General features: G+C 32.9%; 5 protein-coding genes and 2 pseudogenes across 6 annotated transcripts; 2 read left to right on the top strand and 5 right to left on the bottom strand.

Moving 5' to 3' along the window:
- Positions 1-4,990: 4,990 nt before the first annotated feature.
- LOC146722925 (uncharacterized) lies at positions 4,991-6,193 on the bottom strand. The gene is made up of 4 exons (XM_085483522.1): positions 5,915-6,193; positions 5,562-5,747; positions 5,176-5,332; positions 4,991-5,084 (listed from the first exon to the last, which is right to left on the bottom strand). Exons 1-3 carry the CDS (start codon positions 6,114-6,116, stop codon positions 5,325-5,327), a joined length of 396 nt encoding a protein of 131 aa, XP_085339648.1. The 5' UTR covers positions 6,117-6,193; the 3' UTR covers positions 4,991-5,084; positions 5,176-5,324.
- Positions 6,194-7,540: 1,347 nt separating this feature from the next.
- Positions 7,541-8,760, bottom strand: LOC146722924 (uncharacterized; annotated as a pseudogene).
- Positions 8,761-20,154: 11,394 nt separating this feature from the next.
- LOC146722923 (uncharacterized) lies at positions 20,155-20,907 on the bottom strand. The gene has a single exon (XM_085483529.1). It carries the CDS (start codon positions 20,905-20,907, stop codon positions 20,155-20,157), a length of 753 nt encoding a protein of 250 aa, XP_085339655.1.
- A 5,269-nt stretch (positions 20,908-26,176) lies between these two features.
- On the bottom strand, positions 26,177-55,334 carry LOC114932388 (acyl-CoA Delta-9 desaturase-like). 2 transcript variants are annotated; one of them, XM_085483521.1, is made up of 7 exons: positions 55,089-55,334; positions 54,244-54,443; positions 29,224-29,429; positions 28,973-29,103; positions 28,639-28,844; positions 28,358-28,540; positions 26,177-26,628 (listed from the first exon to the last, which is right to left on the bottom strand). In XM_085483521.1, the coding sequence occupies exons 3-7, from the start codon at positions 29,411-29,413 to the stop codon at positions 26,385-26,387; spliced, it is 954 nt and encodes a 317-aa protein (XP_085339647.1). In that variant the 5' UTR covers positions 29,414-29,429; positions 54,244-54,443; positions 55,089-55,334; the 3' UTR covers positions 26,177-26,384. The 2 variants fall into 2 exon arrangements, with proteins under 2 accessions (XP_085339647.1, XP_085339645.1); XM_085483519.1 differs by lacking the exon at positions 54,244-54,443.
- LOC146722922 (uncharacterized) lies at positions 47,526-50,684 on the top strand. The gene is made up of 6 exons (XM_085483528.1): positions 47,526-48,602; positions 48,702-49,409; positions 49,514-49,735; positions 50,010-50,211; positions 50,317-50,499; positions 50,605-50,684. Exons 1-6 carry the CDS (start codon positions 47,526-47,528, stop codon positions 50,682-50,684), a joined length of 2,472 nt encoding a protein of 823 aa, XP_085339654.1.
- LOC146722921 (uncharacterized) lies at positions 50,937-52,256 on the top strand. The gene has a single exon (XM_085483527.1). It carries the CDS (start codon positions 50,937-50,939, stop codon positions 52,254-52,256), a length of 1,320 nt encoding a protein of 439 aa, XP_085339653.1.
- Positions 55,335-62,985: 7,651 nt separating the features above from the next.
- LOC146722920 (uncharacterized) lies at positions 62,986-65,046 on the bottom strand (annotated as a pseudogene).
- Positions 65,047-72,089: the final 7,043 nt, after the last annotated feature.

Raw genomic sequence — 72,089 nt, 5'->3', positions numbered from 1 at the left:
AGCAAGGAATTAGTTGCCCGTGACGTGCTAGGTCCGATAAATCTCTCTTCCGCGTTCGCGCCGGCTATCGCTTCTTGAAGCGTCGTATTTCGTTGTGAGCGTATGAGTACGCTAACGACCTTTAAGTCGCTTTGTAGCCCTAATTAAAAATTTAATAATGCTTGTGTTTGGATCGTTTGTAAGATAGTGCGTTTCTCTGAGCTCGTCTGGTTTCCTCCCTCTATCATTGAATCGTATAAATTCATAGCGAGCTGGTCGACGCGTTGCCCGAAATTTTGTGCTGTCTCATTATATTTCTGCTTTAGCGAATTAAATTCTAATTGCAAGTGGGCAGTACTTTGCTTGCATTGGTATGCGGTCTCTAGTTGTTGCTTTAATTCTTTAAACGTTTGTATGTCTCGCGTTTTGAAAACTTGCATAGCTTTACCCTTTAATTTAGTAAATAGTATGCCTTGTATCAGAGACTCTTTGTCTCCGGGATGTATGTTTTGCATTGTATATGTGCATGCGTTTAGAAATTCCTGAAGGCGGTGTCGCGATGTACCGTCGAATTCGGGTATCATCATTCGCGCTTCTTTTAGAGACATATATTGTCGTGCAGTACTCCGTCGATTTCGTACGTCGCGCTCAGTCCGTCCGTAAGTCATACGAGGCTCGAAATTGGACTCCCGCTGTTCGTCTGTGTGTGTGTATGCCTGTGCGGCTTCTATCCTATTCATACGTGTGTTTAGTGTATGTAGCTCTGCATGTATAGCTTGTATTATATTAAGCATTTGTGAAGTTTCTCCGGGCGCTACGACGGAGGGTTGTTGTGACGTAACGTCTAAATTCTGTCCCATTTGTGCAAGGGTTTGTCGGAGTATGCTTATTTCGGCATCTATCGCGGTTGGCGGAATAATTGCGTTCACGTTTGTATTTTCTGCCATATTTATTTCGCTATAAATTTCTTCGGGATCGAATATTTCGCTGTCGTATGACGTTAATAAAAATTCTCTCCGCGAAGATACTCTGCTCGGAGTTCGGCTGATATACGGTCGCAATCGACGCGGTTCGTTTTGAGTTACTTGAACGGAGTCGCTTGGATTATTTGCGAATATACTCGCGTCAAAACTATTAGTCCTTAAATAAGTTCTCGCTGTTTCTTAAAAGATGGCGTAGCGGCACTTTGTGCATGGAATTTCGTACGGAAACGCATCAGCTAAGTAGTACTATATGTAACCTCAAATTCTAGTAGATACAGTTTACCACAGTGTCAACCACGTGTTTAATTACCTATTGCGAAAATGTCTACTTTTGTGCCAAATAAAGTGTTTTTGCGGGGAATTTTATTGCACTGCTTTATTCAAAAGAAATCTGCAGCTGAAGCACACAGAATTCTTGTTGAAACATATGGTGACAATGCTCTGTCAAATACGACATGCAGAGACTGGTTTAGGCGCTTTAAAAATAATGACTTTGACCTTGAAGATAAAGAACGTTCTGAAGCACCGACAAAGTTTGAAGACGAAGATTTGGAGGCATTGCTTGATCAAGATCCATGTCAGACGCTAGTAGAGCTCGGGAAAACATTGCAAGTAGATTAGTCAACAGTTTCAAAACGTTTAAAAGCGTTAGGAATGATCCAAAAGCAAGGACATTGGGTGCCATATGAGTTGAAGCCGAGAGACGTTGAACGACGTTTTCTCATGTGTGAATTGCTGCTTCAACGGCATAAAAGAAAAGATTTTCTGCACCGTATCATCACTGGAGATGAAAAGTGGATTTACTACGACAATCCAAAGCGTAAAAAATCGTGGGGTACGCCCGGTCACGCATCAACATCGTTCCCAAAACCAAATATCCACGGTTCCAAGATTCTACTCTGCATTTGGTGGGATCAGCAGGGCGTAATTTATTATGAGCTGCTTAAACCTAATGAAACTATCACGGGAGCTCGCTATCGACTTCAGATGATGCGTTTGAGTCGAACTCTAAAAGAAAAGCGGCCACTATACGGGCAGAGACACGACAAAGTGATTTTGTTACATGACAATGCTCGGCCACATGTGGCAAAACCAGTCAAAACTTACCTGGAATCGCTTCAATGGGAAGTTCTACCTCACCCGCCGTATTCACCGGACATAGCCCCCTCGGATTACCACTTGTTTCGGTCGATGGCGCATGGTTTGAGCGAGCAGCGCTTCCATTCTTTCAAAGAAACCGAAAAATGGGTCGATTCATGGATTGCGTCAAAAGATGAATCGTTTTTTCGACGGGGGATTCAATTACTGCCAGAAAGATGGGAGAAAGTGGTCTCTAATGATGGAAAATACTTTGAGTAAAGTTATTGTAAGCCTTATATTTTAAATAAATGTTTTTTTTTAACAAAAAAAACAGCGAGAACTTATTCAAGGTCCTAATAGTAAACGGAAATTCTCGTTTGTTTATTACGTTCGGAGGTAACTCGGTACTATTTTCGTTTGTCAAGTCGCTGTCTAAATTTCTACAAACGCTTTCGAGATTTTGCGCAGTTAAAGGCAATACTCGCGTCGTTAACCGTACAGGTGTACTATGCAACCACGATTGGTTTTTAATCGCTTGTCGGGGTGTTTCGTCACCTTCCGACATTCACGCAATCAAATAAATTCGGACTTACAGTATTACGGCTCGCATCGTTACGCTCTATACGGGTCGGCTGCTGCTGCTGCAACTCGATCGCTCGTGGGCTGATAACGGCGGCTCCGTGTTGGTGATAGATACGGCAGGTCGTCGCTCGTGATGATGCGCTGCCCGTGAGGTTGTCGTAGATCGGCGTTGTCCTTGGACGTCGGCGATCCTTTTCGATTCCCGGCTGCTTATCACTCGTTGCACTGTTTATGTTGTCCGCTCTCTCGTTCTCTCCTAGTCGTGGCTTCTGCTTGTTTCCGTCAGAGTTACTGACGTGCCCGTCTAACACTTGTTATAATTGTATGTGTTTTTACAGGTCTTCGCCGCTATGAAGATTTTGGAGACGACGTCGGCCCTGCGGCTGAGATCCCACCGCTGCCACCAAATTGTTGTGCCTCCGGGAAGGCACGGAAAATTTTGAGGTTTCAGTCGACTGAAGGATGAGGATCCTAGGATCGGCGGGCGTCTCCACTTTGACTAACTTCGCTTGTTTATTTGAATAAATCTTTTATTTCCCTTATTTCTTGAGTTGGTTTAATTCTGTATAATCCCACCTGGGTGGTTAGTTAAGTATGCTCGCTCTCGATAGTCAGATTACAGGTGATAGTTTATATTCTGCGGCTTGTCTTCGACTCCTAGTTAGGTTCTAATTAGCGACTCGACCTTTTGGATTTTCGTTAGCGACTGACTTCATCGCCTCGCTCTCCGTTCGCGGTGGTCTCCTGCCCTTTTCTACATCTTGCGGGGGAAGATGTAGAGAAGCTCTTTCATTGGCTAATTTTTATTCACACGCTTTTATCTAGGTGCAAGCAAAGCAGGTTGATTCTTCGCTTGCGATTCGCGGTTTTCGGTGTAACGCTTATATTTCATCGCGTTTGCGTCTTTTCGCGATAAGCGCTTCGCGAGAGCGTGAGAACGTTTCTCAAATGATTGTATAATAGCCGACTTACTAATTTATTATTAAAACTATATTAATATAATATAATATAATATAGTTATAGTCATTCGGACTATAACAAAGTAATATATGTATAATGAAAAATTGCAAATTCTTTTTTATTACTTTTACTTTTTCGAAAATATTCTTGCTGTTTTAATTGGTGAATTTTGAAAAACCTTGCATGTATGTGTGTAGGTTTGCGTGCATATGTGTATATATGTATGTGCATATGTGTGTGTGTAAATATATATTTGAATAATATACTCAGGATATTCTATAAATATACAATAAGATGTTCTTATAATAAAAAAAAATATATTTACAATATACTAAAAAATATTCTTACAATATACTAAAAAATATTCTTATAATATACAATATACTAATTAAATGCTCTTTAATTCAAATAAAGTATTACACATATAAAAGGCTAATAAGAGCAGAAGTAATATTACGGTTATAAAAATTAGTTTATTACATTTAATCAATATGTACTGATATAAACAACCCAGATAACACAAACACTTTCTATAAACATTCTATAAATATTTGTCGAGAATATTAAAATATTCTTTCAATGTACTAGAAGATGTTTTATAAATGTACACAGAACGTTGAAATGAGACCAATTTAAATATTCTAGATAAAGTTAAAAGAATATTCTTTATCATATTCAAAGAATATTCAAAGAAGATATTTAGAACAATCTAAATGAATATTTATGAAATATTTCAGAACTAATATTCTAAATTTTTATGCAAATACATATATATGTTGATAGAAAGGAAATAAAAATGAGAGCAACAGAATAGGTTTGATCATATATAATAAAAATATAATTGTGATATAATTTATATATACAATATATATATATATTTGAAAGAAAATAATTTATCAAATTCATATAAATATATATATAATTATATGTAACTCTCTATTACAATTATATTATTTTTATTATATATTATAAAACATATTTTGTGTTCTCATTTTTATTTCCTTTCTGTCAACATATGTATTTGCATCTAATCTGATTAATCGATGATGTGTAATAATAAAAACTTGTATGCGTAATATAAATTTTAACTTTTTATTATATCTATATATTAGTATTTATTTCATATACATGTTAGTATTTATTTCATGTGTGTGTGTATACATACGTGTTAAACATGTTATTAAAAAAAATTCATACAATAAAAAAAATTTGTGCAATAAAAAAATTGTATAATAAAATACCTATAAGTATTGCACTTAGATAAATGTTTCATAATACTCTATTATAATAATGCTATAATAAATACTAATGTTATAATAATAATTATTATAATAACAGTGTTATAATACTGTTATAACAAAATTCCATATTGCACTTTTAATATATAGCGCTGTTTTCTTGCCTGTTTAGCATTTCTAAATTTTGCTTTTACAAGTCATGTCTTCATAACTGTTTCAATTTTGTTTAATGTTATTGTATTGTGTGTTTTTTGCACTGCATCTGTAAAATAAATTTTATGATATAGTTTTACATATGTATATATGCATGTGTATATTATAAAATAATATGTACAAATTAAATTAATACTCACTTATTATAGCAGCAGAAATACGTAAGGAAAATTTATTTTTTCCTTTAAATCCTATCCAACTATATTGTTCTGCCACTTTATTAGAAAATAATTGAATCATTATTCTTTTAATAGTATGTTTATACGTAGCTCCACCAATTTTTGATAATTCAATCACCTATTAATGTAAAATAATATATTTATAAAAATATTTATAAAAATTTTATTTTTTTTATATAAATTCTATTTACAAGCATATTAGTATTGTTTTCGTCCGTCAAATACTCTTCTATAGCATTTAATTCGCTAATGTTTTTCAGAGGAAAATCAAATTTTTTAAAAATACTGTTCGCGCGCGCGCGCGTGTGTGTATGTAAGTACAACAAAAGTTACTAAAAATACTTTACCGTTATCAGGTTCATCAATATAACGAATATTTTCCTTAATTGTATCATCCTTAGAATACTGAGTTATATTTTTTTGCATGTTACTTGTAATGTTTACAGGTTTTACTGCATTTTTTTTATTGCTATCGCGAATAATCCTTTTTGCATTTGTTCCAAGTGGTTTCGCAGTTATGCACATATTCGCATCTATTTTTAAAATAATATTTAAAAATTTTTATTTTTAAAGATATATTTATTTTTTAAATTATATGTACTTATTTTTAAAGATTATATATATATATATATATATATATATATTAATTTATTTATTTATAAAATGTTTTTTTTTTTAATTCAGAATTGAAAAAGTATACCTGTACGATCAGATATAACAGGAAAGTGTATCGAACATCCATCTTCATTGTTCAATGAAATTTCAGTAAATGATACATTTTGTGCTTCACTTGTACTGATGAGAGATTTTTTTTGTGTCTTATTTATTTGTTCCTCGAGATTAGTATCAAAATCCTTTTCTTGTACTTTATTTATTATTTTACATGAAGGTCCTGGATTCATGCGTTTATTGACGTCCTTTTCTAAAACAAAATTATTTTATTTTATTTTTTAAAAATATTTATGAGTGTCTCATAACACGCATTACATCTTTCATGAGCAGATAGAAAGGACTAAATTTAATCAAAAAGTTCTGTAACATTTTGTAATGTTTGTAATAATTAAAATGTATACATTAATTCGCAGATCTTTACATAAATTAATTTCTTGTTAATTATTGCAAAAATTGCAAAATATTTTTCTAGTCAATTTAATCCATGTTCTTTACTGCACGAGTAGTGTGCTATTCCTTTATCGAACACTCTGTGTGTATGCGTGTGTACATTGCATACACACAGGATGTCTAATGAGATGTGTGTGTAAAATATTTTTTACATGGATTTTGAAAACTTACTTGTGTTATCAGAATCAGGTAGAGTAGGAAAATCTGCTGAATTTGAAATTTCATCATCCGATGAACTTTTATTAGTTGATAAACTTTGTGATTCGTTTGTATCTGATAGAATTATATATTTACATGGGATTACACTCATAAACTAGAGGCTAAAGCTCAACACGCATGATAAGCAACGACGCGATCTCTGTTAGTGTGCCATCTAGATAAATATATCAAGAGGCGCGCAAGGAATATCGACTCTCTTATCCCGCCACTTCCTTTTCGAACGTGGCGCAATAAAATCTTGTCAAACCGATTCTCGTGCACGTGTCGTAATAAATTATTTAATCCGCTTCCATCTCCTCTATCAGTATCATAAAGATATTTTTTTCTTTTTCCGAATTCTTTTTCTTTCAGGATCTGATGTCAAATCTGATGTGTCTTCTGCTGTACACGTCTTTGCTCTTGCTTTTACTAAATCATCTATAACGAAAGAATGCAATATATAGTATGCGTAATAATTACTTATAAAACAAAAATAAATATGACTACTAAATGTTTTATAATAAATTAATTCTTTAAATATCACTTACTATAGGTACGTCCACTTCCCACTTTTCGAATTTTAAATAATGGCCATACACCGAATACTGGTTTTTCACATACTGCGACAGAATGAATTAATTTTTTGCCAGTGCATGGTGGCCAATAACACATATCATCATGCACCCATGCGACCAGTACAGCTTCGACTAAATTTTCTTCTATAAAATGTATTACTATCCACTCCATTGGGCAACTATATATCTTATATTCTTATTGTTAGTCTGAAGTCAAAATAATTACAAAACTCTTTTCATTCTCATTTGGTTAACAAAGCTTAACATGCAACACACTTAATAATACTTAATATACTATAACTAATTATATAATATTTAATATAGATTTCTTCTCAATATCGTATTTACATAAGATATATACATATAATTACATGTATATACATATATATATATATATATATATATATATATACATTTACACATTTATATTATTAACATAATGTATGAAGGAGAGGTAACACAACATAAGTATTATTATATGGGAAAATTATCATTTTGTTGGAAATATCTTCCACTAGTGACATAGATAATTCGAGTACATGTACTGAAAATATATCAAAATTTGAAGATTGAAATGGTTCAGAAATAAAACTTGTTATATTAATAAATTTTTTCCCAATTAAGTAGTATTTATTATCTTTTATAGCAAAATTTTCTATTAACATAATACTCTTATCTTTTAAATAACAGAAATTATCTCCAAAATGTGTACCAAACGACACATTATTTATAATCAATTTTTTAAATTGAGCAGAAAAATGTGTCATAGGTAAAGGACCTTCATGATGTTCTAGTACCATTTGTAATTTTATTTTTTTTGACAGTTTAGTTATCAATATATTTTGTGACTCATGAATACGCTTTACAAGTTGTGCTAATGGATAATGAGATTTTCTAACTAATCGTTTTAGATATTGCATGTAATTTTCAAAAGGAAATGCACTATAAAGATCTAAAGGTCCAAAAACTTTGCAATCATCAACAACATGAATTAATCCATGTACATTGTGTGAAATGTATTCTGCTCCATAACTGACTTTAAATTGTTTCACAAAAAATATTAATAATGAACATGCTTATTCTAAATACTTTGTATATAAATTAGCATTAATTAAAATTCTAACAGCAATATGTGAAGATATAAAATGTAAGTATTTATCAGATGAAAGGATATTTTTTAAAACAACTGGACCACAATACAATAAAAAAAATCTAAATTCAGTTGCTTTCCAGCGTGCAACTTCATTTAAAGACCGGGTTTTTCTTACAAAATCAGGAGGAATACAAGATTTTATTTCAATGAGATAACTTGAAATAGATTGTATGTTGGTTTTTGATAATCTATGTGAAATAGGTCCAAAGAGCCATATATTTATTAGTTTTTTTACCACGCCAAGGCATACTAAATGCATGTATTCAAGAGGGAAACTTTTTACCATGTTAATCGAAGGTATTGTTTCTAAAATTGATGTTCCTGTGTGATGTTCAGATTGAACTCTATTACAGAAATTTTAATCCGTTCTTTCAAAATAATTTATTTCAGGATAACACACTCTGGCTTTTATATATTTTCCTCTTTGCATACATTTAGTACCTGCAAAAAATCCAGTGTGACCTTTGCAAGAAGTAATGAGTGATTTTGCTGGAGCATCACATATAAATGCTTTAATTGCAAATGATATAGCATAATTATTATAAATAAAACCATCTTCCGATAACTTTATAGCTTCATCTGTAAAATCTTGTAAAAACAAATTAACATTATTAGGTTTTTCATAACCATGATAGATACCTATCACAGATATATATTGTGGATATTCAGATATTGAGTATAATATTGGATATATCTGGATATTCAGATATTGAGTATAATGTTGGATATATCTGACTACTGGAACTTTTGCTTAAAGGCAAACCATCAATATTAATAAACAAATTAATTTTTTCTGGCTGTTTTTCTAACAAATTAATTAAATTTTGAACTGCAAATTGAATTCCCATGTGTACATAAGTGCCTGAACCTACAGATTTGTAGGGTACATGTCGAGGTGTACAAAGTAAAGTTCTGGGATCTTGAGGCAAAGAATTATTTGTTTCTAATTTTAATAAATTTAATAAACTTCGTAAGGCGTTATGTGAAATATTATATGATATTGCCCATGATCGTAATTTATTAATAAAATTATTACTTTGATTATGTAAATTTTGATTTTCTATATTTTGTTGTGATATTGGAGTATCATTTTTAATAACATTATCAGAGTTATCAGAAGATAAGCTATATAAGTCATGTAAAACATTAAAGCAATCTGTATTAAAACAGTCCTCTGTTTTATAAGTACTATTACATTGAAAATCTGTATTTTTTGTAATTAAAACATTATCATTTATACAATCATATTTAGAATTATTACAATTCTCCTGTGATAATGTAAAACATGTTGCGCTTTCTCTTTTAACATTTCTATAAAAAGTCGCTTTACTACGACGTTTCATTATATTTGTTCTTGGAAAAATTAATGTGGGATTCTTAATGATAAATTAATTGTTAAAAGAGCTTGTAAGAAATCAAAGGTTAGAAAATCTATCACTGTAAACAAATAATACAACGTGAGGAAATGATAATAATATTTATTGTTTTTGATAACAATTAATATTTACTTACCTTCTCAATAAGAGCTTCTTTTTCTGTACAAGCTTACACACTTTTTATTTATCGTACTCTATATACTATGAACGGACTCAACGGACTGTATGTACTTAATAATAAAAGCGGAAAAGAGATAATGAATAATTGCTTCTTCTTCTGTAATTTCTGAACGCCATCTACATCTTAAATACATTTGAATATTCTGTGAACATTTATGGAATATAAACAATATATTCTTATAGCTGATTTTAACATGTTCTAGGTAGATTTATAGATTATTCTTTATAAACAAGGATATTCTATAGAGATGTATAGATGATTTCTTTGAGAATATTCTCAAAAAAATATTTTTGATGCTACATAGAATATTCATGCAATATTGTGTGTTATCTGGGAATAAAATTTAAATTAATCTAAAATTATAAAAATAAACTCGAAAGTTAAAACAAATGAGTAAGCGAACGTTTCGATCCAATTTTTCGGATCTTCTTCAGCGCAGTACAAAAAGCAAAATTAAAATCACCAAAGTCTAAATGTTTTTAACGTATAAACGTCTAATAAACATATTTAAACGCGGTTACATCAGTAAACGAAATAAAACGTCGTAAGATTAACATTAATATGACTCTCACTGAGCCATCACATTTACGTTACTGTGAGAAGCGATCCTCTCTAGTTTTCTGACTACGAGGTTGGCAGGTGTTAAAATATAAAATATTAATCGCATCCTATAAATCAAAATAATTTTCTCATTACACCTCACTAATTATAATATCCAAAATCAAGTGCGTTATAAAACAATAATCTAACACATGGTATAAAAAAATGCTAATAAAAACTTACATATATTTATGATGTGACAATATTTTAATTGTAACAGTAACAAAAATGACGCTAGTGTAATCCTCATGTCAGTAGAACGGCTCAGAGGAAACTGAAGCTCAGTTGGAAACGAAAAATTACAAACAATTATAATCATTTTGTATTTGTTATTTAATCTTAGAATTTAGGTAGTCTCTCTATAGCTTCGATATAAATATCAGATAGATTTTCAGTATTAGTCTGTAGATTGAGACTATTATTTTGTCTTTTCATGTATATCATTTCTGATAGTGATCTTTTTCCGTAATATATTTCTTTATCTAAAATATTAATGTTCTTCCAATCAAATTCATGATTAAAATTAACGCGGTGGTCCGTTATTACTGATTTAGTATTAATATTTTTAACTATGTGTTTCTTATGTTCAGAAATTCTTGTGGTCAGTCTTCTATTAGTCTGGCCCACGTAAGAAGCGTCGCAGTTTGAACAATTAATTTTGTAAACAACGTTGGTATTATTTAAGATGTAAAAATCTCTGAAGTCACCAGATGATAATTAAAAATGGTAGTAATTTAATCAACCAACTCTGGCTATTTAATAATCTTTATTTAATAGTCACGACGTTTCGGCCATGGGTTTCGGCCCTTATCAAGTGCTAAAACACAACTTTTTATATAGAAACTTAATTTCTGATCTTAAAATGTGACATGATATAATGTGAAACATTTAACTATGTTGGTATTATTCATTTTAGAAATAGTATCTTTATGTACTCGTATATATTTATTTAATTTATTAAAATTAAAAAAAAATTATTTAAAATTCATGTTCCTAATAATATTTCTAAATTGTTCCGTCAAACCGGGTAAAAACGGTATAATCTCTAAAAACTCACCTTTAAAAAAAAGGTAAAAAAAGGCGACCAGTTAAGGGCACGCCATTAACAAAAATTATCCATTGCAAACCCATGTAGAATCCTATCCTATTGCAAACCCATGTAGAATCCTATAAAAAATTAATCATTGCAAACCCATGTAGAATCCTAGGCAAAATTAACCATTGCAAACTCATGTAGAATTGTAGTAAAAATGATCCATTGCAAACTTATGTAGAATCCTACATTGCAAACCCATGTACAATAGAATTGTATGAAAAATTATCGATTATAAATTCATGTACAATCGTAACAAAAGTAATGAAATAAAAAAAAAATTGCGCCAAGTGAAAGTAGAAACTTGTACCAGTGGAAAATTAAAGTTGCAGACATATATAGAGTCGTATAATGAATCAGTAAAAATTTAAATTTGCAAATGTAGAATCGTACCATAAAAAAACTTATCTTTAAAAAAAAAAGATAAACAAGATGCCAAGTCCATGCGCCATGTAAAAAAGAAATAAAAAAATTTTAGTTAAAAAAACTGGGAGCGCTGCTAAATAATATTCTAACAATATTAAAATTAAATTGTTACTTTTAAACTCATTACAGTTAAAATATGTTTTGTGTTTAAATTAATTAATGTTACTTTAAGGTGCATTGTAATTTTGAAACTTAGCAGCGCGCCCAGTTTTTTTAACTAAAATTTTTTTATTTCTTTTTTACATGGCGCATGGACTTGGCATCTTGTTTATCTTTTTTTTTAAAAGATAAGTTTTTTTATGGTACGATTCTACATTTGCAAATTTAAATTTTTACTGATTCATTATACGACTCTATATATGTCTGCAACTTTAATTTTCCACTGGTACAAGTTTCTACTTTCACTTGGCGCAATTTTTTTTTTATTTCATTACTTTTGTTACGATTGTACATGAATTTATAATCGATAATTTTTCATACAATTCTATTGTACATGGGTTTGCAATGTAGGATTCTACATAAGTTTGCAATGGATCATTTTTAATACAATTCTACATGAGTTTGCAATGGTTAATTTTGCCTAGGATTCTACATGGGTTTGCAATGATTAATTTTTTATAGGATTCTACATGGGTTTGCAATAGGATAGGATTCTACATGGGTTTGCAATGGATAATTTTTGTTAATGGCGTGCCCTTAACTGGTCGCCTTTTTTTACCTTTTTTTAAAGGTGAGTTTTTAGAGATATAATTCTACATGAGTTTGCAATGGTTAATTTTGCCTAGGATTCTACATGGGTTTGCAATGATTAATTTTTTATAGGATTCTACATGGGTTTGCAATAGGATAGGATTCTACATGGGTTTGCAATGGATAATTTTTGTTAATGGCGTGCCCTTAACTGGTCGCCTTTTTTTACCTTTTTTTAAAGGTGAGTTTTTAGAGATTATATCATTCATTTTTGTATATTTTTATGACCGGAATAGAACAATTATTAAACATGTTTATCTAAACTTCTTTGCTTAAAATGATGTGTACAATCATATCCTAGAATCCTGATCATTCCTCCTAAAGCACCCTATTTATATAAATTTACCCATATGTGTGTGTGTGTGTGTGTGTACTAATGTCGAGCATTTTTTATACATTTTCTATTAAATTTAGATAAAAGTTGCAGGATTTCGAAAAAGAAAAAGTTGACACAGACTTTTTCCTAAACGGCGATTTTCAAGGTTATTTAAAGGTCACTTATATTTTCAAAATAGAATTACCTTAATTTTTCTCATATAAATCGATTCCTCGCAATATTTACTATAAAAAGTTGTAAAGGTATAATTTTTACATAATCTTACATAAACTTCGAAATATTACAAATATTTTATTCTATGAAATATTTCAGTTTATGTAAAATTATGTTAACTATCTTTTAAATTATTCACTTTTAGCCATCTTACCCTTACAACCTTTTATAGTGAATATTGCAACAAATTGGTTTATATATATAATATATATATAACATCAGTTATTATTAATTGATGTTTACATTTATTTTTAGACTTACTAGAGCTCAAATGCTCCACATTTTTTGCAAAAACTGTTTATTCTACAGATTTCAAATATGCTTTTAAATGATGATTGAATATTTCCTTTTTTTAATTATTTTTATTATTATTTTTCAATCTCAATCAACTTTTATAACTTTATGCCAGCACGATACAAATACATGTGTCTTTATTTTTTTTATTATTTTCATTATTATTTTTCAATCTCAATCAACTTCTATAACCTTATGCCAGCAGGATACAAATACATGTATGTCTTTATTATTGTATCAACTCTTGTCTTTTCCATGTAACCATGTGTTCATAGTTTGAATTATCCCTTCATCTTCTCAATCTTTCGCAGAGATTTAATTAATTAAATACACTTCACACGAAATAAAGTTTGCTGGAAGATATACAGCAAACGATAACTGTAAAAACATGATTACGTGGAAAGAACAAGAGTTGGTACAGTAAAGGCAAGTAAGTAAGTACATGTAATGTATCGTATTGGCATAACGCTATATCCGCGGAGCAGATAATGTGGCTGTAGAGGTAGTCTGCAGTGCAGCTAATGTGGACGTAGATGTTGATTGAGATAATTGTCTAATATAAAATAGAATTTAAAAATTTAGTTTAAAAAGCTGTTGCATATATAAATAAAGTTTATTTTTTCTAAATTTGGAATATGTTTAATTAATTAATTTTTTAAGTTTATGTTTAATAAATTTTTTAAGTCTGTATTCAATAATTTTATTCATTTGATAAATACATGTATGTCTTTATTTTGATATGTTTAATATAATTAGAAATTCATTATTAATTAGATATGTAAACTATAAATTCATATATAATATTTGAAAATATATGTGAATATTTAAATTTTTATCTTCTCCTTCCTCTCCTTCAATCTCTTTAATATCAATATGTGTATGTGTGTACACGCGCGCACATTTGTACGTATTTATTTAATTATTGGATAGTTGAGAGTACTTAATTGATAAAAAATTATGACAATAATAATCCTTGTTCTTTTTTCTTATTATTTACTCAGATTTTTTTGTCTATCTTATAAGATAAACACTTTAGAGATTGAATATTTCAAGTAAACTAATTGTAAGTAAATTTCACATTAATGCATATAGATGTTTAATCATGAATGTACTGAATAAGTACACAAGACGAACAGTGAGTGAGTGAGTGAGAATGAGAGAGTGTGTGTGTGTGTGCGTGTGTGTGTGAGAAAGAGAGAGAGAGAGAGAGAGAGAGAGAGAGAGAGAGAGAGAGAGAGAGAGAGAGAGAGAGAGTTAGCCAACATAACCCCGCACGCTGCCGATCATGAATGTACTAAATAAGTACACAAGACGAACAGTGAGTGAGTGAGTGAGAATGAGAGAGTGTGTGTGTGTGTGCGTGTGCGTGTGAGAAAGAGAGAGAGAGAGAGAGAGAGAGAGAGAGAGAGAGAGAGAGAGAGAGAGAGAGAGAGAGAGAGAGAGAGAGAGAGAGAGAGAGAGAGAGAGTTAGCCAACATAACCCCGCACGCTGCCGATATGGCGGAGCGCCACTATCGCCATCTGTTGTAAAACGTGCGAGATGGACAAAATTACCACTACATGCATCTTGCATGTGTTGTGTACGTGTGATATATGTGTGCGCATGTGTTGTATACGTGTGAATACGTGTAGCACGATACTACTATGTATGCGTGGTCGATGATGATAATGATGATGATAATGATGATAATGATGATGATAATGATGACGGGGACGTTTCTTAATAGAAATTTTTCATATTTCGACTTTGCATTTATATATCTCTGCTTACAAATCACGTAGAGCAGAAATAAAGACACTTTTATTATATAATTCGAACTCAATCTATCGATTAAGTCTAGTATAAACTCGATTGCTTCAGCCATTATTGAGGATTCGAAATATTATAAAGACTGAAATGTCCGACTCGCGTTAAGATACACGGTGTCTCCGCTACGCCCCTAACTGGTCGCGAGACACTACCGTGTCTCTTGATAGTGAAAAAAGACGTTTTTTCACTATTATTATTATTATTATAAATTTAACATATATAAGACAGGCAATAAGAGCCAAATCGCGGATGACAGTGCGTTATCCTAAACGAAACTAAATTTTTTCGTTAGAATTAAATACCTTGTGCACAAGGCACCAAATTTTACTTGGACACGGCCAAGATATAAAATTGGAATAATCTCTACAAGAGATTTTTAATTCCATGTATCCCCTATTCCCCCTAAAGAAATAAATGCGAGAGAAAAATATAGATCCGAAAGTCGCAGAATCGGGAATCGAACCCGAGACCTTTCGCTTGCCGGGCGACTGCTCTTCCAACTGAGCTATTCAGATCCTTTCGATTCTATATTTTTCTCTGTTATATATATTAATGTTGGTAAACAAACGCCTTTAAGCCAGCGTGTATAAATTAAGAGTTTAACTAGGCTCTGTAATATAAATATAAATTTAACATATATAAGACAGGCAATAAGAGCCAAATCGCGGATGACAGTGCGTTATCCTAAACGAAACTAAATTTTTTTGTTAGAATTAAATATCTTGTGCACAAGGCACCAAATTTTACTTGGACACGGCCAAGATATAAAATTGGAATAATCTCTACAAGAGATTTTTAATTCCATGTATCCCCTATTCCCCCTAAAGAAATAAATGCGAGAGAAAATTATTATTATTATTATTGTTACCGTTAATTGTGGTATTTTTTAATTTTTTAAATAAAATTACTAGACGTTGGTTAATAGTATTAAAGATCAAGTCACAAGCGGATAACAGTTCTCTAAAAGTATGTTGACAACGGTAACGAGATTCTTATAATGAAATCGTGGATGTGACAATAAAATTGTTCTATCTACTAGACCGTATATAGTTCCCCGCTTTTGACAAAATGGATGCTGAGACAAGAAATGTAAATATCTCCCCGAGAATGTCGGCTTGTGATACCAATCATTAATTATCTTGTTGTTTTCTAAAATTAATGTCAAATCTAAAAAGTTTATTTTATTATTATTGTCAGTTTCCAGAGTGAATTGGAGTCTATTATGATAAGAATTAAAAATCATAAGTGTGTGGTCAATTAAAGTCAATGGAACAGTCAATACAATGTCGTCAACATATCTAAAGTAAATCGGGGGTGTGAATTTTAACAATTGTAATGATTTATTCTCAAGATCTTGTAAAACTAGATCTGCAATCACTGATGAGAGAGGAGAACCCATGGGCGTTCCAAAGGTTTGGCGGTAGATAACGTTATTAAAAATAAAAAAGGTAGAATTTAAAACTAAGCCTATTCCATTTAAAAATTCTGATTTTGATAAGTCACAATTCTTTGAAATAAATTCCCATGTAGAGGAAATACTTTCAAGAGCCTAATCAATAGGGACGTTAGTGAATAGCGAGACAACATCTAACGAGATTAATTTAAATTCATTATCAATGTGAATCTGTGACAATTTTTACACTAGTTCGAAACCGTTGTCAACACGACCTTCAGGCACTGGGAGGCTTTTAACTATAATCTTGTGCACAAAAGTCGCCAAGTTATACAGAGTAGTGTCAACCTATGACACTATTAATCTGAACGGACAGTTTTCTTTATGGACTTTAGGCAAGCCATATGCCCTGGGGAGAGTTCCATCAGTAAACAACAAAAGTCTGTATTCATTAGTTGAAATAAACTTTAGGAGTAATTTTAGTTTACTTTTTGACAACAGAACTAATTTAACGATTGAGTTTGTTAAGAACATTGAAAATAATATTAGAAAATTACCGGTTAGAGAACGTACAATTATAAGAAATCGAACAAGTAATGTGATAAAATCTATTTTGACTTATTCTTATCCTACGAATGAAGCAAATAATACGCTTTTACAATTAAATCACATTACTAAAAATTTCTTAAAAGAAAATAAAAATCTTATCCTTACACGTGTGGTTAAAGGAAATATAACGGTAGCGTTGGATAAAGATAAATATATACAAAGTATTGAAGACTTGTTGAAAGATAATAATACATATACGTTGGTCAAAAAAGACCCTACTAGAAAATTGATAAACAGTCTTCATGACTTGTTAGTTTGTTGGAAAAATTCTAAGTTTATTTCAACTAATGAATACAGACTTTTGTTGTTTACTGATGGAACTCTCCCCAGGGCATATGGCTTGCCTAAAGTCCATAAAGAAAACTGTCCGTTCAGATTAATAGTGTCATAGGTTGACACTACTCTGTATAACTTGGCGACTTTCGTGCACAAGATTATAGTTAAAAGCCTCCCAGTGCCTGAAGGTCGTGTTGACAACGGTTTCGAATTAGTGAAAAAATTGTCACAGATTCACATTGATAATGAATTTAAATTAATCTTGTTAGATGTTGTCTCGCTATTCACTAACGTCCCTATTGATTAGGCTCTTGAAAGTATTTCCTCTACATGGGAATTTATTTCAAAGAATTGTGACTTATCAAAATCAGAATTTTTAAATGGAATAGGCTTAGTTTTAAATTCTACCTTTTTTATTTTTAATAACGTTATCTACCGCCAAACCTTTGGAACGCCCATGGGTTCTCCTCTCTCATCAGTGATTAGCAGATCTAGTTTTACAAGATCTTGAGAATAAATCATTACAATTGTTAAAATTCACACCCCCGATTTACTTTAGATATGTTGACGACATTGTATTGACTGTTCCATTGACTTTAATTGACCACACACTTATGATTTTTAATTCTTATCATAATAGACTCCAATTCACTCTGGAAACTGACAATAACAATAAAATAAACTTTTTAGATTTGACATTAATTTTAGAAAACAACAAGATAATTACTGATTGGTATCACAAGCCGACATTCTCGGGGAGATATTTACATTTCTTGTCTCAGCATCCATTTTGTCAAAAGCGGGGAACTATATACGGTCTACTGGATAGAACAATTTTATTGTCACATCCACGATTTCATTATAAGAATCTCGTTACCGTTGTCAACATACTTTTAGAGAACTGTTATCCGCTTGTGACTTGATCTTTAATACTATTAACCAACGTCTAGTAATTTTATTTAAAAAATTAAAAAATACCACAATTAACGGTAACAATAATAATAATAATAATAGTGAAAAAACGTCTTTTTTCACTATACCGTTTTTACCCGGTTTGACGGAACAATTTAGAAATATTATTAGGAACATGAATTTTAAATAATCTTTTTTTAATTTTAATAAATTAAATAAATATATACGAGTACATAAAGATACTATTTCTAAAATGAATAATACCAACATAGTTAAATGTTTCACATTATATCATGTCACATTTTAAGATCAGAAATTAAGTTTCTATATAAAAAGTTGTGTTTTAGCACTTGATAAGGGCCGAAACCCATGGCCGAAACGTCGTGAATATTAAATAAAGATTATTAAATAGCCAGAGTTGGTTGATTAAATTACTACCATTTTTAATTATCATCTGGTGACTTCAGAGATTTTTACATCTTGAATAATACCAACGTTGTTTACAAAATTAATTGTTCAAACTGCGACGCTTCTTACGTGAGCCAGACTAATAGAAGACTGACCACAAGAATTTCTGAACATAAGAAACACATAGTTAAAAATATTAATACTAAATCAGTAATAACGGACCACCGCGTTAATTTTAATCATGAATTTGATTGGAAGAACATTAATATTTTAGATAAAGAAATATATTACGGAAAAAGATCACTATCAGAAATGATATACATAAAAAGACAAAATAATAGTCTCAATCTACAGACTAATACTGAAAATCTATCTGATATTTATATCGAAGCTATAGAGAGACTACCTAAATTCTAAGATTAAATAACAAATACAAAATGATTATAATTGTTTGTAATTTTTCGTTTCCAACTGAGCTTCAGTTTCCTCTGAGCCGTTCTACTGACATGAGGATTACACTAGCGTCACTTTTGTTACTGTTACAATTAAAATATTGTCACATCATAAATATATGTAAGTTTTTATTAGCATTTTTTTATACCATGTGTTAGATTATTGTTTTATAACGCACTTGATTTTGGATATTATAATTAGTGAGGTGTAATGAGAAAATTATTTTAATTTATAGGATGCGATTAATATTTTATATTTTAACACCTGCCAACCTCGTAGTCAAAAAACTAGAGAGGATCGCTTCTCACAGTAACGTAAATGTGATGGCTCAGTGAGAGTCATATTAATGTTAATCTTACGACGTTTTATTTCGTTTACTGATGTAACCGCGTTTAAATATGTTTATTAGACGTTTATACGTTAAAAATATTTAGACTTTGGTGATTTTAATTTTGCTTTTTGTACTGCGCTGAAGAAGATCCGAAAAATTGGATCGAAACGTTCGCTTACTCATTTCTTTTAACTTTCGAGTTTATTTTTATAATTTTAGATTAATTTAAACTTTATTGTTTATATCAGTACATATTGATTAAATGTAATAAACTAGTTTTTATAACCGTGATATTATTTCTGCTCTTATTAGCTTTTTATATGTGTAATATCTTAGTAGTAGTAGTAGATGGGTAGTGAGTGGTTCCATAACTTGGCCCCCGACGGCACCTAGATTTAGCGAGATCCATTGTGTCTCCTCACTCTTGTCTTTAAACTGAGTGATGTGTACTCAGCCCAGAGTTCTCCACTAGGCTTATGAGTTCCACCACCCTTGTTTTGTCTAATTCTTGGGATTTAAGAAAACTTTGTCCCCAGATCCTGAATCTCTTTCTAGCCAGAGCCGGACATTGGTACAGAATATAGATGCTGTCCTCTTTTTCCTCCTTGCATAGTCGACACTCCTTCCTGTCTGCGAGTCTGATATTGAATAGGTGGGCTTTGAGTATTGGTGAATGTCCTGTCAGCAGTCCTATCCCCATCCTCAATTTCTGCCTATTCAATGTGAGCAGTTCCTTGGTTCTGTTACCATTTATGTCTTTCATCAGGAATTTGGCCTGTCGGCAGGATTTCAGATTATCCCACCTGGCCTTATGTTGTTTGTCTATACTGTCCCTGATGAAGTTCTTGCCCATCGTAAAGGGCACTCCCACCTCCCGACTATCTGGTGCTTTGCTAGCCCCTTCTCTAGCCAGTGAGTCTGCTATTTCGTTTCCCGGTATGCCCTGATGCCCGGGCACCCAGACTAACGTTACTTTATTTGTTCCACACAGCTCCTCCAGCGCCAGCATGCAGTCCCATACCAAGCAAGACTCGGTGGTCGCACCCGCCAACGCCAGAAGGGCCGCCTTACTGTCTGTGCAGATATATATTTTTCTGCAATTTGTTTCCTTGGTTAGGTTCAGTTCGGCACATCTGAGGATGGCGAGCATCTCTGCCATAAAGACCGTGCAGTCGCCTCCCATTGGAATACTCTCCCTATGGTTTTCCCCAGGTCCATATACTCCTGCTCCAAAGCAATTGTTTATGCCTGATCCGTCCGTGAATCACATGTCCACCTTTGTGTCCATGATTCCGCCCGGTTTCAGCCACTCGTTTCTATCAGGTATCCATAATTTAAAGTGTTTTACCAGTTGATACTTTCTTGTAGTTCTGTCTTGTATTCCCTCAATAGGGTACTTTTGGAGAAGACCAAGCCTGGTGTGTCCCAGTCCTGTGTTTCTCCATTCACCCTGACATTTCAGGCAGTATGCCGTGGTATTGGCTGATTTTATCACGGCCAAGCCTATTGGCGTAACACTGAGTGCTATTTCAAGCGCCTCTGTGGGTGTGGTTCTCATGGCCCCTACTGCAGCCCTTAGGTAGTTACCTTGCAGGCTTCTAAGTAGTTTCTCTACCTCCCCTTTATTTATTCTCATCCACCAGACGACTGACGCGTATAGCAGCCGTGGTAGCAAGACTGCCCTGTACAGCCACAAAGCTGCACTAGCGCTGATGCCCCACGACTTGCTCATTGTCCTTCTGCACATCCACATGGATGCATAGAACTTTTTCCTTTGCTCTATGAGATGTTTTCCCCAGCTAAGCTTAGGATCTAGAAACAGTTCCAAGTATTTCACCGAGTCTGTAAACGTTATTTCCTTTCCCCAGAGTTTTAACGTCTCTATGGGTTCAGGTTTATATTTTCTGGTGAAGACCATAATATTTGTCTTGCTCGGATTAACCGTTAAACATCTGTTTTCACACCAGTTTTGCACAATCCTTAAGGTATCCTTTGCTTGGTCCCTTAGTGTGTTGAGAAATGGTCTTCTAACCACTATGGCCACGTCATCAGCATAGCCAAAGGTCGAGAAACCTTTTCTCTGTAGCTCCTTTAGCAGGTCGTCTATCACTAGACACCACAACAGAGGAGATAAGACTCCCCCCTGTGGGCAGTTTCTCGTTGGTTTTCCTCTGATGGAGATGTCTTGGCACTCCACCGTCAAGCATCTGTCCACTAGCATGTTTCCTATCCAGTCCACCAGTGGTTCTTGTACTCTATGTCTGATCAGTGCCTCCCCTACCACCTCGTGTGAAGTGCTATCGAAAGCGCCCTCGATGTCCAGGAAGATTCCGATCGCATAGCCCTTTGCCTTCAGCTGACTCTCAACTTTGCCTATCAGGTGATGTAGAGCGGTTTCGGTAGACCTGCCCTCCCTGTAGGCATACTGAGAGTCGGCTAGAGGTTGTTGTATTAGAGAGTTGGACTTGAGAAATCTGTCCACCAGTCTCTCTAAGGTCTTCAATACAAAGGACATAAGGCTAATTGGTCTATAGTCCTTTGCCCTGACGTGACCGTTCTTGCCAGGTTTAGGTATAAAAACCACCTTGGTTTCTCTCCACTTCTGGGGGACATGTCTAAGGGCAATACTTGCCCTGTAGATTTTTGTCATTGGGCCTAACAAGCTGCTCAGCCCTTTCTGCAGCAGGATCGGGTATATTCCATCAGGTCCTGGAGCCTTTAAAGGCTCGAAGGAACCGACCGCCCATTCCACTGCTTGTGGATAGACCACCTTAGCTGCCAGTCTCCATGCCCTTGATTTGTGCACGGTCATGGGTCTCTGCCTGTTGTTGTTGTCTGCTGAGTCCTCCCTAAAGCTTGGGAAATGGATTTCCATAAGGTGCCGTAGGGTTTCCTCCGCAGTTTCTGTGTACCCTCCATTGAGAAGCTTAAGGCAGCCCCATTGTGTTTGGTTTTCCTTGCAGAGTATTCTACTCAGTCTAGATGCTTCAGAAGCACTCTCTATACTTGAGCAAAAACTTCTCCATCCTTTCCTTTTAGCTTTTACTATGGCCTTTTTGTAAATTCTCTGAGATTTCCTGTACTCCTCCCAGGATCTCGGTGTATTTACATTTCTAGCCCTATTAAAGAGTCTTCTCCCCTCAGCCCTTAGCTTAGCCAGCTCTTTACTCCACCATGGTGCTTTGGCTGAAGGATTCTTTGACTCTAATGGGCAGTTCATTTCATATGAGTATTTAATGGCATCATTCAAGTAGTCTGCCGCTGTTTCCAAATTTTCTTTGGTGTGGAATCTAGTGGGTGCTTCCTTGAGTCGACTCCTAAGGTCTTCCTCGTACCCCCTCCAATTTGTTTTCCTAGGATTTCTCTTCCATAACCCTTGGCTCTGTACTTGCTCCATAGTAAAACGGACCTGCCTGTGGTCTGATCCTGAGGGCTCATCAGAGACCCTCCATCCCCTCAACAGGTCCAGTATTCCGCCTGAGCATATGGTTATATCTATCACTTCCTGTCTTCTAGAGTCCAGGAAGGTAGGTTCTGTTCCTCTATTCAGGATGTGTAGCTCCATACCTACCACAAAGTTGAATAGGCTCTCATCCCTGGGATTTATGTCGGTGCTCCCCCACACCAAGTGGTGCGAGTTGGCATCGCATCCCAGGAGTATTTCTAGCCCTTTCTGCCTTGCATAAGTCGTGAGTTTAATCATGTTTTCGTGTGGGGGCAGGTTTTCCGAAACGTAGGGCATGTACACTGACCCTATAATTAGATCCCTGGCTATTCCACCGGTCGTCTTTATTTTCAGTCTGATGGCAACAAAGTCACCATCGCTAAATTGTGGCAGTAGACAGGCGTCTATTCCTTTCGCTATAATGCACGCTTTCGGTCGGTCCGTGTTTCCGGCCCAGAATAGTTTTCCATAGCTGCCAAGTCCTTTTATGTGTCCCTTGATGATCCATGGTTCCTGTATTAAAAATATATATTTACTTGTGTGCATCACAGCTGCGCACCTGGCTAGTACAGCCGAGGCGCTTTTGCTGTGATGCAAGTTAATCTGCGTAAAGTGAATCCGGTCCGCCATATTTATGCTGACGGTGATTTCTCCTTTGCGCCTTCCTTACTGCTTTCTCCAGCAGGCAACCTGATCGTTGCCTGCCCAAGTCCACAGTAGGGTTTAAAATTGAGAGCTTTTAACGCCCTCAAAGCCCCATCCCCAACAAGGGCAGCGAAGTGGGTGCTCGTGGCGTCCCTGCTTTCGCTACCCTTCGCGATCACCCAGTCCGGTGACTGGATGCCTACGTTCTGCCTGTCAAGTAGCTCCAACGCTTCCTTGACAGGTATTGTGGGATCCTCAACGTGCACTACGATTCGATGTCTCTTAGGGAGCTCATCGATCCGCAGTGCACGCAGCTCGATCCCATTGATCTTGATTTCTGAGGTTAGGCTTCTAAGCCACTCCTCAGTTTCCCTGTTCGTGCAGTTAAAGACAACTGCCCCATCCCTATCCGAGGTGCCTCTGAAAGTAGGCGCTTTGGTACCCCTTGCTAAGCAAAGGATACGCCTCCTGACCGTTTCTTTCAGAAGCGATGCCTCGTCTTTTTCCAGTCTTTTGTCAGGGTAAGCCAAGGGAACCAGGGCAACCCTCACAAGACCGGAGGTCAATTGGGCAAAAGTTCTTTAATCAGTTATGACTTTCGGCCTTTTGCCCAACTGAGTGTTACTGGCAGGATTGGGTGTGCTATGCTCCGATCTGAGTCGCTTTACCGCCCCAGAAGAAGCTCGCTCCCCCGTCCTGGGAGTAACTGTCGAAACAGATGTCAGTTCCGAGGTGGGCTTTGCAGCTTCCCCCTTCGCCTCCATCTGCTTCTGTTTTTTATAGCGTCGCCTTGCCGCTCCGCTCTAACGAACCCTAGCGATTGGTGGCTGGGCCTTATTTGGCTCCGCCCCCGAATTGCTCGGGCTTTCTCCTCCAGGTCGTTCGTCACCTAAGGTGGCCACGCCCTGCAGGACTTCCGAAAAGTTTTCATTTTGATTTTGACTTGTACTCATATTTGATCCCACGAGTACCGCGGCCGCGCGGTATCACCTGGGCAGAGCCGCGAATGCCCAGGGCTTGGCTCGATACTCTCGAAGGTCGCCCGGTATCCGAGAGGCACCGTTAGTGACGTAACTCCCCTTACGCCATGCAGCCCTCAGCACGGTTGCACACACTTTAGCTTGGGGAGGTTCCGCTTTGTCCGGCGCACACGGTTGCCATCTCCTGAGCGAGCGGTTCCCGCACGCCCCCTCAAGCCCCTCCACCCGCCCCAGCAGCCGGACGAGCCAAGGGGGCCCAGGCTAGTCGGTCATACCCCTGAACGGGTGATATCCTTCCGCCCCGGACCCCCCCCCCCCCACCCTATCAGCCGCGGGACTTCGTCAAAGTGGGAACCCATCGGGGGGATGTAATATCTTATAATTTACTAAAAATATTTTCAGAATATACTATAAGATATTTTCAGTATGTACTGAGAAGCAAACTAGTGAGACATAGGAACTTTCTTAGTATATACTTGATATCGTAGTACATATTTCGAATATTCTTAGAATATACTAAATATACTTTAACGATATTCTCAGAACATTTTCCTAATCTACATGTGCTGTGTGGGGAGGAAGGAGTGAACGGTAAAAAAAGAAAAGAAAGAAGTGGTAGCTTAGAAAGTATAGAGAATTTATTGAAAAGAAAAAGGGAGCTGGAGGAAAATAGCACAGAAAGGAGGGCGTAAAGGCTTTTAAAAAAAAATAATAAAATAGTGAGATCACCAGAGAAAGGAAGGGATGAGGAAAGGGAGATAAAGAGACTAATTCAAGATATGTGGCAAGAAGTGAAAGAGATGATGGGGAAATTAAATGAGGAAATAAAAAAGCAGGAGGAGAGGATAAGAGGAGAGATGGAGGAGCTAAGAAGAGACTACAGAGAGCAAATGGAGAGAAGAGAAAGAGTTAAAAGAGAATATAGAAGGAATGAAGAGGAGAGTGGAAGGGCTGGAGAAAAAGATGGCGAATTGGAGGGAGGGTAAGAAAGAGGAGAAGGGACCCATAGAAAAAGAAATGGAAAAAAGAGTAGGGGATATGGAAAGGAGGTTAGAGATAATGGAAAAAGAGAAAAGGAGGAAGAACAGTCATAAAAGGATTGGAAGTTAAGAGAAAAGAAGAGAGGGGGCAGAGAAATTGCTGGAGAAGATAGAGGCGAAGGTAAGAATAATGAAAATAAGGAAAATAGGAAAGGACAGAAAGAAAGAAAGGGAGATAGTGATGATAGAATTGGAGAAAGAGGAACAAAAATGGAAGGTGATGGAGAAGAAAAAGAAGCTAAGAGGTAGAAAAAAGAGGATCAATGCGGATCTAACGTGGAAATCATAAAACACATTATGAGTTGACAGTTTATTTGCAATTCGAAACGCCATACTAAGATATAAATAGATAAGAAAAACTGTAATTTCGTATTCATTTCTCGTTTTTCATATAAAATTGGAGTTTCTTGGGATCGTTGATATATATTGCAATCTTGAAGAAGGATTTTTAATTCTGTCAAATTAATGCAACAAAAGACTAGAAATATGAAAATCGTAATTTTGTTACTAATATAGACAGTCGAGGGATCCTTTAATTTTGCACGATTAGTTAGTAACTCTTATTTTCATTGCTTTGAAGAGAACGTTTTTTTATCATGTCGGCGGATGCAGTTTTTAAATCGTAAGCTAAACCTAAATAAACAAAGAAGTCGATAAATGCTGTGGTAAAATTCAACCCATAATTTTCAAATTCCGCTGTTTTGTAATCCCAAGGGAAAATATAATGATAATTGTGCCAGCCTTCGTCAAGAGCCATGATAGAAACTGCAATATTGTCGGTAGAGCTGATTGATCTATATAATATAATAATAACACTTGTTACACAAAAAAACAAAAGTGGTATGTCCGAGAGACCCCCCTACTCCTTGATTTGTTGGTTCTCTGAATCAAAATCCGAGGTCCGTTTAACTCCATCAGATCCCAATTTTTTATAACCTCAAAATATATGAAATTTCGGGGTAAATTCGACTTTATATGGAAAAATCAACTCTCGGCTGAAATTTAATGGAAACGTTATGCCGATGATATATATTGGTGTATTGAACTATCATACCTATTTATACTATGAGATACTTTGCATACCTTCTTGAAATACGAGATCACAGCAAGAAGGAAGCTATATTTACTGTAAATAGTGCACTCTTTACTTAGATGCGATGAATAAAAATGGACCATCGATTGTCTTCGTGCCGTAAAAAACACAATAATCTTGTGTTTATGTTTACTTATTTTTCCGATCTATAAGAAGTTGAATACTTCTTGCATCCATTACATGATGAAGTCATGTTCGGATAGAAACTACCCAGGTAGCAAAATGACATTATTTTGACGTTTTTTTGGTGACATTAGTTTGCTACTTGAGTACTGAATCTGCTGACATGATGAACAGTACGGGCGATGACAACTGCTCTAAAAAAGGATAAAAATATGGCCAGAAAGGAACACAATGAAACCTGGATCCATGAAGATAATCAAGGAATCGTTGATTGACAAATCAAAAGTTTTACTTCCGCCTCTCCATATAAAACTTGGTTTAATGAAGCAATACGTAAATGTTTTAAACAAAGAAGGTGATTGTTTTCGCTACATAGGACAAACGTTTCCTAACGTCTCTGACGCTAAATTGAAGAAAGGAATATTCAACGGCCCTCAGATTCATACATAGTTAAAAGATGGGGTCTTTGCTACAAAAATGAATGATATCGAAAAAGAAGCATGGCTTAATTTCAAAAACGTTGTCGGAAATTTTTTAAGAAATCACAGAAATCCAGATTATAAGGAATTGGTGGGAAAAATGATTGAAAACTTTAAGGAATTAGGATGTCTGATGAATTTGAAGATACATTTCTTGGATTCGCATCTCGATTGGTTCCCAGAAAATCTCGGTGATTATAGCGAAGAGCAAGGAAAACGATTCCATCAAGATATCAGAGAAATGGAATGTCGATATCAAGGAAGGTGGAATGTAAATATGATGGCTGACTATTACTGGACAGTGAAAAGAAATATACTACAAAGAGTGAGAAAGCGAAAAAAACGAATGCCTTTACACAGAACGTTTGAGAGCAAGAGAGCGCGCTACTCACGGTAAAAATAGCTTTCTTCTTGCTGTGATCTCGTATTTCAAGAAGGTATGCAAAATATCTTTAGTATAAATAGGAATGATAGTTCAGTACACCGACATATATCATCGGCATAACGTTTCCATTAAATTTCAGCCAAGAGTTAAATGATTTCTTTATATAAAGTCGAATTTACCCCGAAATTTCATATTTTTTGAGATTATAAAAAACTGGGACTTGATGAAGTTAAACGGATTTGGGTTCAGAGGACCAAAAAACCAAGGCGTAGGGAGTCTAGTATTTCGGACATACCACTTTTGTTTTTTTGTGTGCCTGTGTAATTTTTAAGCACCGATATGATGTGAATTATTATAAATACGATTCACTAATTTTAAATAAATAAATATATATACATATATATTTGTACATAATAAGTCACATATACTGCACAAATGCATACTTATTATATGGTTTTTCACCCCATAAGTGAGCCACAGAATTCACCGCCCAAGTAAAATTTAAATTTAAACCATATCTGCACACGGACATGTGCCATGCATACCAGAAACTCTCATTCCATGCCAACCAAGGTACCAATATTGGTATGATAAAGCAACAGAGTACTACCAAATATGAATACCATCTAAAAAAAAGTATGAATAAAAAAGATAATATCAATATATAAAGTCAAACGAACAATGCTTCATTTGGTCCCGTAAAAATAAGTTATGCCTGTCGTACTTTCTTTGAAAGACCACGAGGGGGTCTTGTTCTATATCACTCATGTCAATCGTAGCACCCTTGATAATGACGTCCGAATGTTTATGAACCATAAGCCATCCGATATGCGAGAAAAAAAATCCTCTACGCGCATTATACGGATCCGCATCAGTGTCAGTGAATTTATGATGCGTTCTATGATCTCTAACCCACACGAAAATGTTATCCTAAAAATTATAGCTTAATAAAATTTGAATACCACAAAAACAGAAATAAAATGTAGAACTCTAAATAATAGCTAACAAAAGTTTACAATACACTTGAACGAGAAGAAAAACATTAACAATAAACTTACTTGGAGAGCAGCAGCATTGAGAATTACAAGAATGAGTCTCAGTGGCCATTTCGCTTTATAAGACCGATGACACCATAATCTATGAGCGCCAGCAGTAATGCCAAAACCCGAAAGAACAGCAATAATATAAACTATAAATTACAAATAATTATTCGATAACATATATGTATTTTATTTTTATTATTGTATTGAATATGTGCAATGTAGTTTAAAATCTTATGGAATAATAACAAATAAATAAAAAAACATACACCAGATAATCGTCCACAGTTTGGCGTAAAAAGCAAACAGATATAATCCGTAAAGGATGGAAAGATGAATATAAGTGAAAATAATCACATTTTTCCAAACAATTTTCATTTCATAATTGACCTTATGTGATTCTTTTGTCAATATTTCGTCATTCACAGTCTCTTTAAATTTCATTACAAAATTTTTCATTATATTAAATGTCAAACTGTAAAAAATTGTGTTTAATAGTAAAAAGTGCAGCTTCTATATAAATTTTGTAATAATAGTCTGCAACACATAATAATTCTTAACATTGTATAATGTTTTATCATATAATTTTTACTCATTAGCATTATAATTCACGATTAAAGTTAATACAATAATAAAGGAGGGAGCGGTCTGAATTTGTGATAAAAAGACAAAAAATTTTTATATACGAGTTTTTTTTGCTTCTCGCGTCACGTCATAACAATATTTGCTTGTATAAAAGTTTCATAATTTATACGTACAAAATAAGATCGCTTCCTCCAAAAAATTGCATAAAGGAATATTAGTGAACTTGCAGAAGTAAGTTTGTAACGGTTCACCTTTCCCGACGCCGCGGATCGGCTCGCCGGTTCCAGGATTCGGGAGGAAGGGGGAAATTCAGACTCGCTTATTCCTTAATATAAAAACAGTGGGTTTATTCAAATAAAAAGAACAACGAAAAGAATGTTTAACAGCAGGCTACAGGTCATCCTACGGGTTTAGCGGATCGCTGGGATACGTAGTGAACGGTGATCGCACGGAGCGTCCGGTGGCGTAAAGCCTGAACAAAGAACTTAAGAGCTACCCGGTATATGTACAAAGCGGGAGGATCGAACGGAGCGTCCGGTGGCGTAAAGCCTGAACAAAGAACTTAAGAGCTACCCGGTATATGTACAAAGCGGGAGGATCGAACGGAGCGTCCGGTGGCGTAAAGCCTGAACAAAGAACTTAAGAGCTACCCGGTATATGTACAAAGCGTGAGGATCGGACGGAGCGTCCGATGTATTTACAAGCTCGGAGGCGTATAGCCTATAACGGTGTCCAGATGGGACTTACAAGTTACCCGGTATACGATACTGGAGATACAACAGGCGGAGGCGCATAGCCTATAGCGGTGTCCTGATGGGACTTACGAATTACCCGGTATACGATGCTGGAGATACAACAGGTGGAGGCGCATAGCCGATAGCGGTGTCCTGATGGGACTTACAATTTACCCGGTATACGATGCTGGAGATACTAGGTACTGGCGTAACGCCTTTATTCAAAACGGGGAGCTGTGAAGCCAACGTACGGCGGCATATAGCCTTATAAGGATGTCCGGAAACCGGGAAACCCAGTATAACGACGAGAAGCCCGTCGCCCGGATGTTAGCAGGATGGACCGGAAACTGGGAAACCCAGTGTAACGACGAGAAACCCGTCGCCCGGCGGATAGCAGGATGGACCGGAAACTGGGAAACCCAGTGTAACGACGAGAAGCCCGTCGCCCGGCGTATTACAGGAGGAGACCGGAAACCGGGAAACCCGGTGTTACAACGAGAAACCCGTTGCCCGATACTAACGGTAGGAACCAGCGACCGAGAAACCCGGCACTTTCACAACGAGAAGCCCGTTGCCTGGTCTGGGAGATTTGGAACGGGACTGGTGCCGGCTCGTCCGCCGAGCCGGCTTATATACCCGTCCGTCGGTCCCCTACTCCGCGTCGAGTCCGTGGCGGGGGTACCGCGCCGGGATCGCGGTGGGGCGCCCCCGGGGTGGGGGCGGCCCGTGTGGAACGATTAGGGGCGCCTTTAGGCGCCAAAGCCTCACGTGGCGGGCGGCTGATCGGCCCGCGAGGCGTTAGTAACGGCTGCGCCGTTACAAGTTTAAAAGTCTAATAAAAAAGATCTCGATTGTGGAATATTTCATTTACATGTGTATGTGCGAAATGACATTTAGGAATAAAACAGAGCAGAAAATTAATTGCGCGATGTCGCGATAGAGAAAACTGCAATCGTGCAGTTAGACAAGAACAGATAGTCATATTATCTTCGTCTCTCTCATACATAAAATAATATAACGCAAAACGTCTGCCTTTTTGTCAACATAGAGTTTCCTTCAAGAAAGGCTGAATGAAAAGATTAGTATATTTCTTTATATCCATGCATATATGTATGTATGTATGTATATATGTATGCGTATGTATGCGTAGAAAATGTTTATAAAGAAATATATATATACAGGGTAGGCCATTTTAATCTTTCCACTAAAATTTCTCAAAATCCAAAAATTTAAGACAAAAATGTTTCAGATAAAAGTTGTATGGTTTCAAGGGGAACATGAGATGATGTCATTGATTTGACCTTGAATAGCCATTTGAAGGTTACGTGAAGGTCAACTTCAATTTCTTAAATGGAACACTATATTTTTTCTTGCATACTTTTGTAGCTGACTTCGAGATCTTTCCAAAACACTACAATAAAATATTTTTTCATGAAGTATTTTTCGAGTTATTAAGGCTGCAAATTTGCAGTATTTTGACATAAAATACAAAATATCTTGGGAAATATTCATTTTTCGATTATCATACCTTAATACTTTTATGCACAGAATAATGAGACGAATCAATTGGTGTAAAGAAAACACATAGTTGTCTTAAAGAAAAATTATCTAACTGCTTATTGCAATTTTCATATTTTTTTTTAAAGGTAACTATGTGTTTTCTTTACATCAACTGATTTATCTCATTATTCTGTGCATAAAAGTATTAAGGTATGATAATCGAAAAATGAATATTTCCCAAGATATTTTGTATTTTATGTCAAAATACTGCAAATTTGCAGCCTTAATAACTCGAAAAATACTTCATGAAAAAATATTTTATTGTAGTGTTTTGAAAAGATCTCGAAGTCAGCTACAAAAGTATGCAAGAAAAAATATAGTGTTCCATTTAAGAAATTAAAGTTGACCTTTACGTAACCTTCAAATGGCTATTCAAGGTCAAATCAATGACACCATCTCATGTCCCCCTTGAAACCATACAACTTTTATCTGAAACATTTTTGTCTTAAATTTTTGGATTTTGAGAAATTTTAGTGGAAAGATTAAAATGGCCTACCCTGTATATCTACATACCTATCGATTTATTTAGCTATCTGCCTATCTATCGAACTATCTATCGATCTACTTATCGATCAACCTATCTATCTATTTATCTATCTATTGATCTATCTGTCTCTCTGTGTTCCTGTTTCTATCTCTCTGGCTCTTCTCTCTTTTCTACATTGCATTCTCTTATACATGTATACGTATATATAATTTTTTAAAAATAATCTGCATTACATAAATAAAAATAATTAAATTTATAATCTAAAAATATAATAATTTTAAACAAAGAAGGGCTATAAGAGCTATTAAACATAATACAGTGTCAAATGTTATTAATAAAATTCATTTAAACTAAATAATAAATACATAAGAAATAAACATTTATGCGAACGTTTCGGCTGACATTTTAAGCCTTCTTCAGCGCAATGCAAATATTTTAATTATAAATTGAATTGTAATATTAAACATTAAATTTAAAGTGTAAGACAGGCAATAAGAGCCAATGGCGGAAGACAGTGCGTTATCCCAACGATTAAATCCCAACGAAATTAAATTTTTTTGTTAGAATTAAATATCTATGCACAAGGCACCAAATTTTACTTGGTCACGGCCAAGATTTAAAATATGAAATAATCTCATTTTTGAAATTTAATTTCAATAATCTTTTAACCCCCCTACAGAAATAAATAAATAAAATGCAAAAGAAAATAATAGATCCGAAAGTCGCTGAATCGGGAATTAAACCCGATTATTTCATATTTTAAATCTTGGCCGTGACCAAGTAAAATTTGGTGCCTTGTGCATAGATATTTAATTCTAACAAAAAAATTTAGTTTTGTTGGGATAACGCACTGTCTGCCGCGATTGGCTCTTATTGCCTGTCTTACACTTTAAATTTATATTTATATTACAAAGCCGTGTTTAAACTCTTAACTTAAACATTAAAGACGGTAATTAACAATGTTAAAATAATAAATATATAAAGTCAGTTTTTTGTCTTTTTATATATGTTGCTAAACAAGTCATCGTGTATGACAACCACCATTACTGATACATACTGAGTTTGAGCGACCGTACCATGCAATCACTTATGAGTATGGACTTCCTGATTTACTGGTCAAGAGAGATATCTTGATTGTATCCTCATAATGAAATGTTGTTAAACATTAAATTAAGATCTAAATAAATAATATCCGATTATTCATTATACCCTGTATATACGTACATACATTATAATACATACATATATATTGTATATATGTATATATAAATGTATGTATGTATATATGTATGTATTTATAAGGTGTCCTGCAACTGATGTCCACAGTGAAACATATTTGTATTCTTGAGATCATTCTAAAAATAAACATGATTTTGAAATTTTCAAGATTTTCTCCATCTATACATTTTTTGATATTCTAATGATACCCCCCTCATTCTTATTCAAAATTTATGGGGTTCAATTTTTATAAAATTTTTTTACATAAATAAATATATATATATATATAATTTTGAAAAATAACAATTTCTGAAAAATAAAGCAGTTACTTGCTTATTTTAAATAGTTATTAACAATAGAAATATTATAGTAGTATTAAATAGTCGTTACAATAGTACAATAGTAGTAATAATAGTTATAAAGTTGCAGTAGTAACAAAAAAAGATGTTTCATGCCAAAGACGATCCATTCGTCTGCTAGTTGCTTTTAAAATATCTTCTCCCAAAACGATTTGCATGTGCGTTTTCGTTATTTAAAAAAAGGTATTTTATATCAGAGATGATATATTCGTCTGCTAGTTGCTTTTAAAAATATCTTCTCCCAGAACGATTTGCATGTGCGCTTTGGAAAAAGATATTTTATATCAGAGACGATATATTTGCCTGCTAATTGTTTCTAAAATATCTTCTCTCAAAACGATTTGCATGTGCGTTCTGGTTATTTAAACAAAGATATTTTGTACCAGAGACGATATATTTGTCTGCTAGTTGCTTCTAAAAATATCTTCTTTCAGAACAATTTGCATGTGCGTTCTGGTTATTTAAACAAAGATATTTTATTATCGATTTTAAAAAATCGGTGGAATTATTCTTAGATACGATGGATTCTAAAGTTAGTATTCAAAAAGTTTCACCTTTTCCTAAATAATAAAAAATTATCAAATCAATAGTTTTTTGGGTGCGCGTGTCTTAGTTCGATAATTAATGTTCTGCCAATATCGCGAATCGGGAGAGGATATCTTATTGTTAGACGGAATAATTATTAGGTGTTATACAGTATATTGTCTTTTACTCCGTTTATTCGAGTCACACAAAGAATATAAACTCTTTACTTTCCACCGAGGAAAATCGTGTATCGCGAACGCGCGTCAAATTCTATCTGCCTTTCGAGGCCGCGCATTGTCTTGCTTCTCTCCATTGTTCCACGACCTTATTTTTATTTTTAGGTGATTAGCCTATCTATTATTTTGAAGAACTTTCGCTTTTTATTATGTTCAGAAATCGAAATCTACCTTCGTCATGTTAGTCACCTATTTGTTTATTTATTATTTTGTGTCCCCGGTCGCGATATTCTTAACACACGTCGCTTGTAATATATTTTTATTTCGTGTAAATTCTATTTTATATATATTTTAATATGCTTGTGGCATTTATCGCCACAGTTTGTTATATTCTAATACATATTGTTGCAAAAAGACGCCTCAATGCAAATGTCTCGTTTGCTATAATCGGAGAAAAAAAAAACATTTTGTGGCTGCGTTCTCACGCGAATGGGCGATGGAGGGGTCCATTTTATCCTCGATATTTAAAAAAATATTATATAATATTTTTTCATTATCGAGTTACATATAATTATCAATATAATTACTTATCATTCACATATGTGTGTATGAATATATTTACTGAGCATTCACATGTATTTATAAATATATTTACTGAGTGTTCTAAATAAAACGTTACAATTTTTTATTTCTAAAAGTATAATTTTTAGAAAATAATGCTGCAAATAAAAGTTCTAGTATTTTAACGGAGATATACATATTTTGCTGTTACAGAAATGTTTGTAGAAGACAATTTTTAATATCATTAGTCAACTTGATTATTTTATATTGATTAGTCTAAGTATTTATGTAAATTGATTCCTTGTAACATATTCTGCATACAGGGTAAAATCCCAAGGAGAACAAAAAGTCACGATAATGTCAAAATGACGTCAAAATGACGTCAAAATGAAGTCAAATGGCGAAAATCACAATGATGTCAAACAGGGAAAAAAGTGACTATATTTTGACATTATTTTGATCTTCTGTTTTTTATATTCAGTGCATTGAATAAGGGAGAATTCACACCTAGGCAGAAAAGCAGAAAACAGAAAAGCATTAGCCAATTAAAACTCGGACTGGTAGTAAACATAGTACAACAGAAAAATTCTTCGGTTACTATTTACTACCAGCGCAAGTTATAATATATTAGCTTATTAATGCTTTGCTGTTTTCTGCTTTCTGTCTAGGTGTGAATCTCCCTTAAAGCAGTTTCACAAATAGAAGATAAAGAAAAAACAATGTAGAAATAAGTTAAAATTACTTTTTATTATAGTGTCTTTGTTAACTTAAAAATATTTTACATCTAAACATATAAATATTATAAAGAGAAGTCTTTAACTAAAAAAAATTAAATGTAGAAAAGCTCTTCTATAAATTAAAGAAATATTACTTTTTTTAAATAACAAATATTATAACTTTACAAAATTAATATTATTATAGAAATATTATATATAATAATATACTATCCTTTTTAATTGAAGAATAAAAATTTTAAAGACATAACAAAGATAAATATATATATTTTATAGAACAAACTAAAAAATAAAAATAAACCTTATTTAAACTAAGACAAAAAGTGACAAATAAAAAAAAATAGAATTTATGTGTTAAAGTCGGAATACAATTAATCCCCATCAAAAGATCCAATTAGTCTGATCGCTGCATAGAAGTGTTAAACCATCGTTTCATATGGTCTTCAAATATGGAAACCTGCACCTTAGGAAACTTCTTGAAACAAACACTTATAATTAAAAAAAAAAACAATAAAGCAGAAGTAATTTAATATTCTAATCAGCAAACAATAATTTGAAAATAAATTTTAAAAAACAAGATGATATTCACCTTCTATTAGATTTTTTACTTTGGATTTTTGAAAACTGAGCTTGACTCCTCCAGAACCTTTCCAACTAATGAGTTGTGCTACGTTGTTCCTAAGTAAAGTCGACAAAATAGAATAAGTAAAAATAGAGGTTGTTTCTCCCTTTCCTTTTTGTAACAAATAATGGAACTATAACATAAATCCAGTTTAAATATTTAATAAAGATATAAATATTTGAATTAACAGTGGTTAAAATAAGGCACTATAAAAGAAGGTATTCTCACGTCTGCCATTTTCTTTCCAACTAGGAAGAATTTAACTAATCACAATTGAATTTAGAGAAAAATAATTTTGTGATTGGTTAATTTCCTTCTAGTTGGAAAGAAAATGGCGGACGTGAGAATACCTTCTTTTATAGTGCCTTAGTTAAAATACTCACCATTTGACCATATAATACTTTAATATTTAATTGTTCATCAAAGTTTACAAAAGGTTCCTCAGTTTCCAATGGCAAGGAGGGAAATCCTTCAGGCTGATCAAAAGCGTCATTATTGGGGAACAACTCGTTCAAAATTTGAGAAATCTTAATGTGCAGCCAATCTATCTTCGTTGACGATTCTTGCATGTAATTCAGGATTAATCGATCTTGAGGTTTACCTGTCACAAAACCACATTAATCACATGACAGTTTTTAGTAAAATCTATAATATCTATAATAAATATAATATTTAATTCGTAAGAGATTAATTATAATCACAGAATGTGGGAGAGAAATAATCGAATATGATTATACATATAATTAATTTCTTAAATTTAAAGTCTAAAAGTTTCTACATATACAATAGATTATTATTATTGTATATGTAGAAACTTTATACATATATATGATTATACATATAATTAATTTCTTATGATTTAAAAGTCTGAAAGTTTCTACATATACAATAATAATAAATTATTGTATATGTAGAAACTTTCAAACTTTTAAATCATAAGAAATTAATTATATGTATAATCATATTCGATTATTTCTCTCACACATTCTGTGATTATAATTAATCTCTTACGAATAATAAAAATTGTTTTTATTGGCAAGTGATAGTTTTTGGAACCGACTATTTTTATTCAAATTTATTAATTAATATAATGAGAGTTACTAATGTTATTGACAATAATGACTTTTTCATATTATAGACAAATTACTATAAAAGTTCGATTATATAACAGATATAATAAACCTTAAACCTGATTTATGGCTGTCAATACCTAAAGCCGTAAATTGTAAAAAATAAACTAATCATATAGTTAAATGTCAGAAGAATAATCGAATATAAAAATGGATTAAATTTAAGGCTTACAGCATAAATTATTGTATATGTAGAAATAATCACTTGCCAATGAAAACAATTTTTATTATTTTATTATAAAAATAAGAAGACTGTGAACCTATCAATAATAAAATGTTTAATTCAGAATTAATTAATTATTTTTTATCATAATAATAAAATAATCAATAAAAATACTTTCTAAAAACCTTTTTAATGATGTAGATTTGTTTCGAGAATTTTTTTTTATTTATTTGTCTCACACTATCGTAATCAGATTTTGTAAGTATATCTTGAGATTCTGGAGATTGCTCAAAAGTGCCTTTTCAGATAAATCAAAATTGTAAGAAGAATTTAGAGATCTCAAAGTTGATGACATTTCATTGTCAGACAAGTTTTCTTTATTAGTAAATTCTGAAAAATAAAAGTACAAGAACATATAAGGATAGTCTACTACTATTAAATGCTGCAATAAAATTCCAGTAATTAGAAATACAAACCAGATTGTGTAGATTTTTCCTGCAATAATCGACGAACAAGAGTTGTATTTTTCTTAGATGATGTAGATGAAAGATTTGAATTAGCAAAATATTCATTCGTAGACTTAGCTGAATTCTTGGCTTTGCTACTCTCGAATAATTCTTTGAGCTTTGAAGATAGAGTTGAACTAGGTTTTGGAATATTGTGTCTTTTCTTAAGTTTCTTCTTTTTTGATTTTTCAACTGACTCAGAATCTGATGAAAATGTTAGATGTTCAGGCACCTTTATACCACATTAAACCTCTACCATTACGTTGTAATTCAACTTTGCGTGGAGTTTGCAGTAAAGTTTTGTGAGATTTTGGTAAAAAACTATGGAGGGATCGTAGTCCTACAAGAATTATATCAACTTTTCTATGTGCAACACCTCTCATTGCCCATTTCTTCAAAAATTTTAATAGATATTTATCAAAATTCTGTGTTAATTGAATATCATTCTGATCCTGGAGATTAATTACAAATTCTTCATCTGAATCAACATCAGTCTCCACATTTGGCTTAAAACTAACATTGTCTTCATCTAATTCATCATTATTATTGCAAAAGTTGTTTCGATTCTCTTCTGAATGAATTGATAAATTATCACATGAATGTTGATTATGACCTTCTAGTTCAAAAATTTCTAACGCATCATTAACTTGTGTCAAAGTCTGTCTTACTTCTTCGGTCTTAAGACGCTTTTTGACCTCTTTCACAGATGAAGCATGCAGCTTGCGTTTCATATTTTGCTTTACATACAATAAATAAATTTAAGAGAATATATTATATATACCTAAATGTGTATATGTGACAGCATAAAAGTCTGCAAATTTAATAAATAAGATAATATTGCAACAGTACTATATATAATATAAATATGACAGTACAACAAAACACAATATAAAAGTAAAAAAATTTAAAGTAAATAGAAATATTATCACAACATGACAATACAACAATACATATACATATATAAAAAAAGAAATATTATTCAGATGAACATAAATATTCACTCCTCAGCTTTATTTTAACCTCTTTGTTGGATTTTTCTCATGTCAAACTATATGATCATTTTCTTCTATCTTTATAAAGAAAGTGCGTCAGCCGACACATATATATTATTCCAACGCAAGGAGCTTTATTCCATCAACGATGTTAATATACACAAAAGTATGTAAGATCTAACAAATATTATTTTAAAAATCTTAAAAAATAATAAATTTGTACTACACAATTCTCTAATATTTTAACTATAAAACTTTAAAAATCAAGAGGTTAATATTAATTAGCAATTATAAATACCTTTAATGAATTCATTTTCTTCGTGTTTCCAGGCACAATTAAACCGCCAAACAATCACACCACTAATGAAAACAGACCATTCGTCCTCTTCTGGATTTGTTCACGCTTGCTTTGTGCGTAGTACACGTGCACACGTGTCAAAATAAATATGGCAATTGTATGGCGTCACTTTTGATTTCTAAATTTTTTAGCGCCCTCTATATTCATGCAGGCCACAATGACGTCATTTTAACGTCACCGCAGAAAGGCTTGATATAAATTTGACATTTTAAAGTCAAAATGACATTATTTTGACACTATCGTGACTTTTTGTTCTACTTGGGAAGTTAATAATTGAACGGTTTACGAGATATTTTACATAATCTAACATATTTTGATGTAAAAAATAAAAAATATTTCGTAAATAAAATATTTAGTGTTCGATAATACTTTTATGTATAAAATAATTATAGACAAATAAAAAAAGATACACAGTAAAAAAAATATACAATTTGCTACATGCAGCTATATATATTTTTTTGTAAAAACAACATTTTTGTTGTTTATACCAATTGTTTTGTCTAATTATTCTATACATGCAGGAGCGTAGGAGCGTACATAAAAGCAAGACTATTGAAAACTAAATATTTTACGAGATATTTTGTATTTTATATCAAAAATATATCAGATTATGTGAAATATCTCGGAAACTGTTCAATTCTTGGCTACATTTCCTTATATTTTTATGCAGAATATTACAAAAAATCTATTTACATAAACACTTAGAATAATTATATATAAAATAATTAAATTAACTGAATAAATAAGCTTAAAAATTGCCTCTTACAAACATTTCTATGACATCAACTATGCCTCCCTTGAGATATTAAAACTTTTATTTGAAACATTTTTTTCTACAAACATTTTTAGCGATAAAAATTTGTAACGCTTATTGAAAAACCCGGTACATATTTATTACATCTCTATTCTTCCTATATATATTGTATATATATATATATATATATATATATATATATATATATATAAATGTTAGATTATGTAAAATATCTCGTAAACCGTTCAAGTATTGATTTTTACCCTGTATGCAGAATATGTTACAAGGAATCAATTTACATCAATACTTATTATTAGACTAATCAATATCAAATAATCAAGTTGACTAATGATATTGAAAATTGCCTTCTACAAACATTTCTGTAACATCAAAGTATGTATATCTCTGTTGAAATACTGGAACTTTTATTTGCAGCATTATTTTCTAAAAATTATACTTTTAGAAATAAAAAATTGTAACGTATTATTTAGAACACTCAGTAAATATATTTATACACACACATGTGAATGCTCAGTAAATATATTCATACACACACATGTAAATGTTAAGTAATTATATTCATACATACACATGTGAATGATATATATTATATATATATATATATATATATATATATATATTGTATATATAAGAATTGCATATAAATATATAAGCAAAAATAATATATATATATATATATCCTATATATAATATTATTGTGTTCAAACTATGTGATAAAGATAGACACAATTATGTATGTATGTTTTACTGTCATTGACACGCTTAGATAAAAACGCGTGTGCGAGATGATTCAACAGTAAAAATATATTATGTTGTCTAAAAAAATATAATATGTTAAACACAATAAAATTGTTTTTTTTTTACATCCATGTAAATTTTTAATATATGGAAACTGCCGATAATAGCAAAATTAAAATTGTCGGTAATTATCAACATTTTAGTTCCGTTTAGATGAGGGCGCTAACCCGTCGGAGTTCGGCCAACGCTCCGGCATCCGCCGCGTGGTTTAACAGCGTAATGCCGACGTTTCGCAAACGTTGCAGTTTGCATCTCTAGGGCTGAGAGCTCCGATATTGAGCTTTCTTGGGTTGTGATCCTTATATATATATTGAATATGGATTGTTAGTTTTATCTCTCTATAATGATAAAGATTAAAAAGAAGAGAAAAAGAATCAAAAAGATATTAACAAACCATCTTTTTGATAGTGATAGTTTGTTAGTTTCATCTTTCTATAATGATAAAGATTAAAAAGAAGGGAAAAAGAATTAAAAAGATATTAACAAACTATCACTATCAAAAAGAATGTTTGTTAATATCTTTTTAATTCTTTTTCCCTCCTTTTTAATCTTTATCATTATATAGAGAGATGAAACTAACAATCTATATTCAATATATATAAGGATCACAACCCAAGAAAGCTCAATATCGGAGCTCTCAGCCCTGAAGATGCAAACTGCAACGTTTGCGAAATGTCGGCATTACGCTGTTAAACCACACGGCATCCATTCGAAAACCTTCTGCATTGATGATTCCAATAGCCGCGAAAGTCTCAAAACTAGAATTTAAGTCTTATATTCGTCATATTATGCCGTCAATAAGACATCAAAATGATGTCAAAAGACGTCAAAATGACATCAATAAGTCGTCAGAAAATGACGTCTCATAAATGTGACATTTCGACGTCATTTTCGGGTCTTATAGGACCTAACTAGAACGTCTCATTGATCGTTTCGTGACCAAAATTGGCCGTTAGTATGACATCATTTTGTTACTTGGGTATATTTACAATTATATATATTTATGAAAGAAATAGTAGGAAAGTAGTGTAATACAAAAAAATATTAATTTATACATAGTATATACATACATATATAATAATTATTTTCTTGTAACGCTACTATCTTATTATTTCTTTCATAAGTATATAATAAATACAAAAATGACATAATCTTTAAAAACTGATCTTTAAACAAGGTAAAGAAGGCGCCTAGTATGGGTTCACCAGTAGTCAAAATTTATCCATGGTAAACACATGGAGAATCGTACTTACGTAGAATCGTACTACAATAGTTATTTGTGTTACAAATACGAAAAGTTGGCTATTAGTCACGAGTGCGGGTAAACGCACGAGCCGAAGGCGAGTGCGCGTTTACCCGCACGAGTGGACAATAGCCAACTTCCGTACGAGCAACACATTGTATTTTGTATTACACGTGCATGCAAAGTGGCACTTTTCGTAAGCGATTTCTGTACGCAAAATAACGATTTGCCAACATCTACCTACAAAATATTCCATACGTTATATTCAAAGTCTTATCTCACGGAAAAACCGTGGGCAATAACTTATTGCCTACGAGTATCAAGCCTTGTTCAAGTAATGCTCCTCGTGCGGAAAAGAAACGCGATTGGCGTACTATCGAGAAAAATAAAATATATAATGTGCGCTATCGGGACTATGTTTAATTTTCTTGTGTGTTATCGGGATGCGTATTAAAGGGATGTGGGCTATCGGGAATTATTTTTAATTTGACGTGTGCTATCAGGCTGTGCGCTATCGCACCATGTGCTAACGAATCCCGCGCAACATAATGACATACAAATACAATTATATTACTTATATTACTTATTTTGACTTACATTACTTATATGTGACATACATGGTGCGTTCACAAAGTTTTAAGACTGATTTTTTTCCTGAGTAGAGGAAGGCGCGCAGACCGGTTCCACCGACAGGGTAAAGTAGTTGGGGGTGTCAGCTAACCGACCGTTCAGCGGCAATTACCTCCAAGACGCTGGAGTAAGCAGATCGCTAGTGGCGTGAGTGCGTGTCAGTGACCCCTGTGGAAAACTCGGAGAGTCGAAAGTGCAGCGTTATTTGGAGCAGCGTTATTCGATAAAGTTCTGTGCGAAACTGAACAAAACCGCTACAGAGACTTTTGGTATGATTCAAGAGGCCTATAAAGAAGAAGCCATGTCTCGTGCAATGGTTTTCATGTGCATGAGAGGCACAAGAGGCTCAAAGATGGCCGCGAGGACGTTAACGACGATGACCGCGCTGGGAGACCTTCAACAAGCCGAACTCATGAAAATTTGGTGAAAGTGCGTGAAAAACGACGGTCAGTATTTAAAAGTTTACGGACTTTCACCAAATTTTCATAAGTTCGGCTTGTTGAAGGTCTCCCAGCGCGGTCATCGTCGTCCACGTTCTCGCGGCCATCTTTGAGCCTCTTGTGCCACATGAAAACCATTGCACGTGACATGGCTTCTTCTTTATAGGCCTCTTGAATCATACCAAAAGTCTCTGTAGCAGTTTTGTTCAGTTTCGCACAGAACTTTATCGAATAACGCTGCTTCAAATGACGCTGCATTTTCGACTCTCCGAGTTTTCGACAGGGGTCACTGACACGCACTTACGCCACTAACGATCTGCTCACTCCAGCGTCTCGGAGGCAATTGCCGCTGAACGGTCGGTTAGCTGACACCCCCAACTACTTTACCCTGTCGGTGGAACCGGTCTGCGCGCCTTCTCCTACTCAGGAAAAATCAGTCTTGAAACTTTGTGAACGCACCATGTATGACATGAACACAATAATCACGAAGCATCACTAGTCACTGGTGCAATCTTGTGGCAAATGTTTCAACTGATCAAAATTTGAGTGAGTTCCGACTGTCACAGTATCAATTGAACACGATAATATTTCCCAATCGGACACAGTCTCAAAATGACACAGTTTCGATTGAACATAGTTCCGATTGGACACAATCCTTTCAAACATAGTACTGATTGGACGCATACAATTGCTATCAGACACAATCTCAATCTGATCCAGTCCCGATCAGACACAGCTAATCGGATACAGTGTTGATCGACTCAGCCCCGATCGGGAGAGGACTACAATGTCCATGGCCCACAGATTTGACTATAAATTATTGTTAAATGAATCATTTAGAACAAAACTAAGAATGGTCAAAGTTGCTTATCGTTTTAGAGAAATCGATCTTTTATTATCAGAATTATATGGACTAATGTAGAACCTTACGGCGTGTGGAAGGTGTATGCGTAAACACAGTGGATACCGCCCTGTGGGAGGCTCCACTATCAAAAAACTAAACGCAAGTTTGGATTGAATCTCGCTTCGCGTGGAAAGTTGCAAACTCATGTGTAAATAAAAAAATCATGTGGAAATGTTTGGTACGATACACTACCATGTCTCTTGAAGCTGATTAAAGTTTGAGACATTCCTGGAGCAAATATTAAAAATTCATATAAATACAATATAAATATGCAGAATAATATAGCAATATAATATAGCAATGTAATATAGCATAGAATATAATACATAAAATTTTGATACATTAATCTGAAAACATCTCTTATACTTAAGAAATTGTCTCTTAAATTCCTGAAAACATTCTGATTTTGTTAAAAATCATTTCTCCAACTTCTACTGTTACACATGTCACTCTTTAAGAGTCACACACAAAATAGAATTAATACCGGTCAGATACATTCTGCAGAAGATACTCTTATACTTGAAAAATTGCCTCCAGATCGCAAAATAATTCTGCATTCTTATTAATTATGCGTAAAATATGTAATAAAAGATTTATATAAAATATCCAAGACCGCATAATAACGTATGTATAATATAACAAATTCATTTTTAGCAGTTATTTGTTATTACTTTATTTTCATATTATTGGACAACACAGTTTATAATTAGCTGCTCATACTTTTTCTTCCAAACAATTATGTTTCTTTACATCCATTTATTTCTTTGTTTTTTTGTGCATAAAATTATTAATGTAAGATCAATGAAAAACGATATTTCGTTTATGTAAAATTATGTCAAACTTAAATTATAATTTAAGTATAAATTTAAATATAAAATATTTCCAAAAAATGATCCGATTGCCAGTTGAAATATTGAAATAAAGATATCAGGGAATCAATTGACCAATACTGGCTAAGGTGAATAATCTTTTATTGAAAAAGACGCAACGTTTCAACCTCAAATTTATTATTGATATCTTGTCATGTTCTGATCGTAGACAGGAAATTGACATTATGATCATTTAGTTTTTACCACTTTCTTGTAACAGGTATTTTTTAACACTTATATTTATGATTTTCCGTATTTGTTTTGTATTGTCATTTTTTTACTGAAATTTATAATTTAATTTGTAGCCTGAAGAGGATCCAATTCGGGGTCGAAACGTTGCGTCTTTTTCAGTAAAAGATTATTCACCTTAGCCAGTATTGGTCAATTAATTCCCTGATATCTTTATAAAATATTTCGTAAAAACCATTCTCTTGTTGATCATGCTACTTTTATAACTTTTTATAATAAATGTTGTACGAAGTCGATTTATATAAGAAATTGAGAGGGTCCCGTTAGCATATGATAACAACTCAATAGCACATGTTTTTATCTATTAAAAAGAATTAAAAAGTGGCGCCAAGTCCACGCACCATGTAAAAAAATGTTATATAGAAACAGTGTTTTTACATTACTGTAAAAAACTGATCGAAAAAAATGTTATTTTATTTTTATACAATATAATTTAACTGTATAATATAATAATTATAATATTAAGAATATTTAGTTGGATCTCTGAAATAAATACATATCTCCAGCTCCATCTTGGCCAATAGAGCCAAATGCAATGTTATTGCAAAAAATTAAAAAACTTAGGAATTTGTATCTTATAGTTTCGATCTCAAAATTTCCCTTCTTTGTGTTTTAACCCTGGCAAGAAAAATATTGGTACAAAAGTCGGCTGAATCGAGAATCGAATCCGAGATCTTTCGCTTGTCAGGCGACTGCTCCTTCAAATATTCTTAATATTGTTTCTTTGCATCTGGGCCTATTATTACGACGCTTTGGGGTGAAAACATTAAGAAAAGTATTGTTTCGTAAGTGTCTGAATAGCTCAGTTGGAAGAGCAGCCGTCCAGCAAACGAAAGATCTCGGGTTCGATTTCCGATTCAGCCGACTTTCGGACCAATTATATTTTTATCGCCTATTTCTTTACAGGGGGGTTAAAATAGAAACAAGGGGAACTTTGAGATCTCAACCATAAGATATAAATTCCTAAGTTTCTTAATTTTTCACAATAACATCGCGTTTGGCTCTATTGGCCGAGATGGAGATGGAGGTGTTATATATAATAATTATAATTCTAAAAAAATAGATGTAAAAAGTTCTGTTTGTTAATAATTCAATTTCAATTTCTTAATTTTATTTGATTCTCATTATTTCCTTTAATATTATATATAATCTTTCAAGTGATAAAATTATTATCTCATTTCGCTAAGTTTTCTATTGTAATCTTTCTTATATTCTCGGTATTGTATTCTATATATAGCATTCATTCGAAATCACCGCATCGCCGATGTATCTTTTTGCTGTATTTAAGCGGTTTTTCTTGTCTCATGCGTTTTACCGCACGCGCTTCTTACTCTACCTTCATAGCGAAAATCAGCTGACTTAAATCGTCGACCTACTGTGTGTACCTAATAAATTCGACTTTATCGTGTTTGTTTAAAAATCTTTGTCTTCGATCAACATTCGTACGAGTAATATCGCGCTTTCAGTCGTTATCATGATTTTCTCTATCTTTTACTTGTATTATCTCAAGTTTTCGTTGTGCATCTAAATAAACTTTCAGTGCATTATTGTATTGACTGTTTTGTTTTGTAATCAATCCTATTGTCGAGGCTCACAATAAAAAAGCACGTGAGCCAGCCATGACAACAACGTGACCAAGCGAGAGGTCATGGAACGTATGCTAAATTTGGGGACTCACGGGCAGACACAGTTTAGCGTTCGTACCGAGACGATGTAGAAAGAGTTTTTTTAGTAACCGTCGTAGCGATTAGATGTAGAGTCAATTTGTCTATCGTCTTTTGAACAGACATATATAGTTAGGCGACAGCCGTCGTACTCAAACGACGAAGAAGAACGAAAGCAATGTATTATTTGTGATTATTAAAGTATTGTTGGAGCAAACGATTCAATTATCCATTACAAGCCCGTACATTGGTCCTTCGAGCCGGATTTGTGAGCAATCAAACTAGTACAATGAGTGCACAGGAGTTGCGTCGACAACGAGGATATGTCAAGGCCAAGGTGACAAAGACATGGAAATATGTCGAGAATGTCGTTAATAAGAGAATAGCAGCGAACATTGAGACAATTACTGTACACCTGGAGAAGCTAGAACAAGCGTACAACAATTTTAACGAGTTACAACGAAAGCTAGTATGCACAATTGAAGAAGAAGATCTACAAGCCAATGATCAGAAGGAGGACGATACTTTCGAGGATCGATATATAGAATTGAAGGCGACGCTATCGAAATGGAAGGCTGCGCTCAAGCCTGCTGTGAGTGCGAGTGGCAGCAACGAGTCGCTCGCGCACGTGTTGGAACAACAGACAGAGGTGATCCGAGCGTTGAGTGCAAGTGCACACAATGAGAACAAGGTAAAGCTGCCGACAATTAAGTTGCCAACGTTCTCGGGAGAAATCGAAGATTGGAAACGATTCTCCGACAATTTCGTCACATTAATTCACAACAGTGAATTATCGGCTGTTCAAAAGCACCAATATCTAGTCGGTGCAGTAACGGGCAGTGCGGCAAAAATCATCGAGTCTATTGAGATTTCGGTGCAAAACTATGAAATAGCTTGGAATCTTTTGAAGAACTGTTACGAAGATCCAAAGGCATTGAAGCAGCGACATATTCATTGTTTGTTTGAAGCACCCAAGGTCGGTCGAGAGTCAGCAGTCGAAATCGAGGAGCTGGTCAACCATTTCCAAAAACATTTGCGCATTTTGAAATCAATGGAATCCGAGAGCGAGTCTTGGGCAGAATCCTTGATGTTCTTCATGATCGAGGAGAAGCTGGATGGGTCCACTCGCCGTCGCTGGAAAGAGAGTATAGAAGGTAGAGGAGAGGTGTCAGTCAAAAATTTACTACTTGAATTTTTGCAGCGACGCGTTCGGATGCTCAATCGATTGGGCAATTCAATTAGCGAGGAAAGGTCTATATCAAAGGGACCCGGACCGAAGTCTGGAAGGGTCAACGCTATCGAGAGTTCGAGATTGTTAAGAAAAGGCGAGTCCAGAGCATCTGGGAGCAATCAAAGAAATACACCCGTAAGTTTGGTCACGTCAACGGTTGCTGGGCGCTGTTTCGTGTGTAGCGGAGCGCATCGGATATATTTGTGCGAGAAATTCATAAATCTTTCCGAGCAGGAGCGAATCGAGGAAGTCAAGCGGTTGAGACTTTGTTTTAATTGTTTGAAGAACGATCATTTCGTAAACGCATGTAAGGCGAGTTCATGTCGACGATGCTCGGGAAGACACAATACGCTGTGTCATACAGATCACGAAAAAGGTCACGCGCAAAAGGTTATCGCATCGAATCGCAAAACGGTAGATGGAAATTCGGAAAAGAGCAATAGCGTCAATTTATCCGTGCACCATGTAGTCAAACGCGCAAATTTTGGTCAAGTTTTAATGGCAACTGCGGTGATATATATTAGGGATTCCCGAGGATTTGAACAGCTGATTCGCGTTCTTCTTGACAGTGCAAGCAAAGCGAATTTTATAACAAAGGCCGTGTGTGCCAGATTAAATATTAAGACGGACGATATTCATGAGGCGGTTTCGGGAATAAACAATACAATTTGTGCAATTACGAGAGGTTGTCGAGTCACAATTAGATTGAGAGTAACGAATTATCAAGTATCGGCGTTTTGCTTACAATTAGTCGTTCCAAAAATTACACGGGAGCTGCCTGCGGCTGCAATTAGTGCTAAATCATTTTCGGTCACAGATACAGTGAAATTGGCTGATCCTCAATATTTTCAGCCTAGTCAAATTGATATGCTATTAGGCAGCGAGTTTTTCATGAAGCTATTAGAACCCGCAAAAATCGAACTCGGAACGGAATTACCTATTGTACATTGCAAAACACGAAATTCGGATGGGTCATTTCGGGACCAATTCCCGCTCAATATGTCAGAAAGGAAAACGTCAATTATGTTGCGTGTATGGTTACACAGATATCTTTGCAAAAATCATTAGAGAAATGGGAAATCAAAGATTGTTCGGGACGCGGGAGCATAGCAATGTCAAGCGAGGAATGTGCGTGCGAGGAAATGTTTGCGGAAACACATACTCGAAATAAGAAAGGTAGATTCGTCGTTCGTCTGCCCTTTCGAAATAATAAACACGAGCTCGGCGAGTCGCGATCAATCGCGGAGAAGCGGCTGATGTGTTTAGAAGTAACAAATCATTTCGAAAAGCGTACACGGAATTCATGCGAGAATATATACAATTGAACCATATGACAAGCATTCCTGCGACCGCGACAACAAATACTCAAGCTATTTATTTACTTCACCACGGAGTGATGCGTGAGTCAGCTGTTAGCACGAGGCTTCGAGTTGTTTTCGATGCTTCGTCTAAGGGCATATCGTTAAATGATACCTTGATGGTAGGCGCGACATTGCAAGATCCATTATTCAATATCGTATTCGATATCGATTTCGTGAGCAGCCGATAGTGATAACGGCTGATTTACAGAAAATGTATAGACAAATTCTGGTTCATAACTTCGATCAAAATTATCAGCGAGTTCTGTGGCGTTTTTCGACAGATGAGACAATACAAGAGTATCGTTTAAACACAGTAACGTATGGACAAGCGTGCGCGCCTTTCCTAGCAATAAGGAGCGTGCGACAATTAGCAAGCGAGACAAGTGATTGATACCCACGAGCGTCGCGAACGTTGTTGCGAGATTTGTACGTAGACGATATTTTGACGGGAATAAGCGATATTAATGAAGCGAAACTGTTAATCGAAGAATTAACGCAATTGTTGAGAGCAGGAGGGTTCGAGTTACATAAGTGGCGATCAAATCGTATGGAAGTATTGACCGGAGGAAACGAGCTTAGCAATTTAACCGATGTTCAGGCTATTACGGACGAGCGAGATACCGTGAAAACGTTGGGTCTTCTATGGCAACCGAGTAGCGACGATTTGCAATGTGAGTCACAGGCTGGGTCTGATGCAAGAACAAAGCGGAGCATATTATCGTCCATTTCTAAACTATTTGACCCGCTAGGATTGGCAAGTCCTTTGATCATTACAGCAAAGATGATTATGCAAAGCACTTGGCAATTAAATCTCGATTGGGACGACGAATTGCCTGCGAACTTGCATCGGGCGTGACTAGAATATGTGCAAGATTTGTCGAAGATTAGTACAATGCGAATACTGAGACAGGTTGTCAGTTGTTCAAATCCAGTATCTATTAATTTACATGCGTTTTGCGATGCCTCAGAGCGAGCGTACGGGGCATGTGTATACGTACAGGCGATTGCTAACGATAATCAAGTTGTGTCGAGATTGCTCTGCGCGAAGTCACGTGTGGCGCCGGTCAAGAAAATAACGATTCCGCGATTAGAATTGTGTGGGGCGGTGATGCTAGTGGATCTGATTCAAGTCGTTATCGAGTCATTAACGATCAAGATTCATACAATTTATGCATGGAGCGATTCGTCAATTGTCCTCGCGTGGATAGCGGGTAAGCCGAATCGGCAAAAGACTTTTATTTCCAATAGAATTGCGAAGATACAGTCAATTTTGCCTGCCAAGCATTGGGGGCATGTCGCGGGTAAAGAAAATCCTGCGGACTTAATTTCTCGAAGCACCACCTTTGATCAATTAGAGGCAAGTTCGTTGTGGTGGTCGGGCCCACAGTGGCTTTCTGAATTTCCGGAGCATTCGCGGCATGAGGCTCGTGAGTTGTCGAATCGAGAACGAGAGATTCTAATGTCCGAGGAGAAAACTGAAAAACGAGTTTTCGTGACCCAGAGCGACTCCGATTCCATTATCCGTACAATTTTGAATAAATTCTCTTCATTGACAAAAATTGAGAGAGTATTGGCGTGGTGTAGACGATTCATCGCGAATAGTAGGCGAAAGCCGTTGAAGCACGAGCGTGACAATTTATTAGTGAGGGAGTTGTCCTTGTCACAATTACAATTAATAAAGTACATTCAAAAACAGTTCTCTGCGAAGGAACTACATGAATTAAAGATCAGGGATTATGTGAACGAGAACAGTGCTCTTAAAACCCTGAGCCCACTTATCGATGAAGACGGAGTCGTCAGGGTGGGCGGCAGGTTGCAGAGATCAGTCTGTAATTACGATAAAAAACATCCAATTCTGTTGCCGGCAAGGTGTCGGTTCACCAAGTTGTTGTTTGAGCGGAAGCATTGTCGTATGCTTCATGCAGGCCCGCAGACTTTACTTGCTTCAATCTGGGAAAGATTCTGGCCTTTAAACGGTCGCAATCTTGCGCGTAGAATTGTCAGGAAATGCACGGTTTGCTTTAAAGTCAATCCAAAAGTATCGAATCAGATCATGGGATCATTGCCTCCAGAGAGAATAACTTGTCAACGAACGTTTTCAGTGGTCGGAGTGGATTATGCCGGCCCGATTAACACTTTAGCGAGTAAAGGTCGAGGGCAAAGATCGCGAAAATCATATATTGCGTTATTTGTGTGCTTTTCAACAAAAGCGGTTCATATTGAAGCGACTAGCGAACTGACAACGGACGCATTTTTGGCCACGCTTCGTCGTTTTGTAAGCAGACGTGGTTATCCGCAAAAAATTTATAGCGACAATGCCACAAATTTCGTGGGCGCAAAACGAGAACTTGAAGAGTTGTACACTGCGATTAAGACGACATTTAGCAATGCGATAGATGATTATTGTACCGATCGACATATTCAATGAAGTTTTATTCCTCTCTATGCGCCTCATATGGGTGGAATATGGGAAGCGGGGATAAAATCATGTAAATATCATTTGAAGAGAGTCATGGGCGAAGCGCGACTCACGTTTGAGAAGTTTAGTACCGTATTAGCACAGATCGAGGCATGCCTGAACTCGAGATCTTTATGTTCATTATCATCCGATCCTAGCGATTTACAAGCCTTAACGCCGGCACATTTTTTAATAGGCGAACCATTGACTAGCTTGCCCGATATCGACGTTACGGGGACTTCAATTAATAGATTGGATAGATGGCAATTGACTTAGCAAATAGCGCAGCACTTTTGGAAACGATGGAGTGTTAAGTATTTGACGTCATTACAAGGTCGATGCAAATGGATCACGGAACAAAGAAATTTAGATATTGACGATATAGTCTTAATTGTAAATGAAAATGCTCCACCGTTGCAATGAAAGCTTGGTAGAATAATCGAACTTCACCCAGGAGTCGATAATAAGGTTCGTGTCGTAAGCATTAAGACTAAAGATAGTGTTATCAAACGTTCAATCACAAAAATATGTAAATTGCCTGTCGATAAGCACAAGAATTAATTACCATTAATTGGTAGGCGGGATGTCGAGGCTCACAATAAGAAAGCACGTGAGCCAGCCATGACAACAACGTGACCAAGCGAGAGGTCATGGAACGTATGCTAAATTTGGGGACTCACGGGCAGACACAGTTTAGCGTTCGTACCGAGACGATGTAGAAAGAGTTTTTTTAAATAAAAACTTTTGTACTCGGCTCAAATTATTGTGTTACAATAAAAATGAAATATCGACGGCAATCGAATGTGCGGATGTCAAGCACAAAATTAATAAATAGAAATGAGATCTCACATAAAGCTCATTTATTTAATTCTAAACGTTTCGACCCACTTCGGGTCTTCTTCAGTAGCTCCAACATACAAAAAATTCAAGAAATCAAAGATAGTCATTACAAATAAAAAAATATAAACCTCAAATACATACAATCCGCAAAACAAATTAAATGTTCTTCTCCTCCCTATTCAAACTGTCCGGCCGTCGGAGTGTCTCCCTAACGGTGACCATCGTCAGAAAGGAAGCAGAGCACATAAGTGACTCCCTTACCAATACTAATCAAAGTCACAACAACAATATATAAATTAAACATAGAAAATTCACAAGAATTAAAATTTAAAAATCGGAGAGATCACTCACCCCGGCAGTAAAAACAAAGAGAAGACGATGTTACACGTGACACATCACTGTGCGGTATTCTACCTCGGCACAGTCGATACATATATACGCAAAAAAAACCAAAACATAAAATGAGTTTTTTTAGTAACCGTCGTAGTGATTAGATGTAGAGTCAATTTATCTATCGTCTTTTGAACAGACATATATAGTTAGGCGACAGCCGTCGTACTCAAACGACGAAGAAGAACGAAAGCAATGTATTATTTGTGATTATTAAAGTATTGTTGGAGCAAACGATTAAATTATCCATTACAAGCCCGTACACCTATCAATATAATCAATTCTATCTATATATTAATACTGTAAATTGACAAAAACTTATGTTGTAAAATTAAAAATATCAAAACATTGCACCAAATAAGTAAAAATTTATACAAAAAATTAAAAATTAAAAAATAATGCAAAAATTGAAAATTAATAAAAATTAAGAAATATAAAAATTTTAGTTAAAAGAACTTGGCGCTGTTAAATTTTAAATGTACTGCAATGTACCTTGTCTGTAATATATCTCAAAGTAACAAATATTAATTTTATGTAAACATTACGTTAATAGTGAATAATTAATTTTAATATTACATCATAATAACTGGAACATTAATAGAACATAAATATGATGATTTTTTTAAATCGGCCAACAGAGCCAAAGCACAAAAAATTAATTATTCGGAACTGTATCTCTTGGTTTCAGATCACTAAGTTTCATATATAAATTAATTTCAAAACTTACATATGGAGAAATAGGCGCGAAAAATATAGGTCCGAAAAGTCGCTGAAGCGGAAATCGAATCCGCGTCTTTCACTTTCCGGGCGACTGCTCTTACCAACTAAGCTATTCAGACCCTTTCGACCTTATTTCCGTGTTCCTCTTTTAACTATTAATCGCTATGATGTTTCGTCAACGACGAATGGGACGTGTTCTTTTTTTAACTATTAATTTTATATAAGACCGGTGTTATGTTGCGTTAATCTCATTTTAATTGATGGAATTTTTACTTGATAAGGACCACAACCAAATGGTCGAAACGTCGTGAAAGTATTGAATAAAATTGCTAGTTACGTCAAAATCAAGTTTGCCAAGTTTTTTTTGTATAAATGTTTTATATGATTATTTTTTATTTTTTAGAAGTATTAATTTTACAACATAAGGTTTTGTCGATTGACAATTTCTTATATCTATTTTTCTAGAATTATAATTATATTGTACAACTAAATTATATTGCGCAAAGATAAAATAATATTATCATTTAAAGCAATTTTTTACAATAATGCAAAAACACTGTGTTTTGCGAACACTTTTTCACATGGCGCGTAGACTTAGCGCTCTTTTTTTCTTTTTCTGAAAAAGATTCTACATATCACGATCAATTTTAAAAGAATGTGTAATACTTTCAAATAAGAAAATTTTCCGTCACGATTCAATAACAAAATAGTATTTGGTCTGTATTGCATATTGATTTTTCATTATTTATTACGATAGATAAAAACGCGATTATCATATCAAGAAATTAAAAATTAAAGACTGACACTGATACAGCATAACAAAAGATAATCTCCTAAATTGTATCGACTTACCACTTTTCTATTACTCAACTCTCACAGTTGCTTTGGGATATTAAAATTGATAACGAATTGTTTCTTTTGTCGGAACGACAAACAAGTAAACCGACAGCAAGATGTGGTTCTTTTTAATCAAGGTGTTATGATTACTTTTTTTAATAGTTCCATCGATTAACTTCACTGCCTGTAGATATAAGTAAATTGAGATAAACTACGGTAAATCTACGATAACGAGCGACGACGATAAAAGAATTGTGAGGCACAAATATCATATGTCGAATTATATATTATTGTCAGTGTTTAGAGTGAGAGAGAAGAAGAAAGAGCCTATCAGCACATCCGCTAAAAAAGTACGAATCATGTGAATATTTTTCTTGTAAAATGAGGTAAAATAAATTAGAATAAATATTAATTTTAATGTAATACATAATGCAAGTAGCTTTGACTTTGACGTATTGTATATTCTAAGTCACTTTCTAAAGATTTTAATTGTCATTCTTATCATTCAACCATTGTTTATTAAAAAGTTATTAGCAAATAAATGTGCATAAAAATTGAGCTTTAAAAGTAAATTCATAATTCAGAAAGAAAATCTACTAATTTCAAATAAAAAGATGGCCTGTACCTTCAAAGGTATTAATGTAGAATCCATGTTTATTACACATTTGTTCTTTATTTTAATCAATATTATTTGTTCTTAAAATACATAATGTAAACCCTTTTTTTTACATTACAATTACCATATATTCATATAAGTTCTCAAAATCACATATCACATTGCGAATTTTGATATAAAACGAGAGCTCTAATTTTATTTATAATTCACATGGAATTGATTACAATTCCAAAAATTATTTTGTAAGAAATAATATACTCATATGTTAATAGTGATATAAGAAGATTTCTAACCCATGAGCACCGACGGGGATGCGGGGCGAGAGGGACTTTTAGCGCGAGAGAATAACGTCACGCGGGGAGGGGGCCGAGAAATTTTGGATTTTTCAAGTTTAGGTAAAAATTTCGGTGTACCATTAGATCAAAGTAATAGATTTTGGCAGTTTCCATATATTATAAATTAACATGCATGTCCAAAAAAAAAACAATTTTATTGTGTTCAACATATTACATTTTTTACTAATGATATTAAAAATTGTCTTCTACAAACATTTCTGTAACATCAAAATATGTATATCTCCGTTAAAATACTAGAACTTTTATTTGCAGCATTATTTTCTAAAAATTATACTTTTAGAAATAAAAAATTGTAACGTTTTATTTAGAACACTCAGTAAATATATTTATACACAAACATGTGAATGCTCAGTAAATATATTCATACACACACATGTGAATGATAAGTAATTATATTGATAATTATATGTAACTCGATAATGAAAAAATATTATATATTTTTATAAATATCGAGGATAGAGTGGGCCTTTCCATCGCCCATTCCCGTGAGAACGCAGCCACAAAATGTTTTTTTTTCGTCTCTCCGATTATAGCAAACGAGACATTTGCATTGAGGCGTCTTTTTGCAACAATATGTATTGGAATATAACAAATTATTGATTTGATAAATTTTTATTATTTAGAAAAAGGCGACACTTTTTGAATACTAACGTTAGAATCCATCATATTTGAGAATAATTCCAACGATTTTTGAAAATCGATGGATTCATTGCTAGTATTCTTATATGTGCTGTTCAAATCGTTCTGGAAAAAGATATTTTTAGAAGCAACTAGCAGACGAATATATCTTCTCTGGTATAAAATATCTTTTTTAATAACCAGAACGCATATGCAAATCATTCTGGGAGAAGATATTTTAGAAATAATTAGCAGGCAAATAAATCGTCTTCAATATAAAATATCTTTTTCCAGAGCGCACATGCAAATCGTTCTGGGAGAAGATATTTTAGAAACAATTAGCAGGCGAATATATCGTCTCTGATATAAAATATCTTTTTCCAGAGAGCACATGCAAATCGTTCTGGGAGAAGATATTTTAAAAACAACTAGCAGAAGAATAGATCGTCTTTGGCATGAAACATCTTTTTTTATTACTACTGCAACTTTATAACAATTATTACTACTATTGTACTATTGTAACTACTATTTATTACTACTATATTTCTACTACTAACAACTATTTAAAGTAAGCAAGCGACTGCTTTATTTTTCAAAAATTATTTTTCGAAATTATATATATATTTTTATTTATGTAAAAAAATTTTATCAAAATTGAACCCCATAAATGTTAAATAAGATTGAAGGGGGTATCATTAGAATATCGCAAAAAATTTATAGTTGGAGAAAATCTTGAAAATTTCAAAATCATGTTTATTTTTAAAATGATCTCAAGAATACAAATATGTTTCACTGTGGACATCAGTTGCAGGACACCCTTTTATATATATACATACATATATACATACATACATTTATATATACATATATACAATATATATATATGTATATACAGGGTGTCTGGTAACTAACGGACCAACGATTACAAATGGATTCTTTGGTCAATTTGGGAACAATTTTTCCTCAGCGAAAATGTCGAAAAAAGTTATCATTTTTTACAACTTTCCAATATTTCTCATTATGTATCTTTATAAGTAAGCCTCAAATTAAAATTTTATTATAGTAAACTCTACCTGAAATTAACTGAAGAATGTAATTATGTTAGACTTTTAACTCCAAAACGTTTAGTTTTCAAAAAACCCATTTTTTTCAATCGCTCATAACTCGAAAATTATTGACTTCTCAACATTTTTGTTAAGGAAAAATCGTCTCCAAACTGGCCAGAGAATCCTCCCTTAATCATTGGTCCGTTAGTTACCGGACACCCTGTATATTAGAGATGGCAAAATATCAATCAAATTTTTTATAATTGAACAAATGATATGCTAAGATTTAATGAAAATATTTTTAATTGACGATTAATTTTAGAAAGATTAATTAGATTTTGTTACAATGACAATTGATATAAGCTAGATTAATCGAAGATCGCTTAATTAACAATTAATATGATCGAAGTCAATTAAAGATTATTTAATTGACAATCGATATAAACAAAATTAATCGGAGAGCGATCGATTGAACGATTAATACAAGCTAATTTAATTAAAAGTTTTTTAATTAACGATTGAATATGAGTTAATTTTAATTAGAAGTACTTTAATTGACAATTGAAAAAAACAGATTTAATCGAAGATAATTTAATTGACAATTGATTTGAGCAGAAACAATTAAAAAATATATAATTGACGATTAAATATAGCAAATTTCATGCGAATCTCTTCCATTAATAATTGACTTAAGAAAATCGATATAATTTCTCTATTTCCATTAATTAACAATGTGTAACGATTAATAAAATTTAAATTTTAATCGAAGATGTTTGACTGATAATATTAATATGACTGAATTTAAATAATATATATCTTTTCCTTGGTTCTAGCTAAGTTATTGTACGTAATAGTTACAATATAAATAATAAATAATTTACGTTTTTTAAACCATATTTTTATTCAGAACATTTTCAATTTATTATACATTTTATTATACACATTGTATACTGTATATATAAATTATAAATATAATTTTGAAAAAAAACTATTTTTAATCATTTTTGTTATAAATTACTTTTGTTAATGTTTTTACAAAACATATTGAGGGAGAGTGGGTGGAGCAAAAGAAGAAGGAAGAGAGAAAGGGGAGACAAAGGAGGAGGGAGAAAGTGGGAGAGGGAGAAGGAAAGGAAGAGAGAGAGAAAGAAAGAGAGAGAGAGAGAAAGAGGGAGAGAGGAAGAGAGAGAGAGGGGTGAGAAAGGGGGGAGAAAAGGAGGGAAAGGGGGAAAAGAGGGGAGAGAGAAAGGGTAGGAGGGGGAAGGGAGGGGAAAGGGGAAAAAGAGAAGGGGGAGGGAGGAAGGGAGGAAAGAAGGGAAAAGGGAGGGAGAAAGAGGGAAGGGTGAGAGGGAAGGAGGGGGAGGGGAGGGGGAAGGGGAAGGGAAAAGAGAAAAAGAGAGGGGTGAAAAGGGGAGAAAAGGGGGAGATAAAGGGAAGGGAGAGAAAAAAGGGGGGAGGGAGGGAGGGAGGGAGGGAGGAAGGGAGAGAGGGAGAGATTGATTGATTGATGAGCTTTTATTTAGCTTTCTCGGCTATTTTCTTATACAGTTTAACATTTACATTTAACATTTACATATGTAAGATATGCGCTTTTAATCTTCTTTTAAATAATTCGAGCCTATCGCAAGTTTTAATTTCTACTGGCAGGACGTTATACAATATACTTCCTTCATAAAACAAACTTTTCTGTGCACTCCTTGTTTTTCAAAATTGAATTTCGATATTACCCGCTTGTCTTGTTTCTTTATCGCATTTGTTCCCTACTATTTGTAACTTATCTCGTAACTGAATTGGTAACAACTTATTCAATATCATGAAAATAAATAGACATATATTATATTGTAATCTTTGTCTTACTGACATAAATTGCAACGCCTCTAGCATGTCTTCCACTTTGGTGTATCTATCACATTGAAGTATTATCCTCATAGCTCTGTTTTGTACCTTCTGCAGTTGGGTTATCTGCGTCTCCCCCATGCCTATTAATATCGTCGCGCAATACTCAAAATGAGGAGCTATGATTGTCTTATATATAATGCACCTAGTATACACTGATATGTAATTACCTACTCTATTTAAGAAACTCGTTTTTTTACCTATTTTCTTTAACATATAATCACAGTGATCTTGAAATCGAAGTCTGTCATCGATATATAAGCGTGTCGTCTGCAAACATTTTTATATTGCACCCTTCTGGACAGCTTTCGATTATATCATTTATATATATTATAAATAGTAAAGGTCCTAGTACCGAGCCTTGTGGCACTCCGTATTCTGTTGTCAATAATTTAGACCATGTATGATTGAAACGCACTTGCTGTTTCCTATTATTTAAATATGATTTGAACCATTATTTAAATATGATTTGAACCATTCTAAGGCCATTCCTCTAATTCCATAATAATACATTTTTCCTAATAATCTTTCTCTGTCTATTGTTTCAGACGCTCTCTTAAGATCCATGAAAATTACACCTACCATTTTTCCTTCGCTTACTATTAATTTCCATTCGTCAATGACAGTTTGAATCGCTGTTTCACACGAGTAATATTTTCTAAACCCCGACTGATGTTCTGTTATAATATCGTTAGTTTCCAAATACATTTCAAGTTGTTCTTTTACTACTAATTCTAACACTTTCTCAAATATTGGTAACATATTTATAGGCCTATATTCGCTCGCTTTTTTCGCTTTATCTATCTTTGGAATCGGTATTATCGTAGAGGTTTTCCAACCTTCCGGACGGAGACCTTCTCTTAAAGAATTGTTTATTATATTCGCAAATTCCTCTTTTATTACAGAAAAAGTTGTCCTCACTATATCGCTAGTTATTCCCTCTTCCGTACCTTTCTTTTTCGGCAATCCCATAACAATTTTTTCTAACTGCTCTAGTTTAATAGTCACGAAATTTTCCATAAATCCTTTATTTTCGATAATATAAATAATTTTCTTATTTATATTCATCCAATGTTCGATTATATCACCGGATCTAATGACCTTTATAGAGTTTATTATACTATTAATACTTTGTATATAATATAAATTAAATTTATCAGCTATATTGCACTCTTCGATATCGCCTAAAATTTCACAATCTAGAGAGAGAGAGAGAGAGAGAGAGAGAGAGAGAGAGAGAGAGAGAGAGAGAGAGGAGAGAGAGAGAGAGAGCTTTTTATTATGAGTTACAACACACACACAATATCGAAAATAATTTAATAATAATAATAAAAAATCCAAAAAATATTTCATTTATTAGTGATGTGTTCATGGAAAGATCCAATCCTAGGATGGATCGATACTTTTAATGGTCCAGTAGGACTGATGGTTGCTGGCGAAAAAGGATCAGTGCGAGTACCATTAGCTAGCAACAATATTTCAGAAAATTACATACCAGTAGATACTGTCATCAATACTATAATTCTTGTAACGTGTCTTCTAAATCGAAAATCAAACGACACTTTGCTTATGTATGAGTATGTATGAGCTATCAATTGTGACTAGTTTGGAAATAATTGACGCGGTCAGTTCCGAGAACTCAAAAATTTGCATCTAAAAATGCGAAATTTTTCACATTTTATTTTTAAACTTTTAGCTTTCAGATTTCACATATACTTATACTTCGCACGCACACACTCAATGTGCTTTTGGTCCTTAAAGTGGCGACTCGTATCGTACATATTTACAATTCGTATTCAATTAATGACTTCTGTAAGTACACTTTAATAAGAGATAAAATTAATGTTGAGGTGTGTGAGTAAAAAACTGTCACGATTGAAAGACGTATTTTGACAGTTCAAACGTGTCGAGGAGTTAATAGTGTGATATAAAATAATAATCGAGATTATTTTGATTTATTTTATGTACAATACATTAAATTAAATAAAAAAAAGATAAAGAAGGCAAAAAAGATAAACCGAAAAGAAGAAGAGGAAGAAGGAAGAAATAGAGAAAGTACATACTATTACATATGTAAATACTATTATATTATAATAAAATATACAAAAATAATATTATATTATATTATTAATATTATATTATAATTATGTTAAATATCGTTTATATATGTATACACACACACACACACACACACACAAACACACACCAGGTAACAAATTGACGTCATTAAAGGTCAAAATAACGTCATTTGACTTGATTTTAGAACCAGTTCGCTTCTAGACAAACTTCGATTCGCCCTTTGCATTTTCAATTTAATATGGGAAGATATCAAATAACCGTGGCGAAAATTGTTAGTGAGAGATTGTGTTTATATTTGTTTATGAAGAGTTTTATTAATGGTTGCACTATTTATGAACAGTTTTATTGATGGTTACACTGTTTGAAAGCACGTTGTAAACACCTGATTAATACTCTGCTGACATGAACATTTTATAAATACTTAGAAAACTGTAATAGAAACGTTTGAAATTATATTATTAAACGTCACTTAAACATTTCCTAAGATACACTTTGAAAACAGTCATGTAACACCAATTTCAGCGTGCATCAAAACAATCTCATAATATCTCTCAAACATTTTATTTATAAGCAGTTAATAAACATCTCCACAACATGGATCCCTTTTAAAAACAACATTAAACAGTATGAAACACTTCTTAAATATTATAACAGAAACGCTTCTAAATCATTTACAAACACCGTAAACAACTTTTCAAAATATTCTAAAAAAACATAATTAATGTTATTTTCAACATGCCATAAACATATAAGAAGGGAAATACTCATAAGCACATATTTCTAAAGTAATCAAATTTTAAATTCTCTGGTTAACGATACTAGACAAACTAATAAATTGTTTTAATAGACAGCAAAAAATAGGTACTTTAATTATTTCAATTATTTAATTTATAAAAATTATCCTTTTATTATATTACTTACATAATTTACAGAAAGCATTTGAAAGAATAAAAAAAACAGGTAAGCATTTTATTACAAATTAAGTTATCAACCAAACGTAAAATATATAAATGTAATTATAGAAACGTAAATTATATAACATAAATTTTATATTATTACATATAACTGTCAGTGCTAAATTAAGTTTCAAGCAATCTTCATCAGTAAGCGTAAAAGAATAAAAAACGAAGCAGGCATTACAGAGTCTTAACTAGTCTCCGTAACAGCCGAATGGCATGTCACACACATAGTTGCTACATGGTACACTTATAAAAATGCACTGACTTTTTATGTAACTTACGTCGATAAATTTTAAATGGCCATAGCTATCTATTTTTTGAATATGAAAATTTTTTACATTTTTATTTGTAATAAGATTCATCATGCATATTAAGCTGCTGCACAATCAGTTTGACTCCAACTGGAAACTTTAAAATTAATCTAATCACAACCTTTTCCCCAGAACTGATAAATATGTATGAATTACAATTAAGTTTGTTGTTACAATAGCTATTACATGAATATCTTATCCGCTTATAAATCATTCTCTGGTAAGCTAAACAATTATCAGTTGACATATCATTTATCGCAAGTAACTGTTCTTCTTCAGTTGATAATGAACATCTTTCACCTTTTCCTAAAAGTATAATTTCCTCTCCACAACGTATAAAGCAAATAAAGTTTTTTTTTTAAATTTTTTTCAGAAAACTCAATAGTTTTTTGTGACAAAACGAGCTTTGAACACAAATAAGGTATTGAAGTATAAATGAGAAACTTGCGCGCAATTTGTAATACAACATTTGAAGGACTATGATATAATTGCATAAGGTGACGATTTTGACCTTCGTATATGAAAGAATTATGAGTCCATAATGGGCCCCAATTGAGAACACCTTTGCAAATATGTGACAGAAGATGAATATTGTATACCATGTTTTCCTTATCGAAATATTTCTGAAAGAAATACATGTAGCGCAGAAAAAGTTCATGAGCTTGAAATACTTCTTTACGTGTCACTGATTTTTGAAGCAAAATATTAGTTGCTACAGATAACATTGCAAAATGATTTATATGCTTTTTCTTCAGCAGACCTTTTAAACATGGCATAGAATAAAATAATAACCATGCTCTCCACTCGGATGCTTTCCATCTACTTATATCTTTAATAGAGCGAGGAGTCCTTGTTATAGAAGAAGGAGGATGTATCATTAAAAGCCGTTCATCAATCGTGCTTAATAGATGATCTATTCCTACACTTTCTGAGATGTGCCAAAACTTTTTGCGAGTAGATTGTAGAATAAGTTCAGTATGTAATTTAGTTACTCCAAGTAAAATATTATGCATATAATCAACTACAAATCCAGACATAAAATTGAAGTAATGTAATAATATTAATGGTGAAAAACTCTTCACTCCTCTATATTGCCTTTTGCTTTTATTTGTTTCATCTTTTCTCTGAAATGCTTTAAGTAGATCTTCCTTTGTAGACTCCAATGTTCTTTCCTCAGCAGGATGAATTGAAACTGTAAATCTTTGTCCTTTTCGTGTGCGCTCTGATTTTTGGTAACAGAATGTGCAGCCATAGTAGGCAGCAAATGACTGAAAATTTAGCAATTGGTATCTTGCAACTGAATCAGCAATACAACAAAGTGGAATAACTTTACTAACAGTTTCTTGGCCATTGTGAAACCATTTAAATCCTTCTGTAGAAAGTTTATTAGCTTCGTTAATAAACGGTTGAAAAAAAATTTTTTGATTAGGATCTTTGGGTCCTATATACAAGCCAGCAAGTAAGACATATTTATTCCGTTCTGAAATTGGTAATTCATTTATAGTAAAATAAATAGGCCAAAGTGTCTTGTTGTTTAATTTACCTGTGTGAACACCGTCAGTAAAAAAAGAATAAGAGAAATTGTATGGTGAAAACAATACACCTTCTTTCTCAAAGTGCTTCTTGTATTCGTTTCCATCATAGATATCTTCCAAAGCATTTTCTTCAATTTTGTTTCGATTAAACCTATGATTCATCACAGCGTGAACAAAATCATTGTTTTTGGTCAATTTTTGAAGTTGAGATTCTAAGGATATTGAGACAAAAAAATTTGATGAGTTGGAAACATCAATATCAACACCACAGTTTGTGCATATTTCATTTCCTTTCAATATTTCTTTTTTTCCAAGATAGATTTCACAATCCGGACAATAAATATGAAAATATATGTTTTCTTTCTCTCTATCTAACAATTTAAAGTAGCTATACTTTGTTACTTTAATCGTATTATCTCCATAAATAGCGTTTTAAACATTTTTAAAATGTCGGTCTGAGCTTCCATGATAAGTTATGTCTCAATCCAATACTAACACATGAGCATAACATCCGCAACAGCAGTTTTGGTACATGGGCAAAGAGTTTTCTTGTTCATCAGAATTCAATAACTCATCTCTATAAATTCGTCGTGAAAGGTGAAACAATTTTCTTCTTCTACAAGACGAGATTCAACATTTTTCAAAATAGATTCTTCCCTAAGATAATCTGTAACTTTTTCCAGATCAGATTCATCTTCGTTTTTCCCAATTTTTTTAAAAATTTGGAACCCATTTTTTTGGGTTTTTTGTCTTCCCTCTTAAACATTACCCCCCAAAAGATTAAAAAATTTTTTTTTTAAAAAAAAACCCAAAATGAATCAAACCCCTTGGGGCTGCAGGTTTTTTGAAATATTGAAAAAGGGGGGGTTTTGGTATTTTTTTACTATAATTTTGATGTTTTTTGAATTGAAACCTCTGTTGGACGGCTTTTTATTGAAAAAATTTTGAGATGTTTGTTAAGACTTGAGGGGGTTTTTGTACATTCTCCCTGTCTTTCTTTCTTTTTTAAAAAAGTGGAACCCTTTTTCCCCTTTCCCCCCAAAATTTTCATACAAAATATGGAAAAGTTTTTTGGGGGTCAAAAAAGAATATTGACAAAAAAATGTAAGGGGGTTAAAAAAAAACTTTTTTTTATTTTTTTAAGAATTGTAAACCTTACAAAGGAGACCCCCGGGTTGCCCTCTCCATCAATTTTCCCCCCCCTTTTTGAAAACAAATTTTTTTTAAAAAAACCCCTAAAGGGGTTTTTTCCCCCCCAATGCGGTTTAAAACTTTTTATATAAAAAAATTTTGGGGATAAATTAAATGTACGTTAAAGTCAAAAGGACACATCTCAAACAATGCCCTAGGGAAAAATGAATGGGAAAAAATTTTTTTAAAAAAAAGCGAAGTTCCCGAAATTGCTTCCCAACTTTTAAAAAAATTTTGTTTTTTTTTTTTTTTAAAAATTTTAACAATATATGTAAAAAATATCTATTATTTATTTTTTTAAAAAAAAATTTTTTTAAATAAAAATATTTTAAAAATTACCCTGCGCAAAAAATTTTTACCCCCTTTTTTTTTTTTTAAAAATGTAAAAAAAAAAAAATATTTTACATAAAAATTTTTTTTTTTTTTTTAAAGGGTTTTTTAAAACAGGATTTCTAAAGTTTTTTTTTTTTGGAAACTTTTTTTAAAAAAATTTTATTTTTAAATTTTTATTACATTTTTTAAGAAAATTTAAAAAAGGGGGAAAAATTTTTTAAAAAAAAAAAAAAAAAAAATAAAAAAAAAAAAAAAAAATTTTTTTTCAAAAAAAAACTATTTTTCCCCTTTTATGCAGACAAATATAAAAAAAATTTTTATCGATAAAATTTGGAAAATATCCCCCAAAAAATTTTTTTTTCTTTTGTTTTAAAAAATTTTCCCTAAATATATACAATATATATAAAAAAAAAAAAATTAAAAAAAACCAAAAAAAAAAAAAAGAAAAAAAACCACCCCCAAGCCCCGAAACCCCTGTATTTCGTTTTTTTAAAATTTTTTGCACTCATTCAGGTCCCAAAAAGGGGCCCTTGTCAAAAACACGTTTTTTTTTGGGGTTTTTTTTAAAACCTACATTTTTTTTTAAATTTTAAGAAAAAAAATATATTCCCAAGTTATTGACAGACAAAAAATTTCTAAAAGGGCTAACTATACCCGGAGTAGATTTTTAAAAAAAAATTGGGAAAAAAAAATTTTGGGAAAAAGGGTTTTCAACCGCGATTTTTCCTTGTTGGGGTTTTTAAAACATGGATCCTTTACCGAATGAGATCAAAAGCATTTTTTTTTTTTCATTTTGTGTTTACGTCGAAACCTTTTGGGTTTTAAAACCGGGGAAAAAATTTTCCCCTTTTTTAAGAACAAATAGCGTTAAAAACCCCCCTTTTTGGGAAAATTTTTTTATCTTCACAATTATTTAAAATTTGTGGCCCGAGGGGTTACTTTTGATACACACGTTCCCGAGACCGCCTTTTTACCCAAGTCCCCCGCTCTTTCATTTTTTAATTTTTCGTTTGTCGACGCGTTGTAAAAAAATGTTTAAACGTTAAGCCCCTCAAAGGGAAAAAAAGTTTTTTATCCGTGACTTCATTTAAAAATTTGAAAAAAGTCTAATTTGGGGTTTTTGGGGGGTGAAATATAAAGATAAGGAAAAAAAAAAAAAAGTGCCATAAGTAAAAAAAAAGGGTGAATGACAAAGGGGGGGAAGAAATTTAAAATTTTTCCTGAGGATCTAAAAAAAAAAATTTTTTGTATGGCAAATTTTATTCGGTTTTGAACAAGTCTAACGGGAGCAAAAATGGCAAAAAATTCCAAAATTTTTTGGGGCCGTTATTGGCAAAAAAGGGAGGTAAGAAATTTTTTTTTTTTTTTTTTGCGCATAAAAAAAAAATAAATTTTTTTTTTTTAAATTTTGTTTTATAGTATTCTCAATTTGACATAAAAAAAAAATACTAATAAGAAAAGGGTTTATTTTTTTATATGGTTTTTTTAAAAAACAATTTTTTTTTTTAAATTTTTCCCCTGTATAAATTTTTTAAATTTTCATTTTTATTTTTTAAAAAATTTTTTGGGTTTTAATTTTAAATAACACGGTTAAAAAATTTTTTGGAAAAATTTTTAAAGGGGGTTTTTTTTAACATTTAAATTTATATATTCAAAATTTTTTTTTTAAAATTTTCCAAAAAAAATTTTTTTGTTTTTTTTAATTAAATAAAATTTTTTCTGATTTTTTTTTTAATTTTTCTATAAAAATCATTGGGGGAATTGTTGGTAATTTGTTGAGTAATATTGTTGGTTTTTTTTTTTAGTAAAGATTTTTTAAAATTATTAGGGGTTTAAAAAAATTCCCACATTTTTCACCCCTTTTTCGATTTTTGCAAATTCTATGGGAAAAATTTAAATTTAAATTTTAAAAAAATTTGGGGGCGATAACCCCCTTTTTGGCGTTTTATTATTATCAAAACTTAGGTTTTTAAAATGCTAACAAAAGGAAAAAGCTTTAACACTTTATTATGTTTTAAAAGTTTTAATTCAGAGTCTTTTGAAAACCCTGGAAATGTGAGACCTAAATGGCCCGACCCCCCCCAAAATTTTTGATAAGAACCCGAATCCAAAGGGGGGGGGGATCAGGAAAAAAAAAGGCAAGTAAATTATTTTGTCAAAAAAATAAAGACAAGAGGTCATTTTAAATTTTTCCCCTTTATTTTTTTTAAAAACCCCCTTTTAAAACCCCCTTTTTTAAAGGGTTTTTGTTTTTATTTCGGGTACAAAAAAAGGGGGAAAAAAAAAAAACAACGTCCCCCCAAAATTGGGAAATTTGAATTATTTTTTGAGAATAATTTTTTTGCAAAAAAAAAATTCCCGAAACAGATGTTTCAATTTTAAACCAGAAAAAATAAGTCTCATGGGAAAAATTTTTAAAAAATTTAAATGTGAAAAAAACATTTATTTATTTTTTTGTTTTTTGTAAAAAAAAAAAGGGGAAAAAAAAAAAAAAAATTTTGATGGAGATAATACTAAAACAGAAAAATGAAAACTATGAATTTGTTAACAGAGATTCGATCGAGACGAAATCTCTTTAAAACCCCAAAATTTAGAAATTTAAAAAAGGTGAGCAAAAAAAAAAGGGGTTAAATTTCCTTTTTTTAAAAATCAGAAAGGGTTTACATAAAAGGGGGGGTTTTTTTATAAAAAAATGAGGGAAAAATTAAAAAGAAAGTTTGGGAAAAAAAAGGGGGGGAAAAAAAAAATTAAAAAATTTAATTTTTAAAAATATGTTTGGGGGAAAAAACGTTAAAATTTAAATTAAAAACCCAAAAAAATTTTTAAATACGGAACAAAAGGAAAAAGTATCCAAAAATATTTACCTATATTTTTTTTTTCCCATAATTTACCTAATTAATTTTTTTTCCAGAAAAAAATTTTCCTTCTACACTCACTTCGAGCAGAAATTTTGGGCCCAAAACGGGGAAAAAAGGGGGTTTTTTCTTTTAATTTTTTTTCCCCGGGGGAAAAAGGGGAAAAAAGGGTTTTAAAAATTTTTTTTGGGGGGGAAATTTTTGCTGGCTTTTTTTCTAATCATTTCTACTTCCCCCAGGACATCTTGGGGGGGGGGAAAATTTTGGGGTTTCCCCAAAAGGGGCCCCCCATGTTCTGAGTAGGTTTTGGGGAAAAATTTTTATTGGGGGGGGAGCATTCCCCTTTTTGGGGAAACCCCCCCCGGGGGGAAGGCCCGGGGAAAAAAGAAAGGGAAACCTAGGAGCTCCAACTTGGGGAACCTTTTTACATTTTTTTTTTTTAAATTTTTCCAAATGTAAGATGTAAATTTGTTTAAAATGTTATTTTATTTGGCAATTGTTTTAAATCTAATATTAATTTTAAATTTTTAGATCATTACCGAAAGTGGCTTGAAAATTTTTCCCCCTTGGGGGGGGGGGGGAAAATCGTAAAAAACCGTTTTTCCCCCAAAAAAAAAATTTTATCAAATACCCCCAAAATATCTTTTTAAAAAAAGTATTTACATGGGAAGGACGCGTTTTTAAAAAAAAAAACGATACCCTTAGTAAAAAAATTTTAAAAAAAATCTGATTCGAAAAAAAAAATATAAAAAAAGGGGGTCTTGCAACAACTTCAACCCTCAATAAGAAAACCCCCCAAATTTCAAAAACCCCCTCAAAAAGGGGCCCCCACAAAAACAGATTTAAAAAAAACAACGGGGGTTTCAAAACCAACAAACAGTTTTTAAAAACACCCGGAAAAACCCCCTTTTAAAGGGGAGATTCCCTATGACCCCCTTTTTGGGGGAAGGGGGGCCCCCAAGGGGGCCCCCAGCAAAAACCCCCCCTTTTTCTAATTTTAGTCAAAAATTTTTTGGAAATTTTTTTTTGTTTTTTTTTTTTTAAAAAAAATGTAAATTAAAATTTTAAAAAAAAGTTATTTATTTTCCGAAATTTCATAAACCCCCTTTTAGGGGTTTTTAAAAGGGTCCCCCTACCCCCGCCGACCATGTCAAAAAGAAAAACAAGGCGGAAAAAAAAACGTGAGATTTTTTTTAAAGCCATTTTAAAATTTTAAAAAAAAATTTTTTAAAAAAAAACCCCCTTTAGATGCCCGGGGGACTTAAACTCCCAAAAAATATTTTTTTTTTCCCTTTAAACAAAAAAAAACTGTTTTAAAAAAAACGTAAAAACCCCAACCCCCGTCCCGGGTTGTCTTTGTTGCAAAAATTTACTCCGGACGCCCCTTTTCTTTACACGTGACCCCCCTTTTTAATCAACACCTTTTTTGAAAAAAATGTTTTAAAAAGGGTATTGATCAAATCTTCTATTTTTGGGGGGGGAAAGGGGGTTTTTCCGTCTTTTAGTATTTCCCAATCGAAAAATTTTTTTAAAAAACCCCTTTTTTTTAATTATCTGGGGGGGGGTAAGGGGTTTTTTGGTTTTTTGCACATTTTTCAGTAAACCCCTGTCAAAGTCTGAAAACGATGATTTTACTATTGTTGATTGGGGGGGGGAAAAGGGGAAAAATAGTTTTTAAAAATTTTTTTTAAAAAAAATTTTCCAAAAAAACCTTTAAAATTGGGGTTTTATCGAAAAATTTTTTTTTTGAGATTTTGGGGGCTTAAAAAATTTTTTTTTTTATTTTTTTCCCCCCCTGTGTCACCAAAAAAAATGAAACCCCCCTAAAAAACCCCCCGGAACCCCCTTTAAAAAAAAAAAATTTTAAAAAATAAAATTAAAGTAATAATAAATTAATTTTTAAAAAAAAAAAAAGTATAAAAACCCTTTTTAAAAAAAAATTTACAAAAAAAAAATGTAGTTTCAAAAAAATTTAAATGTAAATCATACATTTTTTAAATTTTCTTAATATTTGCCCAAAAATTTTTTTCCCCCAAAAAAAAAAAAAAAAAATTAAAATTTTACCCTTATAATGCGGGGGAAATTTTTTTATTTTTTTTTTTTGTATTCTCAAATTGCAATTTTTTTGAGCAAAAATTTTTTGATGGGGAAAATTTTATCTCTTTTTTTTACTAGACTGTTGTGTTAATTTTTTCCATAAAAAAAATAAAATTCACATCTAAGAAACTTGTATAATAAATGTATAGGGAATTTGTTTTTTTAAAATGAAAAAAAAAATTAGAATCATTAAAAAAATTTTTGGGTTAATTAATTTTTTTGTTTTTTAAAATTTAAAATTTTCCCCCTTATTAGGAACAGTATAGAAAAGATTTTTAAATTTCATTTTTAAACATTTTAAAATTGGGAAAAAAAATTTTAATTGATAAATTTTTTCCCCATAAGGGAAATTTTAATTTTGAAAAAAAACCCTTTTTAAAAACAAAATAAACAAAAAAAAAAGGTTTGAAAAAAACATTGAAAAAAAATCTATCACTGAACCAAAAAAAGGACTTTTTAAAACACTTTGTAAACTATTACTGGGGGTTTTTTTTTAAAATTTTTTTAAAAAGTTGGAACTTTTTTCAAACATCATTTAACAAAATAAAAAAACCTCAATTAACACAATTATAAAATTTCTGTTTAAAAAAACCCCCCCCCAAAATTTTCCAAAAAATTCCCCAAAACATCACACAACATTTTAAAAAGCCTATCAAAGGGAAACCGGGGAAAAAAATTTTAAAAAAAAAAATTTCCCTTTTTTAAATTTTTCATCTTATAAAAATTAATGAATGTTTTAAAATTCAAATAAAAAAATTACTTAACCCTTTAAAAAAAAACCCTTTTTAAACTTTTAAAAAAAATTATTTTCGCCAGGGGGAAAAAAAAAATTATGTAAAAATTTTTTTAAAAATTTTTTTTTTTCCCTTTTTTAAAAAAACTAAAAAAAAAATATGAAAAAAATTTAAAAAAATTTAAAATTAAAAAAAAAAAACATTCATTTTTTTTACGTTTCCCCTTTTGGGACTTTTTCAAATTAAAAAAATATATTAAACAAAAAAAAATTTTTAAAAAGTTAAAAAAGTATTTTTCGCCTTTTTTTAAAACGGCCAATTTTAATTATAATTTAAAAAAAAAAAAAAAGAAAAAATATTTTGGGGGTGGCGTTTTTTTTTCTTTGTTTT

The sequence above is a fragment of the Nylanderia fulva genome, unplaced genomic scaffold (genome assembly GCF_048542155.1).
Source record: "Nylanderia fulva isolate GAGA-0341 unplaced genomic scaffold, ASM4854215v1 Scaffold254, whole genome shotgun sequence".
In the NCBI taxonomy this organism is placed as follows: domain Eukaryota; kingdom Metazoa; phylum Arthropoda; class Insecta; order Hymenoptera; family Formicidae; genus Nylanderia; species Nylanderia fulva.
Note: the sequence above shows the minus strand (reverse complement) of the source record. Positions and strands in the feature narration are given on the sequence as shown.

Coding starts and splice junctions, on each gene's coding strand:
- LOC146722925 (XM_085483522.1), bottom strand. CDS start 6,116: ATGAATCCAGGACCTTCATGTAAAATAATAAATAAAGTACAAGAAAAG. Junction 5,748..5,914: donor TGTTATATCTGATCGTACAG/GTATACTTTTTC, acceptor TTTTAAAAATAG/ATGCGAATATGTGCATAACT.
- LOC146722923 (XM_085483529.1), bottom strand. CDS start 20,907: ATGGGAGGCGACTGCACGGTCTTTATGGCAGAGATGCTCGCCATCCTC.
- LOC114932388 (XM_085483521.1), bottom strand. CDS start 29,413: ATGAAAAATTTTGTAATGAAATTTAAAGAGACTGTGAATGACGAAATA. Junction 28,845..28,972: donor TCAATGCTGCTGCTCTCCAA/GTAAGTTTATTG, acceptor TATAATTTTTAG/GATAACATTTTCGTGTGGGT. Junction 28,541..28,638: donor CTCGTGGTCTTTCAAAGAAA/GTACGACAGGCA, acceptor ACTTTTTTTTAG/ATGGTATTCATATTTGGTAG.
- LOC146722922 (XM_085483528.1), top strand. CDS start 47,526: ATGAGTGCACAGGAGTTGCGTCGACAACGAGGATATGTCAAGGCCAAG. Junction 48,603..48,701: donor GCAATCAAAGAAATACACCC/GTAAGTTTGGTC, acceptor CTTTCCGAGCAG/GAGCGAATCGAGGAAGTCAA. Junction 49,736..50,009: donor AGCGGCTGATGTGTTTAGAA/GTAACAAATCAT, acceptor TTTCGTGAGCAG/CCGATAGTGATAACGGCTGA.
- LOC146722921 (XM_085483527.1), top strand. CDS start 50,937: ATGCTAGTGGATCTGATTCAAGTCGTTATCGAGTCATTAACGATCAAG.